The sequence below is a fragment of the Sciurus carolinensis genome, chromosome 4, assembly GCF_902686445.1.
Source record: "Sciurus carolinensis chromosome 4, mSciCar1.2, whole genome shotgun sequence".
Taxonomy (NCBI): domain Eukaryota; kingdom Metazoa; phylum Chordata; class Mammalia; order Rodentia; family Sciuridae; genus Sciurus; species Sciurus carolinensis.
The window spans coordinates 99,168,475-99,240,563 of record NC_062216.1 but is presented as its reverse complement, the minus strand read 5'-3'; the positions used below and the strand labels follow the sequence as shown (position 1 = coordinate 99,240,563).

The window sequence follows — 72,089 nt, the reverse complement described above, 5'->3', positions numbered from 1 at the left end:
TCTTTAGTAGCATATTTTACAATTCAGTTTTAGATACAGGATTTGTATTGATGAAATTAATGACCTTCTAACTAACATAATGAAAGATGGAAATGGGATCTTATTGGTGAAGTCAACAATAATAAAAATAAATAAGTTAGCTAAAACATTTTAGACACACCACCACTAATTGAACAGTCTCTGTGAACCTCCCAAACCCTGCAGCCTGCACCTTTGGGAGAAATGCTTGAGGCTTGATTTTTCAAACAGTCTTTTGTCCTTCTGTTGACATGGAGGGTTTTTGTTGGCTGATGATAACTGTATGACATCACTAAAGGTATAGAATCTCACATCTAATATATTATTGCATCTGCCTCAAGGAAACTGTTCATGCAAGATCAGATGAGCACAAAAAGATGGAGGAATGGGAATTTATCAAACTGACAACAGAGGTTTTCTTCCTTCTGCTAAAGAATATTCATTCATTCAATAACTGTCATTGTGTGTAGTACAATTTGGTCTGTGATTTGCTTATAGTTTTGACGTTTTCCGGCAGTCATATAAATGAAATCATGGAGTATGAAGCTTTTCTAATTTGATTTCTTTCATTTATCATGATGCATTTGAGATTCAGCTGTTGTTGCATTTGTCAGTAGTTTGTTCCTTTTTGTTTCTGAGTAGTACTCTGCAGTACATATTTAACACAGTATATTTTTCCCTTTGCTACCTGAAAGGCTTTTGAATTGTTTTCATTTGGAAAATGTTCTGAATATAGCTGGTTTGTGTCTTTGGGTGGACATAAAATTTTATTTCTTTAATATGTAGGAATGGGACTACTGAGTTGTTTATTAAGTGTATGTTTAACTGTGTAGGATAGTCCCAAACTGTTTTCCAAAATGACTATAATTTTACATTCTACCAACGCATAAGCACTCCAATAGCTTCACACTTTCAGTAGCTCTTGCTACTATCAGATTCAGGGTTTTCTTTTAGGTTTTCATGTTGTGGTTTATTTAGTCATTGCTATAGGTGTGCAATGGTATCTGTTTGGGGTTTTAATTTGAATTTCTCTAATGACAAATGATGTTGGGCTTCTTTTCACATACTTATTTACCATCTGTATTTATTATTTAATCTTCTTTGGTAACGTATTTTTAAAAATATTTTCTTTTTCTTAATTGAACTGCTTCTTTTTTATTATTGAGGTTTGTGAATTATTTACATATTCTGAATGCTAATCTTTATAAGATATATGTGTTCCCTCCCTCCTGTGCCTTCTCTTATTATTTGCTTATCACTGTCATGAAAAAGGTAGAGATTTTTTTTCTAATTTGGTAAAGCCCAGTTTATCAATTATTTTCTTTATGGTCATTTTATGTCTCATCTAAGAAACATTTTGTTATCCCAACATCATCATAAACTATTTAATGACATAGTTTTAGGTCATACTTTTATGTCCATGACCCATTTAAAATTCATTTTTTTATACATAATTGAAGGTAACTTTTATGGTTTGGATCAGGTATGTCTGCTAAAGTCTCCTGTTGAAAGCATAGTACCCAGTGCAGTAAGGTTCAGAGGCATGGCTTTTAGGAAATGATTGGATCACAAGAACACTGACTTTATAAGGGAACTAATCCATTGATTATTTACTACTTGAAGATGAGACCCATTTGAAGAAAGTAGGTCATTGGAGGAGTGCCTTGGAAGGATTTGTCTTATCCCCAACCACCTTCTCTCTCTTTTTCTCACTCTGCTTCCCTACTGCCGTGAGCTTAGCAACCTTCCCATACCGTACCCTTTCACCATGATTTTCTGCCTTGCTTCAGGCCCAGAGCAATGGAGTTGACCAACCATGGACTGATTCCTCTGCAAATACAAACCAAAATTGTTGTTCTTGTCAGGTATTTTGGTCATAATAATGACTTCCTCTAGGTTGTTCTTTTTCCAATATTTTGGTTGTAACAATGCAAAGCTGATTAATGCAGTAATATAAAATTTTTTCATAAGTCATTGAGGTTTGAGTTGGTTTTCTATATAACATTATTATGGCAGGAAGTATATAACCACCTATATCATTGTGTCTTGTGATTTTTCCTACTATCTCTCTATATAATTTCTATACAAGACAGGAGAAGGTTAGCTGATGAAAAATCACAGCAATGATAATTAGTTGTTATGCCTGAAAATGCACAAACATCTAAGAACCATCAACTGACTGTCCTCTTTGAGTCACCTAGAGAAAATGGATCTGTGGCATGATAGAAAAGTCCATATTTTATCCCCTTATTTATCTTTTATTCCACTTTAAAACCCTTATCAGTGGAGAGAGGCATGATACACTTAACTGCAGATGATCACAAGGTTCAGTTTTATATGCATGTTAAATGATACTTAGCAGCTGCTCTCTTGTCAGCTGTTGCTTCAAAGGGATGGCTGTCTCCATCATCATTTTTTTCTGTCGCTTAGCAACACCACTTATTTTTTCAGTTAGCTACCTATGATGGAGACTGACCTGACAGAAACACATCTTTGAACACAAACATAAAAGCAATCTTTGTCTTGGGTTCCAGATTTGGCTCCAGGGCTAGTACATGGTCCTTATGGGTAATAATATTAAAATACAAAGTAATCATCTTGCTTCACTTCTGACGACATGTTTTTATGTATTAATGCTGATTATTTTGCTTCAGTACTGTATGCCAGCATTTAAATTTCATGTGAATATTGCTGTGCTTTTCCTCAAACTGACTTTCAAACAGGAAGAGATTCTAGTATATATGTTGAAACAATTTGATTTTACTGGAGAAATCCTGTTATTAAAATAAACATTTATAAAATGGTGAGTGTTAAAAAAATCCGAAAAATTGAACATACTAACTACTTAAATTATATGATATATTCAATAATGTTTAGGGGAAATGTATTGCTATGTGCTATTGGCTGTATACACCACAGCCATTCTTCCCACCCCAGGATTTCTTTCTTGCTGGCTTTACTTCATTAAAGAAGCCAAAAATATTGAATAATCACCGCACTAGCTTTCATTGCACCAGAACACGAGAATGTGACTCAGTTCTGGCCACAGGAATCTTAGAGGGAAGTCTGACTCAGTCTTTGGGAAAGACTCTCTTCCTTAATAACGAACACAGGAGGAAAACTTCCTCTGCCCCTGGATTCAAAATTCTGCCAGGCAATGCGAAACTATCTTGTACTCTTAAAGTGATGATTCTCAATGAAAAAAAAAAATCATGTAAGCGACTCAAATAGAATCCAGAAACTATTAATCTGATGCACATCAGGCAGGTGTTGAAGAGTGGGTGGTGACTTCCTGACTCAAAGTGGGATTATAGTTCTACAGACTGAGAGGAGAAGGTGAGGGTCTTGGTGGTTTGGATCTGGTAGCAGTTGGATTGGTTGGACATTATCCTGGTAGGTTTTGGTTTTTGGCTGTTTTCCATGCCCCTTGCTCAGGATCATTGTGAAATTACAGAAGTGTACCTTTATGAGAGAGAGAGAGAGAGAGAGATTGAGAGAGAGAGAGAGAGGAGACAGGAGAAACAGTAGCTCTATCATCTGTTTGATTGCTTTCACAGGATTAAACAAACAGATCAAAGATGATGGAACAGAAAGGTGGGTTCTGAGATATAACTAAAAAGCCAAACAGCACTGGAAACAGGAAGTCTTAAAAGAACCACCTGTGTAGGCCTACTGAGGAAAATATTGCATCTGAAAATTAGCTGTTTTGGAAATAATTATGCCTGCAAAATCTCTTCACGGTAGCAACTAGATTAATGTTTGAGTGGATAATTGGGAGAAGAAAAATGTATGCCCGGGAACAAGTTTGGTATGATCTTAGAATACTTTCTACTACATAAAATAGCTAAGGTTTAGAAGAAATCTTAATATGCGATAGGGCAACCTTAGTATTCAAGGGATATTTTTTATTATGAAATTTATCTGGAAATTTTCAATTCTGCAGCAAGGTTGAAAAATTTTACAATGTATATACAAATATCCATTACTTAGATCTACTATTAACACTTTACCATATTTGTTTTATCAATATCTGACCATCTATCTATCCCTTTATCCATCTACCAATTCATTTTATTTTTAATACATTTCAAAGTAAATTGAAGACAGCAATATATCCCATACATATGTCAGTACGCACATCATTAACTAGAACTACTCATTGCTAGACTTTTCTTTTGACACATAGAATTTGTATACAAAGAAATTTACAAATCTTAATGTACAATTTGCTAAAAATTGTTTTGCTTGTCTTTCCACTTAGGTTTGTGGTGATAAAAATTATATATAACAAAATTTTACCCATTTTATACATATAGGTTCATGAGTTTTGACTCATGTAACCCTTGACACAATTAAGATACAGAAAATTTTTGTCATCTCAAAAGTTTCACTCTTGTTCCTGTGCTATTAATCCTCTTTCACTCTGGACCCATCAGTTCCTCAAAAGATATTTTAACCCAAATGTTAAACCAACAGATAGTTGTATGGCAAAGATCTAATGATAACATTTCATGAATAACTAGTAGATTAGAAAAAAACATTAATAACAAAATTACAAAGACCAACAGAATGAAGACCAAATAAATACATTTGAAATTAACTAACTGTATCTAATCAAATGGCAAAAATATGCTATGCCTTCTTAATAGTTGAAAAAACATGAATTCAAACAAAATAAAATATCACACTGTAAAGTTACAAAAGCAGTTAATTTTTAAAACTATACTGGGGACTTAATCCAGGGATTCTCTTCCATTGGGCAACATCCCCAGCAATTTTCTTTTCTTTTTTATTTTGCGATATAGTGTATAGCTAAGTTGCCCAGGCTGGACTCAGACTTGTGATCTTCCTGCTCAGCCTCCTAAGCAGATGGAATTATAGGTGTGTGCTAGTCAACCTGAACTAGTATTTTTTTTTTTTAAAGTTGAGGAGGTAAGTAAATGGTAAAACACAAATTGTTAAAGATCTTTGATGAAAATAATCTGGTGATGTCATTACAATTCTAGCTACTGACTTAGATGGTCTTAACAATTCCCTCAGCATGGCCGAGTTTCAGAAAGGCTTTTCTCTGCCTCCAAACTCCTGACCTTTCACCCTTATCCTTAACAGCATTCAGATGGCCTAAGCAAGAAGTTAAATTTTCTCTGTTTGCATATGGCATGATCTTATATGTAGTAAACCCTAAAGACTCCACCAAGAAAACTATTACAACAAACAAATTTAGTGAACTTATAGGTACAAGATCAACACACAAAAATAAGTAACATTTCTATACACTAACAACAAACTATCTGAAAAAGAAATCAGGACTATGATTCCAATTAATATAGCTACAAATATAATGTCCTTAGGGAATAAATGCACATAGAAATATATGCACATAGAAAACTTTGAAATATGGATGAAAGAAACATCAAATGGAAATATTTCATGTTCACGATTCAGAACAATTTGTTTAAAATGTTCCTACCATTCAAAGTAATTTAAAAATTTAATGCAATTGCTATCAAAATTCTAATCACATTTTCCCTCAGAAATAGAAAAAGAAAACTCTAAAATTCATTGGAAAGTACAAAAAAAAAATGCCAAAGAGCCAAAGCAATTATGAACAAAAAGAAAAAAAATGCTGGAGGTATAAAACTACCTAACTTCAAAATATACTACAAAGCTAAACAAAAATAGTTCTGTGTGATGGCGCATACCTGTAATCCCAGCAGCTTGGGAGACTGAGGTAGGAGGATCAAGAGTTCAAAGCCAGCCTCAGCAAAAGTGAGGTGCTACGCAACTCAGTGAGACCCTGTCTCTAAATAAAATACAGAATAGGGCTAGGGATGTGGCTCAGTAGATAAGCACCCCTGGTTTCAATCTCCATACCAAAATAAATAAATATAAATAAAAATGAACAAAAACAGCATTTCACTTGTTTAAAAATAAACATAGACCGATGAAATAGAATAGAGAGGACAAAAATAAATCTATGCTTATGTGGTCAAATGATTTTCAACAAAGCTGTCAAGAATGCAAAAGGAAAGCACAGTCTCTTCAAACTGGTGCTGAGAACACTGTATATCCAAATGCAGAAGAATGAAATTAGGCCTCTTCTTAAACCATATATAAAAATCAGCAATTCAAAAAGTGGTTTAAATATTTTTAAGACATGAAACTGTAAAACCACTGGAAAAAAATAGTGAAAATGTTCATGAAATTGGGTTGGGCAATAATTTTTTGTACATGATCCTCAAATTACAGGCATCAAAAGCAAAAACATACAAATAGAATTAAATCGAACTAAAAAAGCTTCTATACAGACAAAGAAATAATTAACAGAGACAATCTACAGTGTATGAGAAGCTATTTACAAATGATGTATCTCCTAAGGGGTTAATATCCAAAATATATAAATAAGTCAAATAATTCAATAATTAGAAAACAATCCAGTGAAAAATGGGCTATGGAACTGAATGGATATTTCTCAAAAGAACACATGCACATGGTCAATAGGCACATACATTTTTTTTCAACATCAGTATAATCATCAGGGAAGTGCAAATTAAAACAAAAATAAGGAACCACTTTATACCTGTTAGAATTACTATTGCCAGAAGATGAGAGGTAAATGTTGGTTAGGATATGGGGGAAAGGAACTTTATATACTGTTGGTGGGAATATAAATTATAATTATGGAAAACAGTATGGAGGTTCCTCAAAAGACAAATGCTGGAGCTACTTTATGATCCCACTACTGGTTGTATAGTCAAAGCTATAGCATCTATATGTTGAAGAGATACCTGTATTCCCATGTTCAGTGGCATTATTAACAATAGCCAGGACATAAAACTAACTTAAGTGTCCACCAGTTGATTTAAAAATATGGTGTATATACATAATGAATATAAATCAGCCTTTTTAAAGAAGAAGGAAATTCTGTCATTTTTGGCAACATGAATGAACCTAGAAGAGAGTATGCTAAATGAAATAAACCAGGTACAGAAAGAAAAATACTTGATCTCATTTATACATGAAATCTGAAAAATAAAATTCTTAGTAATGGAGAGTTAAAATTGTGGGTTATCAGAGGCTGGGATGGGGGTGAAGAGTTGGGGAGAGGTTGGTTGAAGGACATATAATTTTAATCAGGATGAATAATTGCAAGAGATTTGTTGTACATCATTTTGATTATACTGGATAACAATATATTGTGTACTAGAAAAATAGAGTAGGTCGTGTGGGTTCTTACTCCAGAAAAAGAGGGATGTGAAATAATACATATGTTTCACAACTTGATTTAACCCACAATGTATATGTGTATTGAAATGCCCGTTCTACATAATGAATATGTACCATTTCTATGAGGCAATGAAAATTTCAAAGTAAAATGAAATAAAGCGTGCACAAGCATAAAAACATAATTAATGCTATATATCTAAAATTTGTGAGAAATTTGTAAACACAGTATCTTTTTCCTTTGCAATTGCCACAGTGCCAAACACCGGACTGATGGCCAAAAACTTGCAATGATTTGAGAAACACTAGTCTAGGTTCTTGAAGTTGGGTTTGGGGTTTGTAAATTCCAACATATAATCAAATTTTAAAATCCACACTTAGATAATATGTGATTGGCAACTGTTCAGAACAATTATGAAAATTTAAAACACAAACATATTTGATAAGGCAAAGGCCATGCTGAGCAATTTATTAATAATTTTCCCTATTTACTGGGGCTGTAACTGCCATCTGACATCCATCTGACAACCAAATATGTGAAGCAGACATTTTATCTTCACTCAACTGCAATTAAAAGTTTTGAATTTGAAGGTCTTTACATAGGGTCATATTCACTTGTTCAGCTATGAGTTTATCTACCACCCAAACCCAAATTGACTTCCTCATGATGTATATTACACTCCTAGCTCTCAAAATCAGAGTTTGGGGTCTGTGGTTTCTACTTTGTGTATACATATGTGTAAATGTCACAGTATGGGATGTATTAGTGAGTGTGAGTGTGTTCGTGGGGGAATGTGCATGTGTGTGTGTGTGTTTGTGTGCATGTGTGTATGTGTGTGTGTGTGTGTGCAAAGAAAGTGGGAGAGACTAGAAAACCACATCAGCTTCCTCATCTAAAATGATAAGTTGGCAGCCTTCATGCAAGTTGGCAGGCACCAAAAAAATATTTATTTTCTAAGTTATTTCCATATTTAACACAAAAGTTGTAAAAGCTCCAAGGTGCCTCAAAACAAAGTTTTTATTGTTTCTTATTTTCAATCAGAGTGAAAGTAAGCTGCTATAGTACCAATGTAAGTGAAAGCCCATGGTAGTGTGGCTCTGTGGACACGTGCACTATCTTGTTCCCTTTCATTTCTTCATTTCCGTGTCCACTGAGGCTAGGGAATGGCTGATATTTTAGGGATGCCTGCTAAGTAAGGGAGAACATCAGGCATTTCTGTGAAACCTGGCAATGTCTGGCATTTGCAGCGTGCTGATAAAAACGAAGCAGGTGGTTGTTCAGGATTCCAAGTTAGTTAGGTTTCTACTGCTATGAGCTAAAACACAAAGAATGTGCAAGGAATCATGAATATGATTCATTACCAAGATTATGTTAAAGAAGTTGGCCTCATCAGTGTTCTTAGGGAATAAATATTCTATCTGGCTTTTTGGTCTAGGATGCAATGGCATGGCCAAAGAGTTTACCCAGAAGCATGCATAAGGGGGTTCAAATTCTTAATAGTGACCTGAAGCTATTATTCCTATGTTCTTGTACTAATCGGTCACTTGAGTCCTTTAGTTATATTTCTCTGTATCTTTCACTTAGGGACCCACTCCCCAAACCACATACATGTTGTGTATACTGATGCTGTCTGAAAGCCAAGGTATGAGTGAGCAGAAGCAGATTCTCAGGTTGAGACTTATCCAGGAGCAAAGGCCCTCAGTGTATCAGCTCCAAACTGGTTGGAGCCTCTGATTTTGGCACTTTGGTTAACAGTGTCAATTTCTATCTTCCAATTCTACCAAGAGTTTGGCATAATTATTAGTTTATATTCTGTTCATAATTATGACTTCAGAAGCATTCACTTCCATTCTATCATAGTAACTTACACTCATAGCTATACCCTCATTACCACTGGAAACTGTTTCATCTTTCAGAAAGTAACAAGCTAGCCTTATGCACATAGTTGCAAAGTCATATCACTTCCTTATGGCAATTTTGACTCCAACATGGTCTATGATCTTAATTCCTTTATTGCCCCACACTGCCTCTGATTCCTACCCTTTATTCTCTCTAAACTGGAACAAAGAGTCCATCACTCCAACCAGGCTAGTGATTCTTGAGGGCCCTCACTCCTACCTAGATATCAACCTAAGTATTTATCTCTGTCCTACACTTAAGCTTTCAAATTTACTTGAAAAAAATTCCACATCAATCAAGACTAGAAATACAGAAAATAAATTATTTCCTATTTTAGCTCAGTTTTTCTGTAGTATTGCTTAACAATAAGCTAATGTCTCTAAGAAACTGCTTCTGCTATGACTTAGAACAAAGGTTTCAAACACTCATATTTCTCATAATTCCCTAATCCCACCATATTGTCTCTCCTCAAATCAATACATTGCTTTAGTCAGCTTTTTTGCTGCTGTGACTAAAAGGACCTGACCAGAAAAATTGTAGAGGAGGAAAGGATTATTTAGGGGCTCACAGTTTCAGAGGTCTCAATCCATAGACAGCAGGCTCCATTCCTCAATGCTGGAGGTAAGGCAGAACATCATGGTGAAAGAGTGTAGTGGAGGGAAACAGCTCACATGATGATCAGAAAGCAGAGATGTCTCCATTTGCAGGATACAAATATATACCCCAAAACCACACCTCCAATTCCACATCCTCCAGCCACACCTACCACTTCAGTTACCACTCAGTTAATCCCTATCAGAGATTAAATATCACTGATTGGGTTAAGACTCTCACAACACAATCATTTCTCCTCTGAACCTTCTTGCATTGTCTCACATGCCTCACATCCAAAACATAACAACATATTTATTAGTCTATGGTTCAAATTTATCTTTAAAATCATCTTTGAATTTTGGTTAAATTAGTCTTCCTTTGCCACAAAGTTTCTTAAAAGAAAATTCTTCTCTGTCACCAGTTTTATGTCTTCCATTCACTTTCGAGGACATGCAATCTGAATCCAAATCTGACTGAGCTGTGTTTTTGTACTAATAATAGTGTAGGAGATTCAGTTTCTTTTGGAGGCAGTGGTGGCAATGACTGTAACTTTTAATGAAGGCAGGTCATCCCCTGAAGAGACTTACTACTGCTGGAAGTTCAGTGTGGCAGAGCTGACTTCCTGTAGGACCCAACAGTGTAACCACAGCTGGGGCAGCTTCTCCTTTGGACAGTTGTCAACAATGATACTGTTCCTAGAAATTTGCTTTAAAGCCTGGTTCTGCAACCTCTTACTATTCTGTGGACTGCCCAATATCATTTAAACAAATTTCTTTTTGTTTAAGCAGTCAGTCACTTTTTATCTTTTAAAATTATCAGCTTTAAAATAATATTTTGTAAGAAGCAAATTTTCTGGGCACTTAAATATTGTATTGTTTAATCAATTCTCTTAGTGCTAGAAGATAATCTTTCTAAAACCCAGATTTGACTATGTCACTTTTTTTAAATTTATTTTTTATTTTTTAAAATTTTTTACAAACTGCATTTTGATTCATTGTACTCAAATGGGGTACATCATTTCATTTCTATGGTTGTAAATGGTGTAAATTCATGTCATTCATGTAATCATACAAGTACACAGGGTAATGATGTCTGTCTCATTCTACCATTTATCATACCTCCTCCCTCTTATTTCTCTCTACATAATCCAAAGTTCCTCCACTCTTCTCTCACCCCCAGCCCTCAAACCCCATTATATATCATTATCCACTTATCAGGGAAAACATTCAGGCTTTGGTTATTTGGGATTGGCTTATTTCACTTAGCATGATATTCTCCAATTCCATTCATTTATCTGCAAATACTAAAATATTATTCTTCTTTATGACTGATTAATATTGTCACTCTTTTTTGAGATCTCCTCTTTGCCTTCAGGATAAGGTCCAAACAACCTCTTTTGACATTAAATCTTCAAGAGCTGTCTGCTTCCTAGTCTCTAGTTTCCTGTTCCAACATTCTCATTTGCTTAACCATCTTCAACCTTACTGAAGTTTTTGAATTGTGTCAAGGTCACTCTGAGTTTTTACACATTTAACTGCATATGTCCATAAGGATCTTTTCCCTTTATTCCTCAGCCAACTCCTTTCTCTCCAAATTTGGTCAATTTTTCAGTTCTTCAGAGTGGGTCAAGATATTTTGAGCTCTGTTTCTGCCCTGAAATTCTACATTTTTCCTTTTCTTCTTAAATTCCAAGCTAAATTTTATCCTTCAGCTGTTTTCTCACAGCACTTTCTTCTTATAAGACTTCTCTTTCTGTGTACTCCCACTAGTTCCTCTGAAAGTACAGGAAATGTATGTCATTGAATTTGTACCACTAGCATCTCTTTTGCATCTTTTCAGCAAGAGACAAAGGGAATGCAGAAACAATTTTTTGAAGAAACAATTTGATTCCATTGTCAGGTTTTCATATTTGGACATTGGGATCACTTTACACCCTAACTCCAGTGGAATACAACCTGAATTCTATCTGCTAAAATTTGTGAGTGATTCCATAAACTAATTTTTTAAAATTCATAAAGACATCATATTTTTTCAATTATTTGATTTGACAGATGCTTAGATTGTCTTTTCCACAGCAAGAATATGTAGAAAGAAATTGTATTGATGTGTATTTAAACTCTAATTAATTAACCCTAGAAGGCTCTACCATTAAACAATAATAAATAAACAAAAGCATCCAAGTCACAGGCATTCTCTAAATTGGAATTTCTTGTAGAATAACTCTCTTAAATCTGCATTTTATTGTTAACATATAGACTGTTTCATAAAGAGTGGTTTTCAGGAATGAAAGAAAGCATAGGGAGAATTGAGCTGTGATAAAGACACAGCTAAAAACTTGACTAATCTATGAAGAGTCCTGGAGCTAGAAAGGCTCTTCGGAACTGTCCCAAGTTGAGCTGAGATGAACAGACCTCCATAGTCTCCTTGACATCAGTCATTGTATAATATCCAGGATGGGAAGAGACTTGACCTTGACCTTGGGCAAGGAAACACTCTGAACAAGGTGATCCCTACAGTGCTGTCAACTGAAGGCTGTGTGTAGGCAGCTGAGCAGAAAGTTGTACTATGAAGGTGGGACTTGGGTGTTGTATACAACATCCCTCAGTCTATAACTTCTGACTTTGATCTCTGAGATTGTCTTTTCATGACTTTATATCAATTTCATCCTAACCCAGGCTGCAATGTTGAATGGAATTCAATTCTATATGACCTCAGCAGAATGAGAAGAGGGTGTGTTTTCACAGACAGTCGGAGGCAGGATATGGGGCATGTGGCATTTTCCAGATTTCCTTCATACCAGCAAATATGCAGTTTCTATAAGGAAATATTTCTTGAATTTTGATGGGAGTTAGCTACTATTTTCCTCATCTGAGATGTCTTCATCCTCAGAAAAGACTAACCTCTTCAGTTCATTGGTCTATTAAAGATTTATTTGCCTCTTTACTCAGAGGAAGATCCGTTTATCAGAAGAGCCCAGTGATCTACCAGACCAGATAGCTTGCAGTTAACAATGTGTTACTTTGTTAGTTTGTCTTTTTTTTATTATTATTTCTTATATACTCACTATGCAAAGGGTGAGCCAATTTTCATCTATCATTTTAATAACCATAGTGCATATGTAATCAGAGTAAAAGACAACAAAATTAATCATACTCCATTTCTTTGTTTAGGTTCTGGTTTTGTGGCAAGAGAGAGAACATTATTTAAGAAGACAAAATATTTTTCTTTTTTTATACACAGGCATATTTCAAAGGACTCAACTGTTTAATGACACAACAGGGGAACTAGATTCATCAACTGTTTCCTACACTGAGTTTTTCTTCCTTGGGAGCTACTTCTTATCTCAATTCTGTTGAATGTCAGTCTGTCTGTTTCTGATTCTAAGAAACAGAATGAGATGCAAAGCAGTATCATTTATATGAATCAAAGATACATGAACATAAAATGACAATAGTCATTGTACAGGAACATGAAAGATAAATGATTTTAAATTAGAATGGTTGTGAATAGCAGTGAGAAAAATAGGAATAAAGAATGGAGATAGAAGATGATCAATGTGACAAGAGAGGGAACATCCCCCCTCTAAAGATAAATATGTCCCATGAATGAAGTTAACATACCTAATGTTTAAATAAATGAACAAAAATGAAAAAAATAAGTGGAGATGATTTAAGCACTTAATTATTTCCAGAATATTTACAGAAAAAATAGACTTTAGAGACAAACTTTAAAGTTCTCTATGGTCCATTTATCTGATGGTTTTCCCTATTAATTTTTCTTTCACAGCTGGAAAGATCTAATCTACACTGTCCATCTAACTCCTCTTATACTTAACAAATTAATTTTCCTTTTTTCTTTCTTTCTCTCATTTATCAGTTCTACAAAACCCTCTCACAAATACAGCTGTTTCAATTAACGACCAAGTTGGGAATTCAAGTGGCCCATAACACAGCACCATGGCAAAGGAAGCCTATTCTGTGGTGGAAATACTCTTATTTCTCTTTGAAATTAAGTGGTCTTGTAAAGTGAGCATGCTGGTACTTCTGGATCCAGGGGCCAACAAACATTGTAATAATGCTAGAACTAATCAGAAAGGAAAATAGGAAAACTAGGCTACTTGCTGAGATTGGGCTAAAAAAAATAATAATAAAATAAAACATGTTGGACACCCACGGCAAGAATTCAATAGGCATTGCAAGTACAAATGTGATTTCAAAAGGTTTCAATAGTAATGGGGCTTACACCATGGAAGAAGGAATACCCTGTTGAATTTATGATATTTGTAGATAGGCAGTTGGTAATTGTTACAGTCTGGATGTAGGTGTCCCGCAAAAGTTCATGTGTGAGACAATGCAAGATGGTGTGGAGGAGAAATGATCAAAATGTAGCCTAAACCTAATCAGTAAATTAATCCCCGATAGGATTAACTGAGTGGTAACTGGAGACAGGTGGGGTGTGGCTGGAGGAAGTGGTCCATTGGGGGCAAGGCTAGGGAGTATATATTTTGTATCTGGAGAGTGGAGTTGAAATAGGACAGAAGAAGCTGAACATCTGAGGAATTTTTGGAAAACAGATTTATTGGCTGTAACTGGCCAGTCCAGAGTGTGGCTCATGCCTGAAATTCTCCTCTGGACCATGAGTCTAGATATACTTTGAACTGTATACCTATTGAGGGTGGGAGTGGTTTGGTGTTTTATATTTCTGCATAAGTCTACAGAAGAGTAATTTTTTCTTTGGAGTTCTCAAAAAGTGCTTTCTGTCCCATTTCTAAGAATAGTCAGGGATTTTACAGGATATACCAGAAAATCAGCATAATACCCATCAGGTCCCTGGTTATATTCAATTTTTGTAAGATAGAGCAGAGCAACAGGAAATAGGACATCTAACCACATTGAGCTCTTTTGCTTATTTTGTTTACAAGAACAATTGTGTTGAGGGTGTCTGGAGAAGCTTAATTAAGATGCATTGGTGGAGGAGAGGGTGCCACTACAGAGTCTTTCTCTCTGATCATCATGTGAATTGCTTCCCTCCGCCACACTCTTCTACCATGATATCCTGCCTCACCTGAATCCCAGAGGAATAGAGCCAGCCTTCTATGGAATAATACCTCTGAAACGGTGAACTCCTGAATAAATCTTTTCTCCGCTACAATCATGCGGGTCGGGTCCTTTAGTCACAGCAGAGAAAAAGCTGACCAAAACAGAAATGATTTAGTTTCTGGAGATTTTTTTACCTTCCACTTAATTCAACAAATCAAATTGCTAAAGGTACATGGAACAAAATCCAGTTCCATCCATGTCTGCAAAGATCTTGGTAGAATATCAGAACTGTAAATGGATTTTGATTTGGGTAAGTTCAGGTATTATAAATAAAACGGTCATGAACATTTGCATTCAATCTTTCTGTAGACAGATGTTTCCTTCTAAATATATTGAGATTTATTTGATGTCATAGGATATGTTCTATCTTAATACTTCTGATCATTTTATTTAGAAATACAGAAAGGGATTATCTATCTATCTATCTATCTATCTATCTATCTATCTATATCTAGCTATCTATCTCAATCATCTTGGGTATTAACTTCCAGCTTATTCTGATTATGTTCAGAGATCATATTATGAATTTTAACTATTTGAAATTTCTGAGACTTGCTTTATGGATTATTACAAGATTATATTGCATTAGATAAGAACATATACCCTTACTTGCTAGAAACATAGTTTTATACAAACCGATAGTACATCAAGCATTGAATTATATTGTTCAAAGATTTTATATATTAACTGAATTTTTGTTTATTCAGCTTATTGATAATTGGGATCAATATATTGAAATTTTCCAATAAGACAGTGAATTCAGTGAATTTCCCAATAAGACAGTGACAAGTTTTTCTCTATATATTTTGAATCCATTTCATTAGGAATATATATATATAAATATATATATATATATATATATACAAATTTTTGAACTGTTGTACATAACCCATATCTATCATTCTAAAATAACAAGTTTTGAATTTTTTTTAATTCAATACTTTGACTTTAGAATTCACTTGAAAATAAAGACTGACCTAAGTGGGTTTGATCATGGTTACTGCAGAATCTTCATGGCATTACAACTGATACATCTCACAAAAGAATATGGTATAAAATACACGCATAACAGGGATTCCTATAAAACTGGAAAATCTTAAAAAGACCCAGCCATTGTCTTGACTAACTCCATTTTGCCCTCTAACGTAAACTTTCAAATTATTTCTTCATCCGAACTTCTGACAGGCAGTCACTTCATGCTAAGAACAGATGCTGAAAGGAAACTGCCCTCCCCATCTGTGGCACCAGGAGGATGTCAGAGGAACCACAGAACAGAACTCACCTGTAACCCACCTCTGGGCTCCCAGCCCCATAGCCAGAGGTACACATATGCATGATTCTTGACTCTCTCCTACTGTTTTCCCTCTATATAATCCTAAAGTTACTGTGGCACAAAGAGGACACCTTTCTAAGACCAAAAGGATTACAAGGTTTTAAAAATAAGCATTACATTGGCCAAAGTGAAAATCTTAACCTATGTTAAATAAGTAGATTTAAAACAGAGTTAGTGAGCATATACCCAATGGTTATTTGTTAGTCATGATGCAACCTAGAAAATATCTTAAATAAAAAAATATTTAAGAGAAAAATAGATATGCAAGAGGAGGGTTGTAAATATAAAGAAGGTATTATAATGAAAAATATTTGAAAATTCATGATAGTAAATCTTTTGCTGGTTATGAACTATCTCAAAGATTTTTGTGTATGAATTTGTTAATAAAATATCTGATGAGCAAATTTACCAAAACTCATGAAACAGCTCTACATTGGTGATATGATCCTAGAGAATAGTTCTATGTTTGTGCTATATTTTGGTGTGTAAGTGAATGTTTAAGTCAGTTTTTTCACTGTTGTGACCAAAAAGGTCTGACAAGAAAAACAACCTTTGAGCTCACATTTACAAAGGTCTCAGTCTAGAGATAGCCATCTCCACAGCTCTGGGTCCAATGTGAGGCAGAACATTGTGGCAGAAGAGTGTGAAGGAAGAAAGCAGCTCAGGACATGGCCACCAGGAAGCAGAGAGAGAGAGAGTTCCACTCACCAGGGACAAAATAAAAACCAGAAAAGCCACACTCGAAATGACCCACCTCCTCCAGTCACACTGTCCCTGCCTACAGTTACCACCCAGTAAATCCCTATCAATGGATTAATGCACTGATTATGGTAAGACTCATAATCCAATAATTTTACTTCTAAACTTTCTTGATTGTCTCACACAATGAGTTTTTGGGGGATGCCCATATCTTAACCATAGCAGTGGAGCTAAGGATTGGTGTGAGAGAGCTGATTAAGGTTCTGGAAACCAAATAGAAGTTTATTGGATGGATTGCAGTGTTTTGTTATTGTTGCAGTTCTGGGAATCAAATGAGGGGCCTCACACACACTGGACAACTGATCTACCATTGAGCTTTATCCTCTGTTAAGGGTTATAGTGTTTTAGAAAGGAGAAATGAAATTGGCAGTTATCAACATAATAAGGGTGGGGAAGGGAAGAATAGAAATTCCTTGGGTTAGACAAAGGGGAATGAAGGCAAGGGAGGATGGATGGGAATAGGAAAGATTGAATGCACTGGACATAACTTTCCTATGCTCATACATGAATACACGACCAGTGAAACTCCACATCATGTACAACTACAGGAATGGGATCCTAATTAGAATAAGTTATACTTCATGCATGTATAATATGCCAAAAAACACTCTACTGTCATGTATATCTAAAAAGAACAAATAAAAGAAAGAAAAAAAAGAAATTAGTTGTCAGAAAAAGCCAATGTTTTGAAGGCATGCAACCTGTCTGATATCTTGCAAATAACAGCAAGATAACAAGGTAAATATTCAATGAGTAATTCAATAATTACCTAAATTCTAGTTGCCAGAGCAAGCAAGTTGAATTAGAAGAATAGTAGAAAATTTTATTTTTCTTGGGCAACTCCTCTAATATCCATTCTGAACTTCCTTTGGAAACTAATACATTCAGATTGTGCTTTCCTCCTAATGTGAAGTCAGCTACACAGCATTATAAACAAGAAGTCTTATATTTGTGAAGAATAAGTATAAATTCTTGTTTTAAAGAAGGTTTCATATGATTTCAACAGCTGAGAGAAACATTAGGATCTAATATTTTCTAAACTATTATATTTTAAAGTGCCATTTACTCAGTTGCTACTGGAGTGATACTGATAAACCAACAATAATAAAGGTTAGGTAGGATTATAAATGTTTGAAAATAAACTTTCTGATGAAGTCAATGAAAAATTTCATGTCATTGACATATCAAATATCATCCATTATGCCAAAATTGTATCAGCTTAAAGGTATATAGCTAAAGAAAGTTGACAGTGAAAAGTTCTTGAACATTGATAATAATTCTCTTGACATTCATTGCTTGGGCAATGATGATGACATTTCTCACATTGTGTTAAATATAGATAAGCATACAGATACTATCAAAAATGTAAAGCTATTGCAAAAGCAGAAAATTCCCACATGATATTTGTGAAAATGTGGTCATTTAATTGAACAACATGTATTTACTAACAAGATATTGTGGCTGTTTTCTCAAAAAGCAGTAAAACTTAGGCATGAACTTACAGAAAACAGATGACACTGGAAGAATTTTTTTAAATGGCCATGTTCTTGTACTATCTTATCATTTGACAGCCCTGTTGCTATCTTATAAGTCCCAAACTGACAAGGATGGTGGTGTCAGCATTAAACCCCAAGATTCTCAGTCAGATATGATAAACATCATTCACTTAATTTATACAGTCAGAAAACAATTTAAATTTTTAAATAATCTTAATAAATTGTTATTATTTTATAATCATTATCTCATTGAGTGTATTAACTTAATTATAGATATCTTCCTTTTTATCACTGGGAGTGTTATATAATATATGGTTTATATATATATTCTCTTTTAAATCTGAAAAATTGCAAATTTTAAATATATCTTGACCCAAGGGCTTTGGATAAATACATTGTAAACTTGTGACTTCTTAACTGAATCTTTTATCATTATATAGAAACCTTTTTTGATTCATCTCATCTTACAATTAATATAAACACTGCAGGTTTCTTTGGGATAATATTTGCCATGCATCTGTTTCTATTCTTTCAAATTTCCCCCAAGATTTTTTTAAATGGTGTCTTTTATTAATAGGATAGGGTAGAGTTTTTTTAATAGAATCTGAGATGTTTATTAATTTTCTGAATATTATTTAAATATATGTAATTACTAATACATTTTAAACTTTTTCTACTTAATTATGTGTTAATTTTGACTTATTTTACCGTATCTACACTTTTTCTCCTCTGTTACATGTTTTCCTCTGTATTTAATTTTTTTAACCTTTTTCCCTTTTTTATTTGAAATTGAAACATAATTTTTTTGATATATGGAAAATTTGTTGGAGGAATTTACTTGAAATATTTAATTTAACACAGCCTAAGGTTAAATGGAATCATCAATACCCCTGGAAAATAGTAAGGACCTTTGCTATTGCATTTGGTGAAGATAATTTTATTTGTTTTTTTATTTGCTTTTTGGGGGGTGGTACCAGGGATTGAACCCAGGGACTCTTTACCACTGAGCTATATCCCCAGGACTTCAATTTTTTTTTCTTTTCTTTTTTTTTTTTTTTTTTTTTTTTTTGAGACAGGGTCTTACTAAGTTACTTTTAGGGCCTCCCTAAATTGCTGAGGCTGGTCTTGAACTTGCAATTCTCCTGCCTCAGCTTCCCAAGTCACTGGGATTACAGACATACCCCATCTCACCTGGCTTTTTCTTTGTTCTTTAAAATATACTACTCTAGCCATTAGAGTCCCTAAAATAAAGAGGGACAGAAATACTTAACAAGAAACCTTTAAAGAGACTTTAACAAAAAAAGTTATGTCAGAAGGTGTGAATAAAGTCAAGGGAACCAAGAGGAGCATCAGGGCACTCAGGCTTATAGACCATCAGAAAGCACTGGCAAGCAAAAGCTGCCGCAGAGATCAATTGATACCCAGAAAAAAAGAAATCCTTAGAAAAGCAGAGGTTAAATAGGGAAGTAGCCCCAGATTTAAATGCAAGAGGTAGAAAAAGCCCAACTCCCCAACATTTCTCTTCTCCTGCCTGACCCTTACTAGACTAGTTCTTAACAATGAGATTCATTGTACAGCATCAAGGCAGAGAAAAAGAGACAGAGACAGAGGCTCCTTAAAATCACAACCGATTTCATATTAAACTTCCTTCCCTAGTTGAAGAGTCTCTTGGTTAGCTCAATTCCTTGGGAGTCTGCCTTATAAGAGAAAGTGCAGATTTCAGAGCATGATTTGAAAGGACAGGGTAAATCAAAGAAATATTCTGTTCTTAAAGCATGAAGAGAAATTTGGGGATGGGAACAGAAAAGCTATTGAGTCAGAGAACTAAGAGAAAAAATATTGAGAATGTTCTCTTGTCAACCAAATGTTGTCAACCACATTAGATACTTATAGAAAGAAAAGTCTCACTGAACAAAAGCGCACTCCCCTCAACCTGGCAACAGACAAACAAACATTCAACTAAAGAAACGAGGCAGCTAGCCATGCCTGTAACTGGAGGATAGGAAGCATTTCAGGCAGTAAACTGCAAATACACAGCCTTGAGGTAAGGATATGCTTGGAGTGCTCAAGGAATATGCACAGGAGTGAAGCTGCAGATGAGCAAGAGTGGGGTCAGCATCAAAGGTTGTCAGAGGGAGTGCAGTCAGGTTGCCTGGGCTTCCTGCTTCTATGTTTAGTGAACTGAAAGTCACTGGAGGATTTCGAACAGAAAAATGACAGGTTATGTTTACATAGGATCACTCTGACTGATGGTTGAGAGTATTTTGAAGAAGGGCAAAGGCAGATGTAGAAGGACCAGTTAAACTTGAGCCAGAGGGGCAGAATGGGTGTTCAGAGACAGACAAAGTTTGGATATATTTGGAAGGTACCACTGAGAGTGTTTGCTAATCGGCCAATATGGGTGCTACAGAAAAAAGGGAGTTAAAATGACATCCAGCTTTGCAGTCTTAGCAACCAGTTAACCGGAGTTGGAATTTTCATATACTACAGTGCGTGTGTTCTTTGAGCTCTGGAATGTATTACACATCTGAGTCAATGTGGAGAAGCCACAACAGCAGCACCATGGGAGATTCAAGTGAGATTGAGAATTTGGTGGAATATAAAATACAAGTGGTGGCCAAGAGATGGTAAGGTCTTGGGAATCACTGAAATTCCAAAGAGTCATGGGACTTTCTTGGGGATATGATTTAGGAATTTTAATATTATTTATGATATTAAAGAACAATGTGACTTTAGTTGACATTTAGAGCAAACTTGTAATATATATAGGGATATTTTTCAGTCACACAGTTAGTAAATATGTGATTAACCTACATCTGAATGACTTTTGCCAAAATATGGGTAAATATTTACATTTTGATATTTAGGGAAAAAATAAGTTTAAAATACTGTGAATGAGTCACTCAGTGTAGAACTCAAAAATCAACTTCAGATTTTCACCCTTAATGCTCTGCAATCCTCTACATCTTCTCTAAATTCAAGAATTAAACGTTTTATAGTATGATTTTGCTACATCCCCAGGCTTACTAAACAAAACACAAAATTATCTAAAGCAATAATAGTTTCAAACACAAATATAATATTTGCATCTACCAACAAATGATGGCTGGGATTTTATTGTATTCTTTCACTCAACAGAAAATTATGATAAAAATTAGTTTTGATCATTTTTAAAGGAATAAAAAGTCAAAACAATTTAATAGGCATTTCAAGTAATTAAAAATTAGGATATGTATTAAAAGTCAGAACAATTGAAATCAGTGCACCACCACCCCAACTTTGTTTTTATTAAGCTCTTGGCACAACTTTATTCTTTGACTCCTCTTGGCAAACATTTTATGTCACCCAGAGTTTCTTTTCTGAACAGTCTTTTCACAGTGATGATCACTCAAGGCCCCCATGCTGGAAATTGGCTAGAAAAGCCATTTATTCTTATACAGAAGCCTGAATTGTCTCTGGAAACAACAGGGTGTCTCAGATCGGAAAATGGCAGACCTAACTCCAAAAATTCATTTGCCATTTCTCACCTCTTCAAAGCTCAACATCCTGCTGTCCTGAACCACTTGGATGAATTCACTTGATAATGATATCACCCGCCAAGTTGATTTTTTAGAATTTTAATCTAAAGTACTAACCTATTATTACACTGGAAACACAGATTCCTTGCAATCTTTAATAAGTTGCTTTATTACTTATATCAAGGGTATATTTCTTTGTTATCATTTCTTCCCTCTGTGTCCTTTTTATATACAATTACCTGAACTTATTCATTCAACCTACCTCTTCTCCAACCCCAAATCCTGTATTAGCCCTAAAGAAGTCTTAATTTCTGAAAGGGGAAAAGGCATGAGCTAAGAAGTAACTCAAGTATAGTCAGTCCTTCCTAGCACTCTCATAATCGTGACTTTAATTCTTTTGTGTCATTATTTGTGTTCTGCCTCCTTCCCATGTGTCTGTGTTCAATAAAGACAGAGACAATGGTTCTTCTCACCATTGAATCTCCAGCACCTAGTACAGATGCCTGGCTCATAGTAAGTATGTAATAAGTCTAATATATATATATGTGTGTGTGTAACAAAATGAACACAAATACAACACTGTGGAAAAGAACTTTGGGCGATGGAAAAGAAGAGCAAAGACCAAATACTATTTATTCTATGCTGTGCCAACTCCTCCTTTCCTTCTAGAATGTTGAGATAAGTCAGAATGTGCCTTCCTCTTGGAAGGTAAAATTAGGCCTGAAATATTTAAGTTTAGTTCTTATTTGGGCCTCAAGGTAAAACGTAAAGGGCAGTTTAGAGTCCTCCATGGTCAGCTTTATTCTGAGAAAAGTGGACAGGTACCATTTTAACAAGGAATTTACAATAGGTATTATGCTAATCAACTATTTCTGGTTATGCTGGGAAATCTGAGCTTGCTATAAGGAATCAACAAAAATTCGTGAGAGATAATGAAGAACTAATATCTCAGGATCAGCATAATCTCATGTAAATCAGGCATAAAGCATTTCTAATGTCTTTCTCAGCTAACAGCTTAACCTTGGTGGTTTGCCAATTTCATTTGTTTCCTTTTGGGATTCTGAGATTAAAGCATTAACCCTAAATGAGGAGATATGTTTCAGTTAGCAGTTGGCTTCTGGTAATAACCATAGAGCTTAATTTATAATTGGTGAAAGAAAAGTAAATTATTATAGACAAAATAAAATCTGAAGTTTATCTGGCATTCTATGTAAATGACGTTTCAGAAGAATAACACTTAACCCTTTAAACAATGACATTTTGAAATTTAGAATTATTAAATATTTATTTATGACTTCTTGTTTGGTTTGAAGTCAAATGATATTTTAGATACTTGATACAATGCTAAGAAAGAATTTGGAGGACCAACTTTAGAAATATAATTTTAGTCTAATCAAAATGATATGTATCCATGAATTAGAAACTATTTCATTTATCTCCTCTAATTATGGCCATCATTTTCTTTTATGCACTGCAGACATTTATATCCATATTTCTAAGTAATCTATGTATAATACAGTTTCTTGCTTTCTTTTATTTTTATTTATTAACTTTTTATTCCAGAGTTGAGTATTTGCATTTCTTTTGCATTCCCCAAATAACTCCCATTTCCCCTCTTTCTTCTTCCAATATTTTCAAAATCCCAATTTGTCAAAATTTCACAATGCAAAGCCCTGTTTGTTGGGAGAAATCCTGGTTCTTGGCTCCTAGCAGTTAATGTCTCAAGTTGTAAACTTCCAGAGAGGAGCATTCTGCTCTGACAACCTACAAATATAAACAACTGCCCCAAGGGAACCTGTATAGGAGCCTGGTGGCCTGATCCCCTGTGGCATATTATGATTGGGCAAGAAACTTACAAAATGTATACCTGTTCCTGCAATAAACGAGTTTGCAGGCTGCTTGTCACAAGCCTGCTTTCACCCAACTCCCAGAGTCTGGAGGTCTTGACTCCACGGCCCTTTCCTGCTCTTGAGCTAGCCTGGCACCCCTACATCTGTAGTCAGTCTTTGTTTAATAATAGGTGCTCACTTAGTGGAAATCTTCATTATGGAAGTTCTTTGATTTGGGGAAGTTTTCTTGAATTATAATTGTTTTCTGGAAATTTTGTCACCCTCTTCCACCATAAATACCCACTATTTTATTTTCTGGAATACCTACATGATTATTGGAGTATGTAGAAACTGTTCCTCTAATTTTATAATTTTTTTTCCAAATTTCTTTTAGTTTAATTTTTTTCTTTCTTTCTTTTTAAAATTTCTTTAACTCCATGTTTCAGGGCCTTCTCTGTTTCATTTCTGCTTCTCTTTCTTTGCAAAGTTCTTATATCATCAGAATTTTATTTATTTAATATTTTACTTTTTTTCATGAAAACAGTGTTTCATCCTATAAATAATAATTATAACTTTCTTTTGAAAACTTTGCCTTACTTATATCTCTTGACTCCAAATATGTTTTTCTTTTGATGTTTGTTCTGTCTTTTGCTGTCAAACAAGAGTGTCTCCTGAAAAGTTTATTGACCTTAAGTTATCTATTCAAAGTATACATAAGCAATTATAGTGCACTTGGAAGCTAAGCAGTTATAATACAATTAGAAATTGGGCATGTATCTATGTGTGATTGGGATCTTCTCCTAGTAGTATTCTGTTTAGGCTGCTTCTTTGGAGATCTTCTAGCTATTTCTACCTAGAAATCTTTGCTCTTTAGCTCATAAGTTCTCCAGAAAAGACTCCTTCAGTCTCCCAACTGGGGATATGGGATGAGTAAGCTACCAATTTGCAGAAATTGAGAATGTGCTATGGTTCTTGGGTTAGTACAATTTAGATCATGGGTATTAGTATGATTTGTATATTCTGTGTTGCCTTTATCTTAGGCTATGCCTGGTTCCCACCAAATCTAGAGTTTCTCTGGTCAATTTTCACCAAAGAATAAAACTGCCTTTATTTGGTGGGTAGAGAATAAGAAGTCATTTGGTGAGGTTTGAATTAGGGAAATAAATATAAATATTGGATAATTTGTGTTTATGCTATTACATTTTAGATTTATGTGAACTTTAACTTGATCCTCTTTCCTTCACCCCCCTCCTCACTTTTACTTTTAGAATATCTTGAACAATTAATACTGAATATTTCTGGGGTTTTACAGCATGGATTATGTTATGAATGGGTTTTTACAACTGGTGAACTGGGATCCAGTTTTCACTGATTTGCTAAATTCACCTAATTTCTGTATTTTGAAACTTTTAATTTTAAGATCTCATCTCCTCTGTCCTCTTTATCTTTGTGGATTCTTGTCTTTTAAAAGAACAATGCCTTTATTAATTAGAGGAGAACTGCTATCAAGGTACATATTTATTATGTCAAAATACTACTTTACTATGTTTAACAAGATCCTCTATATTCCTAAAAAACAACACAATATAAATTGCATATTGCTGTCTTGTTTTTGCCATAACTAAGGTTTATTAGTCCTGATAAAAATTATTATAATACATTGTGTTTCATTCACACATTTAGAATATAACACTCAAATTAATAGCTTTTGCATTTTTTCTTAATTCTAAGGAAATAATCTGTCTTCAGATGGCACTTGTCATAAATAGTATCTGAACCTTTATTAGTTTCCTCTTTCAACCTGCTTTTCACAGCAAAATCAGAAACACACCACTTGATGAGTCAACAGTTATAAGATATTTTTAACAGAAAAAGTACTTCCAAAATTCATGAATTTAATAACTCAAGAGTGTCAACAAAGTCACAAATCTTGTGTCCCATTCTCAACGTGCTGTCTAGGGCCCAAAGTTTCCCAAGATGTCTTCTCACAATGCTTGTAGAGTCACAATTGAAAAAATCTCTTCCTATGCCTGTGTTTAGGGATTAAGATTCCTTCCCAGAAGCATTTGCAGATTTGATCTAAACTTGTTGACTGGTATGTGCCAGATTGTTTCTTCATAAGCCAATGTTAACTAAATAATACAGATTAGGGTATCATGGAATAAAAAATAAATAACTTAACCAATCCCCAAAACTAGGTGGCTCAACCAAAATAAATTTCTTAGCAACAAAAATGCTTCATGGAAGCCAGTAAATTAACTTCTTCATCCTGTCCCTCACCTATCCAGCCTCTCTCCACCTTGTATCCTATATCTAAAAGCATGGCTTCCTAATTTGTTTACCGCAGGGAAGAGAGTGGGGAGGAGGCACACTGGTTTCAATTTTCACAGATCATAAGTAGTACACATCATATCCATTTATATTTTTTCTTTCCAGAGTTGGTCACAATAACCTGACCTACTTGGAAGGGAGTCTGGGAATTGAGGATATTCAGGGGATGCATTTCAGCCAAAAAAATCAAATATGAGCCTTTGTTTGAATGAAATAAAAGTTAAAACACGTAGTAAAACCAATTTACACTATCTACTAATCTCCTCTCTAACTATCTTTAACTAACTAACTATGGTTTACAGAAAAAGATAACCAAGTTAATAGACCTGAGGTAAAGTTAAAAAAAAAAATTCTGAAAAATAGATTTTGTCTGAAGGGCAAAAAAGACTCATGTTTGAAGCACTGTCTTCCAGTGAGTCTTTTCCTCATTTAAATGTTCATTTGAGTATTAAGTAATTTATGTTAACTAAATAATGCTTCATATAAATAGAATATTTTAAGTTGTATATGTCACCTAACTGGTGATCATAGCAAATGAACCAAGGTCAGATAAAGGATGCAGATGAAGGGCATGATGAGGAATGAACTTTAATTTTTTGAGATTATACAAGTGTTTTTAACTAGGTAATAACTGATAGTATGTATTAAGAGTAGCAAGGTGAAGATTAGGGATATTGAACAAAACTTTTAGCCAATTAATAGAGTACATCAAAATACCATGATAGCTGAGATTAGTGGTAGAGCAAATAAGAGGAAAAAATGAAATAAGGAATCAGAAACTTAATTCTTATTCCAGAATTTTGTGCAGAAAGTACTCACTTTTTCTCTGTCACCTGGCATTGAAGCTGTGTACTTTTACAATCATCAGTTCCTAAAGAAGCAAGAATCTTCACTGACATGTCTCTTAAGGGAATGAAAATCCACCGGTCAGGAGAAAGTGATGACTATCTTTTTATTTGGAAAAAGTATATTCAAGGATGAACACCAGAATTTTACTGCTGAATCTACTCTTAACAGTATATTTTTCCACTTAGGCTCAAAAGTGATAATTATATGATATCTTCTCCCAAAAATCAAATCAATGTTTCTGATCATGCAATAGCCAGTTAGTCGAGTACTTTGGAAATATCAGCTTGTAACTGTTTGTATCATATTAGTGCCCTGCAGTAATTGCTCTTAACCACTTAGAAGAGAGAAGAATCTGAGAGTGAAAGTAGCATTTACAAACACTGACTGCAGTCTATTATTAACTCACAAGGGAATAATCTGTAGGTACCACAGGCTAGATCTTATTCCCATCAGGAATAATGGTGATACTTCAAGTCATGGAAGTTTGAGGGTTTCTAAAAGCTTCGCTAATTTTAGTTATAAATTTTATTCATTTCATTTTTTAATCTCCTGAAGTGTATGGAGGGTAAGAACAGTGGCACTTCTAAAAATAGGTAAAGACTTAGATTTCCTTTATTAACACTATCAGTGAAATAGGTACCCCTGTTATTAGAGAGAAGGACTGAGATTCTCCAAAAGTTGTAATACAAAATCAAATAATTTTTCTCCACTGTTATGGACATTTCTCTACCCATCATGACAAGGTCTGAGGGAGAAGCACTAACCAGGATGTTTCATAGCACATTTTGCCTGTGTTTAAAAGAATCACATGCTTTGGTCCTTGGTTATTCCCTACCTTTAGTCTTACCAGGATTATGTTGCTGACAGGTAAGACATGCAATAAAATAATCTCAATGTTACATTTAAAGTGCACCATCAATGTTGATTCAATATAATGACCAATACATCTCTGTCACAGTGATCAAAATGTGCTCATCCTCTTCTTCAGCCACTCTGTTAGTCCTCGAATATTTTTTTCTGTCCTGATGGGGAGGGAGAGAGAGTTCTATTCCCCATCAACAATAGGTTTTCACCAGTATCCTAGGGTTGTTGCCCTTGTTGTCTACAAAAGTTCTGTGAGAGATTGTTACAGACAGAACTCCAAGTCTCAGGCCTTTCTCAGGACTTCCACCACTCTCTGAGTTCCCAGAGAAGTTTAGGCAGAAAAAACTAAGTGGGCAGAGCCTTTTCCTATACCTGTTACCCCAAGGGCTCCACATGCTCTCACCAACCCACACTTGACCTCCCCATGTTTGCTGATTATTCTAGCAGAATTCTTACTGTTGAGTAAGTGCTTGTATTGCTTCTCCCTGGAGGCAGGAACCTCCCCTCAGATTTTGAACTAGTTGCTTGTACTCTAACCTCAGACTTCAGGTTGTAGAAAAATTTTTTACTTGAAGCTAGTTTGGTTTTATCCTTGTAAGTGTAAGAGCAATGCTCTTTCTCGTATTCTAAATCCCTGAGTAGAAATATAAAGCTTTCACCTTCATTTTCAGTTATATTTTTATGGAATGTATAGTTCTATGTCGACAGGTATCTTCCAGCACATTAAAGATGAAACTCCATTGTCTTTTTTTTGTTGTTGTTCTTTTACCTTCCTTTATTTCTTCTCTGATGTTTTTCTTATTTTTAATATAGACCTTTCATGTTTTGAATATAAAGACTTCAGTTTCCTTGTAACTGTTTCAATGTTTGCAAAGTCTTTTCCCTTGTCAGTTTTTTTTTTTCCTCTTCTTAAAAAAAATTATGCTTTTCATAGTGTTTACTATTATTATCTTTGGTGTGTGTGTGTCCTGCTTTGGCACTTCCTGGATCTATGAACTTACAATTTTCATCACATTTGGAAATATTTCAGAAATTTTCCCCCAAATATGAATCACACCTTTCTCCTGGGACTTAGCTGCATGGATGCTATGTCATTGATATTTCCTCATGGGTCATTATCACTTCATTTACGCCCCCTTTGTTTCCCTCTGTATACTCCTTTGGATTGTTTCACTGTGTTTTCAAGTTCACTGATATGTTCTATGCTTCTGATTAACCGTTGATCTCTTTCATTTCAGATATTTTACTAGTAATTTCATGTGGCTGCTTCTATATCTTCTGCTATTCCCCTCATTATGCTTATATTTTCTTTTACCTACTTAAACTTATATACCGTATTTACTATAGTTGTTTTGACATGAGAATTTAAGCAAGATGGGGACAGAAAACTGCATTCTTTTTCACAGAGAGTCATTATCCTTGTGCAAAGCAATATGGTAGGTTGATAGAGTCAGAAGATTGGACTATTTTTAGGACAGAAGAGGAACTGAGGGAAAATAAAGACAAATATTTCCTTTGAAAAGTTCTCTTGTGTAAGTAAGCAGATAAATGTGAATAAAACTGGAAAATAAGAAATTTAAGAAGATTTAAAATAATTTCTGCATCTTTAGGGCTTATTGAAACAACCTAAAGAACAGGAAGGGACTGGGTGTGCAGATGGAAAAGCTAATAATAGAATAATGGAGTCTCTGTCTGTAACTAGATAGTTCAACTTTATTAGAAGGAGCACATCATCAGCTGTTACAAGAAGAAAGGATAAAATAAAGAAAATTAAAATTTCTTGAACATTTAATGAGAAACTGAGACAATTTTGGTTCATGGCTTCTATTTCCTTTCTTTTTGCTTTGTTAAATTTAAACTATCATTATAAGACTGTTCTATAATACTCATAAGAATTGGTTGTTTTTAAAAAATTTTTAATGACAGAAGCTCAAATTTTAAACTGGAAATTATGTTTTCCTCAATTGCCATCTGTTATACAATTTTTCTACTGATAATTCTAATTTCATTCAGATTTGTAAAGCTAAATAAAATATTATTCTTTCCTCTGTAGGGAAGCTTTTAGAATGTTGTGTATATATCCCTTGATTTGAAACATAATGAAGATATGCTTTTATTATAAATATCTTTAATCTATTAGGTAAAGCCTCTGTAGGTTCTGTGAACCTAGGATATTATGTCCTTCAGTTCTATGAAGTATCATTGAATTATTTTATTAATTTTCTTCTTCCCATTTTGTTTTCTTCTCATTTTATGGAACTGCAATTACAGTAATATATCTGACTTTTTCTTTGAATCTTCAATTTTACTTTCTTTCTCCCTAAATTTTTTACCTTTTATTTTACTTACAAAGATATTTCCTCATCTTTACCTTCCAGTGCTTCTACAATATTTTATTTTTATAACATCTCTAATTTACCTCAGCACTTTCACTAAAGCATTTTTGTCTTATGTTTCAGATGCAATATTTCTTTTTATTTCTATCCTGTTGTTAGTTATATATTCTTAATATTTTATCATTCATGATCATGCATTTTTAAATTTTTTTCTGCATTTATTCTTTTCAGTCTTGCTGGTGGTGTTTTCATCTCTGATATTTGTATTGAAGATCTTGCTTAAAATCTGGTGATGCCTGGCTCTTCGTGAAAGTTTGGAAAGGTAGCAACAAAAAGTTGAATGGGAGCTGTGGGTTTATGGGTAAGTATGTTGACTCAGTTTTTCTGTATGGTGAAAACCATCTCTACTGGTGGATTTACAAAGAATACAGCTCAAATTCTTTTCCTTATAACTATTCTTTTTGCTTTTTCCAGAAATCTCCCAAGTTTTCCACCTCAGTGGTTAAAGAGTAGTGGTGTACATTCTGGAGGCAGAGGCTAGGAATGAAGCTAGCAGTCTCACCATTCAATTTTTGGACTTTGACCTCATCCCTCTCTTTCAGCACAGTACATTCATTTGTGCCTAGAACTTCAACTTTATAGTCATGCTCATTTGAAACTCCTGTTTCCTGCTGGAGTCAGGGATGGATGGTCATCTCTCTATGTAGAGTATTTTGTGGCATCTGTGCCTCTAAATGCTTCTTTACTGAATTGTCTGTTATTCACCCAGTTCTACTTTACATTCACACTTGTTTTCCAACTTGGCAGATACTTGCTGCTTTTTATTTATTAGTCTTGTTTGGGTTAAAAAAATATTTGTTTCTTTTTGTCACCTGCCTCCAAAGAGTTTCTGTCACAAAGAATTTTCTCTCCTATGTCACCACTCATTAACTCACTATCTCCAAAATTACAGTTATTTCTCCTTATTTTCAAAATTTTATTTGCAATTATTATCTTTGATGGTTTCAAAAAGAAGCAAAGATAAATGAATGCATTTAATTTCTTTTGAAAAGAAAATATATCATTAAAGTACAAAGCAAAAAATCTCATAAAAGCAGATTCTGGAAGAAAGGAATATGAAGGAAATAGCTTTTGAATTTGGAATATAAATCTTATTTCTGCACTGTAGTAGACATTGACACAATAAATGAATTTATAGTGTAATTAATTTGCTTGGTTGTATAGTTTGTTTTCCAAAAATATTTAGCAATTCAGATACAAGCAAGAAAAGGCAGATGTGTGAGTTGCTTTAGGGTTAGAGTGTGTTCTGGTATATATGGCAGAGGTAGATCCAAGCAAGTGGGTGGGAATTGCTTCTAGTGGTAAAGAATACCTCATCAGCAGATGGTTCTAATGAGTGACAATGCAGTCTAGTCTGAACAAAATACAGTCAAAGGGTGCTTAGTCTGATCTGTAAATTGAGTATCAAAAGGAGGTAAAATATCACTAGGTCATGAGTATGTTAATTTGGAGAGGTTGAGGAGTGTAGTCAGAATAACATATTTTAACTCAGGATTTTTGGTTTTGTTTTTATTTTATGGTGCTGAGATTGAACCCAAAGCCTTAATCATGCCAGACAAGTGCTCTACCAGTTCTAGCCCCTTTTCTTTTTAAACTTTTATTTTGAGACAGAGTCTCAGTTCACCAGGCTGGCTTCAGATGTGTGATCCTCTTGCATCAACCACCCAAGTAGCTGGGATTACAAGTATGAAACACCACACCCAACTCCAAGTTCTAACTGTAGCACAGATTCTCATGTGGACAAACTAGGATGTGGTCATAGAGCAAATGCTGAGGTAGTCTAGGAGGAAAAGTTGAAGACATTACAGTAATGACATTACTGAGTAATTACATTACTGAGATTGAAGGCTCAGATGACTTAGCGTATATAACCATTTGGGTCTTATTTTTATTCATTGATTGATTTTAAAAGTAAATTATTGACTATTTGCAATTTTGAAAAACATATTGCCTTTTTATCATATTTTCAAATACCAATTTGGGTGGAAAACAGATATAAATCTAATGAGATATGTATAATGACATTATATATTAATACAATAATTCCAATTATAGGAATTAAAAAGAAATTTTAACAAATTTTCTGAAGGAGGATAATTTGAGTAGGTGTTAGTTACCTTCTAGATAAGCTGAATCTTATACATGTAAGCCTTCAAAAAAAAAGCTTCACATCATCATGAGTAACAGCAAAAGATTTTTTTTTTTTGTCCCTCTTCAGTCTGTATGACATTATTGAACTGAAAAGCACCTGGATTTTTGACACATTGTAGTTGGAATCAGTATTTCTGAATTTGGGAGAACTGGACAATAAAGAAAAATTTCAAAGTCAATCACCTTGGGTCTGTAAAGACAGGAATTACCTGAACATTTTGTTCCTTGTTTCTCCTTTTCTATTCTTACTGAGGTATTAAAAGTGACAGTTAAAAACTGTATATGTTTAAACTGTAAAACTTAATTATTTCATATATGTAAACATTATTAAATAGTCATCACTCAAGCTAAATAACACATTCATCACCTTACATAGCTATCATTGTACATGTGTGTATGGAAAGGACACTTAAGCTCTTCACTCTTGGAAAATTTTAAGAATACAATATTTTAAACTATAGTCACATTATTGTACTTTAAACCTCCAAAACTTATTCATCTTGAATAAATGAAACTTTGTACTCAAGCAACATTTCCCCATATCCTTCTCCCAACCCCTGGTAACTACTATTCTGCTCTCTATTTCTATGATTTCAACAGTTTTAGAGTCCATATATAAATGAGTTTATGCCGTACTTGTGCTTCTACATCTGGTTCATTTTTCTAAGTGTAAGGTGCTCATAGTACAATCATATTATTACAAATTACAGGAATTTCTTCTTTTTATAAGGATGAATATTATTCTGTTGTTTGTGTGTATTTTATAGTTTCAGATCTTACATTTAAATCTTTAATCCATTCTGGTTGATTATTTATATATAAGTATCCAATTTTTTCATTCTTCTGCATGTGGATTCTCAGTTTTCCTAGTGCCACTCATTGAAAACTCTCCTTTCCCAATTGTGTATTCTTGGCATCTTTGTTGAAGATCAACTGAACACAAAATGTGTGGATTTATTTCTGGGTTCTCTTCTCTGTTCCATTTTGTGTACCACTGAAGTGTTACATTAACCTGTGTATGTCTATATATTTACTATTAGCAGTGGAATTTATATTTTCATATGCTTTCATATTTCTCTTTTCCTAGTTTTTATTTTTATTTGAAGAACTACCTGAAATGCATCTTGTAAAAGAAACCTAGTAATGTTGAACTCCCTCTGTTTTTTTTCTGGGAAAGGCTTTCTCCTTTGTTTTAGAAGGGTAATTCTGCCAGATGTAGTACTTGTCATCACTTTCAGGATTTTGAATGCATCATCCCATTGATTCCTGGTCTGCAAGGTTTCTGTTCAGTAATCCACTGATTCTCTTATGGGGTTTCCTAATATGTGACTATTCACTTTTATGTTGCTACTTAAAAAATTCTCTTTGTCCTTGACTTTAGGTCATTTAATTACAAAGTGTTTCAGTGAAAATTTCTTGATATTCAGCCTTTTTAGGGTTCTCTTGGTATCATGGATCTGGATATTCATTTCCTTCCTCAGATTTGGATTTTTTCTGTAATTATTTCTCATATGATGTTTCTGTCCCTTTTTCTATTTGAGCCCTTTCTTATACTACTGAATGCATATATTGTTTGCTTGATGTTACCCCATAAATCATGTGGATTTCTTCATACTTTTTCATCTTTTTCCTTTTTGTTCTTCTAACTGGTTAATTTCAAATGACCTATTTTCAAGGTCACTGATTTTTTCTTTTGTTCGATTGGGTCTACTGTTGAAGCTCCCTATTGATTTTTTTTGTAAGTGTAGCCCTTATATTCTTCTGCTCCAGGATTTCTTTTTGGGTATTTTTCACGTTTTCTATCTCTTTGTTGAACTTCTAATTTTGTTCATGTATTGCTTTCCTGGTTTCATTTGTTGTCTATTTTATCTTATAGTTTACTGAACTTCTTTTTTTTTCTTTTTTTAAATTTATTTTTATTGTACACAAATGGGATACATCTTGTTTCTCTGTTTGTACATGAAGTAAAGGCATACCATTTGTGTAAGAGGAACTGAACTTCTTTAAGTTGATTATTTTGAATTCTGTGTGGGGCAAATTGTAGATCTTTTTTCCTTTGAAACTGGTTACATGCTATTGAAAATTATTGTGTCTTTGGTGCTTGTGTTTCCTTGATATTTCATGTTTCTTATAGCTATCCATTGATGTTTGTACACTTGTGGAAGCAGTCCCTTCTTTCAAACCCTACATACTGATTTTAGTGGGGAAATTTCCTCATCTATGACTGAGTTTTGAGGTACTAGGTGGGTAGGATACAGTGGTTCTGGTTTTTTTGGGGGGGAACAGATTCGTAGTCTTTGTGCATCAATCTCACCTGAGATCATCATTGGCAAAAACTGTGCAAATACTGGTCAAGACTGTGGTGTCTTCACACACCACACTAGTGGAAGCTGCTGTTCTCTTTTCTCTGAAGAGGGAAGTTGTGACTTAGAAATCCCTCCTGACATTGTACCCAGCATATGGGTGCACTTATGGTTGCAGCAGCCCTGGCATCTAACATGTATGTGTATACAGGAAGCAGCTGCAGGTCCAGTGTATGGTGTGTGGATACATGCATGGCGACTGCTGTTCAGAGTCCAGGGCATGAGTGGGACTGCTGTAGCACAGGCAATGGTATCTGGAGTGCATGCATGCATGGAAGAGTCATGGAGTTAAGATCCAGTGCAAAGCCACACACATAGCAACTGAGTCTCCTGGTTTCAGGGTGTGCCCACTGGGAGAGTGATGCCAGTGTTGTGGTACCAGTGTTTACTGTGATGTGAAGTGGAATCACTCATGGATCGGTCGTAGACCTGGGATCTGGATTATAAGCATGCATAGACTGATTGAAGTTCCAGGGCTTGAGGGGTAGGCATGACCACTGCCGTGTCTGAGCCACTGACATTGCAATGTATGCCCACTAAGGTTTCTGAGGTATAGACACTTGTGAAAGTGCCTCAGAGCTAGGGTCTGAAACAGGTGTGCATGGAACATTGAGGGTCTATGGATATGTGTGTTTGCAGAGGATAGGAGGGAGGTTGTGGTTGTTCAGCCTAGGAGTGAGAATAACATTTTCTTCTTCTGGTTGAGGTCTTCTGCAGAGATGGTTACAGGAGTCCCTGCAGAGTAAGTCGTTAAGGATTACAGTTGCACCTGGCCCATCACTGATACAGTATTTTTCCTATCTCCAGACACCTCAGCTATGCTGATATCCCCAATCTAGGTGGTGCAGGGGAAGTAAAGTGAGTATTTCAGGCAGGAACCCAGAAGAAAGGGGAAACTGGGCATTTAACTGGTTTCCTTTTCTCCTCAAGGGAAGTCATACTCCAGGGAGTGTCACCTTAGCATTTGTGTTCTGCTGGACTGGGGGATGAGATGATGCAGGTAAAATTAAAGTGTTCTTCCTACTCCATCTGGGGATGAATTTTTTACACTTGACTGCAGCCATCTTAACTGTACTCCCGACTTCTCACAAAGCTATTGTCATTTGTGGATAGTCATCAAATTTGTTTTAATTTATTTATTTTGTTGGGACACATGCTGACATTTTCTACTCTGCCATCTTGATGACATTGCTCCCCAATCTTGTCCTTTTGTATTTAAAGATATCTGCTCAAATATGTGCCTGAGGAGTCTTTGAAAATAAAAAAAAAAAAAAAAATTATGAAAGAGACTAGACCCTGTGAATATCTTCTATCTGTTAGTCTAATTAGCATCTCAATCAGAACTTTGGTTTCATAGACTTGTACTGACTAATAAGGGTCATACTAACATCTTCAATGTGAAACCAATTATTAATTTTGTAGGGATGTGCATGCATGTGCCCTATGCTCTTTCTCTGTCTTTCTCGTATATACCTTTCCAACTTTGAACCCAGAGTACTTAGGACAATCCTTGAATGATACCCTTAAGGGTTGGCTTTTTTCAAGGCAAAGACCAGAAGCTTTCATTTTAGGTCAATCCCCATGAGATTACTTTTAAAGTTCATCTGAATTAACATTCAGTGATATTTTTGTCAGCTGTGACTGCAAGCAACATCATTACAGTGGAATAGTAATGCAAATAACTCTTCATAGCTCCATTAAATGCCACATCGTACTATAATGGAAGTGACATTTCATTATTTCTCAAACATCAAATGCATCGTGGCACTTATTTCCAGTTATACTTTAGGCACATTAATATTTGTGGCAGATGTGATAACTCCAGAAAGAGTCAAAAGAATAAGGATGACTGATAGGGGCATAACAGTTACCAGATATGCATATCAGGCCCAATAAAAATGAGCCATGAATAAAATGTATAATTATCAGTGACCTTATCCATCCTACTGATAAAGCTAGTGAACCCAGCATTCTGGCATCCAAAAATACACACATTCTGTTTCCCTTAATTGCCTACGAGATTTTGCAAGTGACTTGTCTTGTATGTGATGCTTTGGGGTTCCTTGTGTACTCTTAAGAAAAATCTCTTCCTTGACAGCAAGCAAATACACTCATTGACAAAGTCTACTGGGTTTTAAAATGGAATTTTCAAACAAGAATGTTTGAAGCCACAAGAAAAAAAGTCAAATGCCACTGTAAACTACTGGAAATGAGGTACAAAAAAATGAGATAAGTAAAAGAAAAAATTAAGAACATTGTCATCCAATAGGGTGAGGAAGAGAAAGTTTTTTTTTACTATTGCACTTACTAAAGGAAACTCAATTTGATTATTCCCAATTCTAATAATCAGTGAAATATCTATCTTATAAATATTGGCAAAGCTGGAGAAGTAACTTTTCCTATAGGAGCAGGAAGTAGACATCACAAATATGGATGTTTTAGTGAGGAAAGGGCATGGGATCATAAAATTATTTTGGATACAGAAATTATATGCACCAATGAAACTAATCCTTCAGCTCAAACCAATTTTAATAGATGCTAGAATTCTACCACAGGTAATCACATTTTTTGAATTGGCTAATAGACAATTTGTAGTTGAATTTCAGGAAAAGGTGAAAAAATGTTTTAGATATGATTTTCTATTTTACTATAGAAAATAGTGGGTGGTCTAGCATGGAAGAAATAGTTCAGCTGAAAGGCTAACTGAAAAATTCTCAAGACTTGAAGAATTCCCAAACCTACCATATACTTTGAAATTTGAAAATTGTGATGCAAAGGGGAACTTGTAAGAGAATGTCTCATTACTGGAGCTGTACTGCTGAGGGCGTTGTGACTACAAGGATGAAATGGAACTCTCAGAAAGAAAGGACCTGGTCATGCTTCAGTTAATTATAGTAAGACTTCATGGGATTTTGCAGGTTCAAGACCTTCTTATAAGAAGTCTTGAAACAAAAACATTAATTTGCTAATTATTTAGTCGAATTGAAAATATATTTACTTTTCATTTAATATTTAATTTTAGAACTACAATCCCACCTCTGAGTATATATTGAACAAAATTTTAAATAATATTTTGAAGAGATAATAGTACACCCATAATCACTGCAATATTATTCACACTAGTCAAGAGTTAGAAGCAACCTGTGTATCCACCAACAAAATGGATCAATAAAATATGATTTATGTATATAATGGATTAGTATTCAGACTTTTATGAAAGGAAATCTTGTCACGTGCTACAATATGGGTGACCTTTTCAATGCTAAGTAAAATAAGTTAGTCACAGAAGGAGAAATATTGCATGATTCCACTTTTATGAGGTGCCTAAGTCATAGAACTCATAGAAGCAGAAAGCAGGATGATGAGTGCTAGAATCTGTGGAGAGGGAGAAATCATAGTCGTTGTTTACTGGGTAGAGTTTCATCCAAATAAAACAAAAAGTTAGAGAGATCTGTACTACCAATACATCTAATTAATAGTTCTGTACTGTACACTTAAAAATTTAAGAGGGCATGTTTCATATTATATGGGTTTTTTTTTAACCACAATACAGATTGTTAATGATCAAAGCTTTATTCATGTACTAAAAATTTATTTTTAGCATTCACTTAGGTAACTCAGTTAAATTTTTAAAAAAAACAACTACTTTCTCTATTCTAGTCTAGAATTCAAATTTCATATATGTTTGAGGATATCCTTGCATAAAATGCACTGCTATGGCCATTATGTTATAAATTATACAGACTCATTTTAATTTAAATTGCTAATCAGCAGCAAGAAAGTGATTCATCTGTTTGTCATCAAAGATGGAAGGGTGGAAGATAAGTAACTAAATGATCAAGAGGGACTCCCTCTAGAATGGACCTAGGTCAAATCACAAATTCCTTGGAGCATAGTGGGACTAATCCAAAAGAGCATAAACTCAGACCACTAATGATATGATGCACAAGGAGCGGAAGAAAAGACCTCTAGGAAGCAAGATGTGTTTACCACCAGGAAAACTAAATAGAATAGTGTCAAATACTTTGTGATGTTTCTGTATTTGCAAACTGACATTTTTACCTGCCAAAGTTTCATAGATTTTGGTTGATAGTTTCATAGATCAGAGAAAAAGGGCTATATTATAGCACAGCATACAGCTTGAGCTTCATGTTTACATCTATTTACCTTGTTTCCAAGTCCCAAGGGGGTGTTGTGAGGTAGTCTAGGTGGGGTAGTACACATTGTGAGTTCATCTTGTAGCTGAGAAATTCTAAGTGTAAAGAAACCATATTTTTGCAATGGATTGCAAATATACCTGCCCTGCCTTTGCCTCATGAGGAGACATTATTTTTATTATGTTTATAGGACCAGGGGTGATTAAACTGCCCCTGGTTCTATACACTAGTGTCCTTGAAAAGAATAATCGAGAACAAAGGCTACCATTGACTCTGCTACCAGGCCTCCCACCCTGCACAAATGTGAAGGACCAGAGAAGAATCTTCTTCCAACAGATAGAAGCCAATTTAGTTTAGGACAGGTCACTGCAGGTATGATTGCAACCCAGGAGAGTGAAACTGGGCTGGGAGGAGCAATTAGTCTGGAATTCAAGGTCCTAATTACAGCAGGTTAGTAAAGTTCAAGAATCAAAGAAAATTGCAGTAAGAGGGTCACATAAGGTTAGGTTGGGCATCTATAGCAAAATACTTACAGGGAGAGTCAGGCTCAGGTGCCTCACTTTTCAGAGGTCAGAGGTTTCTAAAATACTCCTAGAGCTACTTGCCCTTAGTGGCTCAGGAGTTAATACTGCTCAGTAGCTAAGGTTGTGGGTGTTAGGTTGGTGTGACCTGACATGCCCATGTTACTCTGAGGTCTTTTTCAATTTAAAGACTACAGGGGATGAGGATGTAGGTCAGTGGTAGAACAGTTGTCTAGCCTGTGCAAGTCCCTGAGTTCAATGCCCAACATTGCAAAACAAAACAAAACAAGAATAACAAAAAAAAAATTAAAAATTTTGGACTGGTTATTTCTAGAATTTTTCATTTATTATTTCTAGACTTCAGTTGATCACAAGTAACTGAAATCACAGAAAGTAAAACCACAGATAAGGGAGACTACTATGGACTCTTTTGATAGTGTTCTGAGCAAGAAGATTATCTATGAAATTTTATACAAGAGCATTAGTATTAACATTAAATAAAAAAAAATAACCAGCTGTCTGTTTGATATAAATAATGGTATTTTTCATCATTCTGCTTTTTAAGAGATATGAAGAGATAAAGACAGTAATAGGAACCCAGTGTCTGTGTCTGAGGATGTGGCCACCAACATGACTCTGAAACTATACTATATTATTGCCCCAAAGATTTTGTTTTTCTAAGGTGAAGCATGCTACTAGGCAGACATGACTTAATAAGAACTTATCAGAAATTTTGATAATAATCCTTCTTCATATTCTTCTTAATATGTCATGTGGGATCCTTTTACATCATTGTTATATTAATAATAATGTATCATTAATAAAATACAGTAACAATACCCATGTGAAAGGATGAGATGTGACATATTGAGAAGAGATTAAGAATATATATATAGTATTATATTATATATAATATATTCAACTTGACCTTTAAAACACGCTAGACTTCATCTGTGTGTGCTTTGAAGAACTTTTTGATGTATTTACTATACATGTTAATGGTTTTTGGTGCTGTATTTAAATATACGCATAAAGCATGCACTGATCATATCCAGCTTCTCTTTCTTCATCCAACCTGCTTCTTCCCAACCTCTGGCAAAAACTATATTCAATATTTCCTTTTTTTTTTAACTTCTATACATGAGATAGAGCATGCACTACTTGTCTTTCTATGTCTGTTTTATTTCACCTCACATAATATCCATGTACATAACATGATATTCCATTGTTTTGGGCTGCAAATAACAGAATTTTATTTTTCGTTATGGGTGAAAAATATTCCATTGTCTAAATAAACCACACTTTCTTTATCTATTCATCAGTATCTCTTTGGCTTGAAGACTTAATTTCCTTTGAATATATACCCAGAAGTTGAATAGTTAGATCATATGGTACATGTGCTTTTAGATTTTTGAGAAAACTCCATACTATTCTCCACAATGATTCTACTAATTCATATATTTACCAACTGTGTAGAAGAGTTCTTATTTCTCCATATCCTCACCAGCATTTGTTATTTTTTAGTTTTTTTTCTGATAATAGCCATTCTAAGTGGGGCGAGATAATATCTCATTGTAGTTTCGATTTGCATTTCCCTGATGGTTAATGATGTTAAGTATTTTTTCATATATTTCCTGTCATTTGTGTTTGTATATGTGTTACTTTTACTCTTTACCACTCTCTGAAGAAGAATAGAATTGTTCTGCTAGTCTAAAAATGATAGTAAATCACAATTGCTGAAGTACAGATTTTTATTTTTTTTTTATTTTTTTATTTATTTATTTTTTATTTCTTTATTTTTCCCTTCCCCCCCACCCCTCCCACCCTTTTCCCTTTATACAGTCCTTCTTTCCTTCATTCTTACCGCTCTCCTTAGCCTAACTCTAAACCTAACCCTAAACCTAATGCTAACCCCTCCCACCCCCATTATATGTCCTCATCCACTTATCAGCGAGATCATTCGTCCTTTAGTTTTTTGAGATTGCTTATCTCACTTAGCAGGATATTCTCCAATTTCGACCATTTGCCTACAAATGCCATAATTTTATCATTCTTCATTGAGGAGTAATATTCCATTGTATAAATATGCCACAGTTTCTTTATCCATTCATCAACTGAAGGGCATCTAGGTTGGTTCCACAATCTGGCTATGGTGAATTGAGCAGCAATGAACATTGATGTGGCTGTATCTCTGTAGTATGCTGATTTTAAGTCCTTTGGGTATAGGCCAAGGAGTGGGATAGCTGGGTCAAATGGTGTTTCCATTCCAAGCTTTCTGAGGAATCTCCACACTGCTTTCCAGAGTGGCTGCACTAATTTGCAACCCCACCAGCAATGTATGAGTGTTCCTTTTTCACCACATCCTCGCCAACACCTATTGTTGCTTGTATTCTTGATAATCGCCATTCTAATTGGGGTGAGATGAAATCTTAGGGTAGTTTTGATTTGCATTCTCTTATTACTAGGGATGTTGAACATTTTTTCATATATCTGTTGATTACTTGTACATCTTCTTCTGTGAAGTGTCTGTTCATTTCCTTAGCCCATTTGTTGATTGGATTATTTGTATTCTTCGTGAAGAGTTTTTTGAGTTCTTTATAGATTCTGGAAATTAGCGCTCTATCTGAGGTATGGTTGGCAAAGATATTCTCCCACTCTGTAGGCTCTCTCTTCACATTTCTGATAGTTTCCTTTGCTGAGAGAAAGCTTTTAAGTTGGAATCTATCCAGTTGTTGATTCTTGCTTTTATTTCTTGTGCTATGGGAGTCCTGTTAAGGAAGTCTGATCCTAAGCCAACAAGTTGAAGATTTGTACCTACTTTTTCTTCTATAAGATGCAGGGTCTCTGGTCTGATTCCAAGGTCCTTGATCCATTTTGAGTTGAGTTTTGTGTAGGGTGAGAGATAGGGGTTTAATTTCATTCTATTGCATATGGTTTTCCAGTTTTCCCAGCACCATTTGTTGAAGAGGCTATCTTTTCTCCATTGCATATTTTTGGAACCTTTGTCTAGTATGAGAAAATTGTATTTATTTGGGTTTGTGTCCATGTCCTCTATTCTGTACCATTGATCTACCTGTCTATTTTGGTACCAATACCATGCCGTTTTTGTTACTATTGCTTTGTAGTAGAGTTGAAGATCTGGTATTGCAATACCCCCTGCTTCGCTCTTGCTACTGAGGATTGCTTTAGCTATTCTAGGTTTTTTATTCTTCCAGATGAATTTCATAATTGCTTGCTCTATTTCTGCAAGGTACATCATTGGAATTTTAATTGGAATTGCATTGAATCTGTATAGCACTTTAGGTAGTATAGCCATTTTGACGATATTAATTCTGCCTATCCAGGAACATGGGAGATCTTTCCATCTTCTAAGGTTTTCTTGAATTTCTTTCTTTAGTGTTCTGTAGTTCTCATTGTAGAGGTCTTTCTCCTCTTTTGTGAGATTGATTCCCAAGTATTTTATTTTTTTCGATGCTATTGTGAATGGGGTAGTTTTCCTAATTTCTCTTTCTGAAGATTCATCACTTATGTATAAAAATGCTTTGGATTTATGAGCATTGATCTTGTAACCTGCTACTTTACTGAATTCACTTATGAGTTCTAAAAGTTTTCTGGTGGAATTTCCAGGTTCCTCTAAATATATAATCATGTCATCAGCGAACAGGGATAGTTTGAGTTCTTCTTTTCCTATTCGTATCCCTTTAATTTCTTTGGTTTGTCTGATTGCTCTGGCTAGAGTCTCAAGGACGATGTTGAATAGAAGTGGTGAAAGAGGGCATCCCTGCCTTGTTCCAGTTTTTAGGGGGAACGCTTTCAGTTTTTCGCCATTTAGAAAGATATTAGCCATGGGCTTAGCGTAGATTGCCTTTATAATGTTTAGGAATGTTCCCACTACCCCAATTTTTTCTAGTGTTTTGAGCATGAAGGGATGCTGTATTTTATCGAATGCTTTTTCTGCATCTATTGAAATAATCATGTGATTCTTAACTTTAAGTCTGTTGATACGGTGAATGACATTTATTGATTTCCGAATGTTGAACCAACCTTGCATCCCTGGGATAAAACCCACTTGATCGTGGTGCACTATCTTTTTAATATATATTTGTATGCGATTTGCTAAAATTTTGTTGAGAATTTTTGCATCGATGTTCATTAAGGATATTGGTCTGAAATTTTCCTTCCTCGATGTGTCTCTGTCTGGTTTAGGTATCAGGGTGATATTGGCTTCATAGAACAAGTTTGGGAGGGTTCCCTCCTCTTCTATTTCATGGAATACTTTGAGGAGTATTGGAATGAGCTCTTCTTTAAAGGTTTTGTAGAACTCGGCTGAGAACCCATCTGGTCCTGGACTTTTCTTTGTTGGTAGGCTTTTGATGACCTCTTCTATTTCATTGCTTGAAATTGGTTTATTTAGGTTGTGTATGTCCTCCTCGTTCAGTTTAGGTAATTCATATGTCTCTAGAAATTTGTTGATGTCTTCGAGGTTTTCTGTTTTGTTGCAGTATAGATTTTTGAAATAGCTTCTAATTATGTTTTGTATTTCACTCGTGTCTGTTGTGATGTTTCCTTGTTCATTCCGAATTTTAGTAATTTGAGTTTTCTCCCTCGTCTTCTCTTTGTTAGTGTGGCTAAGGGTTTATCAATTTTATTTATTTTTTCAAAGAACCAACGATTTATTTTGTTAATTTTTCCAATTGTTTCTTTTGTTTCGATTTCGTTGATTTCGGCTCTGATTTTAACTATTTCCTGTCTTCTACTACTTTTGGTATTGGTCTGCTCTTCTTTTTCTAGCGCTTTGAGCTGTAGTGTTAAGTCGTTTATTTGTTGATTTCTACTTCTTTTTTGAATGCACCCCATGAAATAAATCTTCCTCTAAGTACTGCTTTCATAGTGTCCCAGAGATTTTGATATGATGTGTCTTTGTTCTCGTTTACTTCTAAGAATTTTTTTATTTCCCTCCTGATGTCTTCTGTTATCCATTCATCGTATAATAGTGTATTATTTAGTCTCCAAGTATTGGAGAAGTTTCTGTTTTTTATTCTGTCATTTATTTCTAATTTCAATCCATTATGATCTGATAGAGTACAAGGTAGTATCTCTATCTTCTTGTATTTGCTAACAGTAGCTTTGTGGCATAAAATATGGTCTATTTTAGAGAAGGATCCATGTGCTGTTGAGAAGAAAGTGTATTCATTCTTTGTTGGATGGTATATTCTATATATGTCTGTTAAGTCTAAATTGCTGATTGTGTTGTTGAGATCTATAGTTTCTTTATTCAATTTTTGTTTGGACGATCTATCCAGTGGTGAGAGAGGTGTGTTAAAATCGCCTAGTACGATTGTGTTGTGGTCTATTTGAATTCTGTAATTGAGAAGGATTTGTTTGACGTACGTGGATGAGCCAATGTTCGGGGCATAGATATTTATGATTGTTATGTCTTGCTGATTTATGCTTCCCTTAAGCAGCATGTAATGTCCTTCTTTATCCCTTCTGACTAGTTTTGGTTTGAAGTCCACATTATCTGAGATGAGGATGGATACTCCAGCTTTTTTGCTGTGTCCGTGTGCTTGGTATGTTTTTCCCCATCCTTTCACCTTTAGTCTATGGGTGTCTCTTTCTATGAGGTGAGTCTCTTGCAGGCAGCATATTGTTGGATTTTTCTTTTTAATCCAATCTGCCAGTCTGTGTCTTTTGATTGATGAATTCAGGCCATTAACATTCAGGGTTATTATTGTGATATGATTTGTATTCCCAGTCAATTGACTCATATTTGTTTTTGGCATGATTTGGTTTCTCCTTTATTTGGCTATTCCTTTAGGCTAGCGCCTCCTGTTGCTGATTTGCATCGTTGTTTTTCATCTCTTCCTCATGGAATATTTTGCTGAGAATGTTCTGTAATGCTGGCTTTCTTTTTGTAAATTCCTTTAGCTTTTGTTTATCATGGAAGGATCTTATTTCATCGTCAAATTTGAAGGTAAGTTTTGCTGAGTATAAGATTCTTGGTTGGCATCCGTTTTCTTTCAGGGCTTGGTAAATGTTGTTCCAGGCCCTTCTGGCTTTTAGGGTCTGGATTGAAAAATCTGCTGATATTCTTATTGGTTTCCCTCTGAATGTAATTTGATTCTTTTCTCTCGTGGCCTTTAAAATTCTGTCTTTATTTTGTATGTTAGGTATTTTCATAATAATGTGCCTTGGTGTGGGTCTGTTGTAATTTTGTATGTTTGGAGTTCTATAAGCCTCTTGTATTTGGTTTTCCATTTCATTCTTCAGATTTGGGAAATTTTCTGATATTATTTCATTGAATAGATTGTTCATTCCTTTGGTTTGTTTCTCTAAGCCTTCCTCAATCCCAATAATTCTTAAATTTGGCCTTTTCATGATATCCCATAATTCTTGTAGATTCTGTTCATGATTTCTTACCATCTTTTCTGTTTGGCCAACTTTGCTTTCAAGATTAAATAATTTGTCTTCAATGTCTGAGGTTCTGTCTTCCAGGTGCTCCATTCTATTGGTTATGCTTTCTATGGAGTTTTTAACTTGGTTTATTGTTTCCTTCATTTCAAGTATTTCAGTTTGGTTTTTTTTCAGTATCTCTAACTCTTTATTGAAATGATCTCTTGCTTCCCGTATTTGGTCTTTTAACTGTTGATTGATGCGATCATTTAATGCCTGCATTTGCTCTTTCATCTCCTCCTTCAATGCCTGCATTTGCTCTTTCATCTCCTCATTAGCTTCCCTGATCGTTTTAATTACGTACATTCTGAACTCCCTTTCTGACATTTCTTCTGCTGTGCTGTCATTGGGTTTTATTGATGTAGTATCTAAGTTTGTTTGGGACATTTTCTTCCCTTGTTTTCTCATATTGGTCAGTTGTCAGTGGGACCCTGAGATATTGCAGTTTTCCGCTATTGGCTTATAGTGTCCCGGTAGATTTCCAGTGTATCACCTCCCAGCCTTCAGTAGCCTGATGTCTTGGAGGAATCTGATAAAGCAGCGTATCCAAAGAAAACTGCCCCTAGCCCCCTACTGGTTCCACGATTTGGAACTGGCTCTGTGCTGAAATGCTCTCACTGTGGGCCTGCACCGTGCAGCTGGCCGTGTGGGAGGAGCTCACTGCCGGAGTGTGGAAGGCTACCTTGGGAAGACTCTAGCTGCCCTGCCCAGCTCCAATAAGCCACCTCTATCTGGGCCTGCCCCCTGGGCCGAGCTTTACCCAGTGGGCAGACTCACCCGTGGCTCTATTTCAGTCCGAGTCTCTCAATGCCTCCCCTTCTTAACTCCTGGGTTCTGGAGCGACAGGGGGTGCAGTCTCCCTCTAGGCTGCCATCTTGGATTGCCCCGAGAAGAGAGCCTGCAGCCGGAGTGGGCAGAACCGCCTGAAGAGGTGTCTGGCTGCCCTGCCCTGATCCCAGAGGCTGTTTGCGGATCGAGGCTCTCCGTTGGTTCGGGGCCTTGTGGCTGGTTCTATGTAGAAAGTCTCTGACTGGGTGGTCAGCTCCGAGAGGCTAGCCTTGAACGGCACCTCCCACCGCAGGGGTCCAGACTACTTGGGGAAGTCTCTGGCTGCCCTGTCTGGACCCTGAATCTGCTTGCGTGCCAGAGTACGCTGAGCTGCACTGGCTCCGGGACTCGGAGCTTGTTCTGGTCAGAAAGGCTCTCACCAGCGGGCCAGTTCCGTTCCGAGAACCTGGAGAAGCTGGCTGTGTGGGCGGGGCCCACCGCCGGAGTGCGCAGGGCTGCCTGTGGATGACTCTAGCTGCCCTGCCTGGCTCCGATAAGCCACCTCTATCTGGGCCTGCCCCCCGGCCGAGCTTTACCCAGTGGGCAGACTCACCCGTGGCTCTATTTCAGTCCGAGTCTCTCAATGCCTCCCCTTCTTAACTCCTGGGTTCTGGAGCGACAGGGGGTGCAGTCTCCCTCTAGGCCGCCATCTTGGATCGCCCCGAGAAGAGAGCCTCCAGATTTTTAAAGACAGTAGTAAACAGAGAAGTTGGTGTTAGACAGGACTCTTCATGCTCAGCCCAGATTTACAAAAAGCTCTTGTTATATTGAATTTGTTGTTGTTGTTTAATCCCAAAATGAGATTAAATACTAAAAATTATTTTAGTTTCAGTTTTGGTGACTTTTAAAAATAACTTATAAGTGTGAAAAATAACCTTTGAGCCTTGTCGTCTTATGGTTCATTCCTGCAGTTGCTTATTTCAATAGGTTACCACTAGCATTGTCTATTTTGCTTATTATACTATTGCTTTACCTTTTCAGGAAGTCAGTAACACAAGTTTTCTTTTAACTTCAGAGAATTTTATGCAAGTAATATCTTCTTTAATTGTTTGCCATTTGTCTCAGTTTTGTGAGTGAAGAAATGATTTTTCAATCCTTGTTTCACAGCTGTTATATCTATATTCATATTCTTCTGGTAGCCATCAATCACTTGTAATTTTAGGAAGCTGGATCAAGTTCCATTAAGTACGTTAGCATTTGACTGATATTGTAGATTAAGTGCAAAATGCTTAATAAGTCACTAGGCAACATCCTCTGCCTAGAATTATTCTAATTTTCTTACTGTCATATGAGCTGCTCTCCCTAGATATTTCAAAGACCTTTCTTTGTTCATTGCAAGGGCATTTTAAAGCTTCCACACACTTGTATAAGATTAATTTCTGTCCCTTCAGCAAAAATTTTCACGTTTCTCCTTTATTAATTAAAAAGTCCTCCTTCCTGCAAGTCAGGAGTTGTTTAACCATTATTTAAGCTCATGATGTTTCACCTAATGTTTTGGTATTCATGACTTCTTTATATAGTAAGTATTCACTGAACACATATATTTTTATAGCAAATATGAAAATAAGCCAAACATGTAAATGTGTAAAATTATAATGTGTTTTATTTTCTTCCACCTGAGCAGAATGCCCACCTGAAGTGTGAGTTTACTTGACAGCCAGAAGTCTTAACATAGTCAACTGCCAAAAACAATAAATACTTTAAAAAAGCCAGGTATTTAAGATGAAGCAAATATTTCCTATTGGTACTTACTCAAATATTTACTACGTACATTTTATAAACACCAATGAATATGTATAACACATATGTAAGAAATAAAGCTAATAGTAAAAAGAATCCTTGAATAATTTAGTAACTAGAATATTGCCTTTTCCTGGATACCTTGTCCTGTCTCTTAGGACTACCTCCAAGGTAAACACAACGTTTTTTTAAAAGATGTTCTCCTTTTAAGGTGTAGGTATGGTTTTACCACATTATCTATCACTAAAATATGCATTGCTCCTCTGTGCTTTCTATCATGCTTTACACAAATGATAAGTTTTAGCTTACTATTTCTTAGTGAATGCTCTGTTTCCAAGATTCATATAAAAAGTATCCCAGTAAAAATAACATCACCATCTAACTCTTCCTAATATTTAAACAGATATGACACCAACCTTCCAGAGAATGAATTAAAAAGTGACACTTTCACATCATCTAAAACTTAACTGTTGGGGCCGGGGATATAACTCAGTTGGTGGAGTGCTTGCCTACCATGCACAAGGACCTGGGTTCAATCCCTAGCACCACCAAAAACAAAAAACAAAAAACAAAACAAAACAAAACAAAGAAAAAGTTAACTATTAAGACCAACTTAAAGTTAACACCAAAATCTGAATAAAATTAGAGAAATGACAATTGCAGGTAAATTTACCAAAAACAAGATGAAAAAAATTCTAAAGAAAGTATTATCAAATCAATCTCATACATATACACAAAAGATGATACTATGTACAAACCTGGCTTTGTTTCAGGACTTTTGACAATTATAACATGTCAGTGTGGGTTCATCAATTGTAAGAAATTCATCACTGTGGTGGTGGAAGTTGCTAATGGGAAGTTGCTTACAGGCTACCCATGAAAGGGGGCAGACAGTATACGGGAAACTTCTATAACTGCCTTTCAATTTTGCTAGGAATCTGAAAATCCTCTAGAAACATGAAGTCTTTTAAAAATATAGGAATCAAAAAAGTTTGTTTTTTTTTTAAGTATAGAATTCTTAGGATATCATGTAAGGAGTAAGTATCATCTGACAGTAGGAAAACTAGAGCTAAAGAATAAATACATCTAATAGGCTTAATTGTGAGAACAAAAGTGTGATAAGAATGGGAGAATAATACCTAAGTGTTATATATGCTCTGAAAAACAGAATAACTAAAATAATTTTATTACATATATAGATTTTATCATCTGTACACATTTGCATGTCTATTGCCACAGTTCCATCACAAGGATCCCAGTGCTGAGTAGAGATCAGCCACTTTCCCTGCTCCTCCATCCTAACAACCACTAAATGGGCATTTTTAAAGCAACAACTGGAAAAATATATCTATTGCCTTAAAATATATCTATGTCAGTAAATATTTTTAATCTAGTTAGACAATTTGATATGGAATTACATACAGGAAAATAAGCATGCAGGAATAGTTAGGAAACCCTGAAAATAAAAAGGAATAAGAGGGAGCAGTTCATCCAGGCATTGAGAAAAACTCTATGTCTCTAAAATTAAAAATATTGGTATTGATACATGAAAAGACAAATAGAGTTCATGAGTTGGAAAAATCAATATATATTAAAATAGCAATTCAAATCACTATGGTAAAAATGAGCTTTTAAAAACACATTGTGCTCAATTACCTGGATGACCATTTGTAAATGAAAGATTAGAACCATAGCTACTGCCATATACCAGGATAAAATCAAGATGACCATTCACATTAATGGAAAAAAATTAAGCCTTATAAGAAGTTAGGAGAAAAAAAACTTGAGTGTAAAGTAAGTTGTCTAACCACATTTTAAAATATATGTTAATAAGTCTGTTAAATTTAACTACATTTTTAAAAAGACTTTTTCATGACAAAAAGACTAACATGGTAATCAAAATCAAGTGACAAAATAGGAGTAAATAATTGCAACATAAAAAGGATAGAGGGCCATCATAACTAAGTCAAAAAATAATAATGTAAAAATTGCAGAAAGGACAGAACACTGCTAAATGGGTAAACCTCACAAAACAAAATCCAAACAATTCACAGAAAAAATATAAAATGATATAAAAATGACCTCAAATAAATGAGATGATGTTCAAATTCACTTGTCACACTTTTGTGAAAATTAAGCTACTTTAAATCCATTTCTATACCATTGAAATCTAAAAAATTCAAAGACAAAGTTACAATACCCTGTGTTTCATAAGGTTTGAGATTACAGGCACTCTCATACATTGTTGATAAGAATGTAATTTGATGCAACACTTAAGAAGGTTAATAAGGCACGATGTGGCAAAACTACGTGTGAATTTACCTCTGAGCTAGCAATAGTGCTTTTAGAAATTTACACCTAGAGACTCTAGGTTAATATGTGGAAGCTCTTTGTACTATTCCACTACATCAAAATGAAACTTAGCAAAGCTCTTCAGTGGTGTTAACAGAATAGTATTTAGGGGCATGTGTGTCCAGAAGGGTAGATAAAGGAGGTTCTGTTGGTACTATGGGAATTCTGCTCACATGGGTGGCTAGGTAGGAGTTTACTTTGTCATCACTTACTGGAGTGGGTACTCATGTTTTTTACACTTTTCTGTAACTATTTTATAATTCAATAAAAATGTCACCAAGAAGTTTTGTTCTAGTCGTGGTCCTTTGTTTTCACTGAATAGACAGTAATAATAGGGGAGAAATACTAAGTTATATGTCCTTGATGATCAACATTTTGTCCTTTACCAGTGAGTGGTTATAAAGAATGGTAATTCTTTATAATAAAGAAAGATTCTTTATGTGAAAGAAAAAGACACATGTCTTTTCTTTAAGTGCTTCTCTGAGGCGCATACTTGAGAGTAAACTAAATGGTAGGATGCAAACAAGTTCAAGTTTATTTGATAATGCAATTATTTTCCAAAGTGTTTCTAAAAATTTATGCTGCTAGTCACAATCCCTTCACAACAATATCTTCACTGCAATCTCTTCACTACAAAAGTTATCAAAGTTCTTAATGTACATGATTGAGTGAGGAAGGATACTTGGAAATTCCCTCAATTCCTTCATGCTCATCAAGGGGGGGTGGGAGGAGTTAGTGTTAGGGTTAGAGTTAGGGTTAGGGAGGGGGGCAAGAATGGAGGAAGCAAGGACTGTATAGAGGGAAAAGAGGGGTGGGAGGGGTGGGGGGGAAGGGGGAAAAAAATAACAGAATGAATCAAACAACATTACCCTATGTAAATTTATGATTACACAAATGGTATGCCTTTACGCCATGTACAAACAGAGAAACAACATGTATCCCATTTGTTTACAATAAAAAAAAAAGTTAGGGATGGGTTTGTCACTAGAGGTAGAGGGCTTGCCTAGTGTGTGAGAGGCAGTGGGTTTGATCCTCAACAGCACATAAAAGAATAAGTAAACAAATAAAATAAAGTTAAAAAGTATTTGTTAAAAAAAAATGAACTTATATAGGATACAGATACTGAGTGTAGATATGTTCAAGGAATATGGTCTATTATAATGTAAGAAGCTAAAGACTAGAAACATTTCAATTTTAAAGTCAGTCAATTCATGGCCCCTCCCCACTTTTCCCTCATCCCCAAGGTGTTATCTAGTTCCTAAAGGCTCTTGTCTGGGCAGTTGTGGGTGTGGTATTCTTTGAGGGCAGTTTCTTGTCTTTATGTTGGTATATCTTGAGGTTGACAGTCCTACCTGGTCCTTGGCAAGTTTCCTTCTTGACATCCCCTGAGGTGTTTGTGTTCCCATCTGCACCCTGGCCTTGTGTTCCATATTGCATAGACCTTCTCGTATCATCCTGAATCCTTTACAGGGTCCACAAATTCTTACAACTAACGTTCACATAATCCTCAAGGACATAGAAAAGTTGTAGCGTTCTCTCATAGTACTCCAAGGATGTGAAAGACTCACCGAGGCTGCCTGTTATGGTTTCAATATGAGGTGTCCCAAAAGAGCTCATGTGTGAAAAAATGCAAGAAAGTTTAGAGGTAAAATGATCTGGTTATGAGAGGTTTAACCTAATCAGTGCATCAGTCCCCTGATAGGCATTAACTGGATGGTATCTGTAGGCAGGTAAGGCGTGGCTGGACAAGGTGGGTCCCTAAGGGGGTGCCTTTCGGGTTTTTATTTTGTCCTGTTGAGCAGAGCCCTTTCTCTCTCTCTCTCTCTCTCTCTCTCTCTCTCTCTCTCTCTCTCTCTCTCTCTCTCTCTCTCTCTCTCTCTCTCTGTCTCCTTCCTGGTTCCATATCCTGAGCTGTTTTCCTCTGTCACACTCTTCTGCCATGATGTTCTACCTCACCTAGGGTCCACAGCTCAGGCCATCTATGGACTGAGACCCCTGAAAGCATTTCCAAAATAAAATTTTCCTGCTCTAAAATTGTTCTTATAATATCTTTTGTTCACAGCAGCAAAATGCAGCCATCTTCATAGAGGTGGGAATCTCTTCAAGTCTCCTACTTCCAGGGTCTCAGACAAAAATCCAAACAAAATACTCTGTGTCTGCAGATGTGCATACATCTCTGCTGATGCTACCACCACTCCTGTATTGGGATCAGGCACAGACATTCTTTATACCTCAGTCTCCTGCTTCCCTTCCAACTGTTTCATTTGCAGCTCAGATAGTGTCTCACAGTTGGGGATGGGACAGTGTACATCCCTCCAAATTTCTTTCCATGTTGCTCTTAGGTTTAAAAGTCAACCATAATCTGTTGCCTTTAGAGAAAATTCTTTAAAGTAATGGATAATTTGAGTCTAGCAGTTCAATTGGTTGAGAGTTTAGTAATGGGCAAGGTAAGCATCAGTTTTTGGAAGCAAAAAGAGTGTTTTATAAAATAAATAAAATACATGATACTTTTTCCTCATAATGTTCTACCATTCAAGCAAAGTGAAGATGTGTGTGAAGTATGTAGCTGGATAAGGGTAGCCTATTAGATTCAATACCTGATCTGTGTGTCTTAAAAATCTATGACAAAAATACTACTGCTTTCCTTAGGGCAAAACTGCTTTCTGGCTACACTCTCTGTCCCATGAGGAACAGGTTCTGAGGGCCACCAGTTAAAATAGCAGACACAGCACTGACCACCATTTACATAACATACTTCATTTTCTGTCTCACCTAGGAAGAATCAATTCACAGAGAAGAAAGAAAAGAGTAAAGAAGAGGGAAGGCAGGGGGGCAAAGTATGGATTGCCCGTTCTCTTCTTTTGATACTCAAGAGTATTTACCTAATACATCCCCAGGCTTCGAGGCAGGCATCTTCCCCTGCAGACATTGAATATTCTGGTTCTCAGGTGCTACAGTTTGGATCTTAAATGTCCCCCAAAGGCCATGTGTTAGGTGGCATGGTCCCTAACATGGTACTACTGAGAGGTGGTGGAACTTCTAAGAGGTGAGGTCTTCAGGTTAATGGATATGTGCTTTTGAAGAAGACATCAGAATCCTGGTCCTTTTCCTCTTTTTCACCTCTCAGTCATGAGGTAAGCAGTTTTGCTCCGTCACACATTCTCACCAGGTTGTGCTGTTATAGGCCCCAAACTATAGGCCAACCAATCACCCACTGAAACCTCTAAGACTGAGCTAAAATAACCCTTTTTTCTTCTAAGTTATAGTGACAGAAAATTCACTAACACATGATGCATTTGCTCTCTGACTTTTTCCCAGACAAAAATGCCTGAGGGAGTAGTGCCCAACTTAAATCCCTTCTGTGAAGTCATTAAGCCCGCTCATAAAAAGTTTATCAGTCCTTAACAGACTCTGTTCTCTCCACAGTGGCTGTGGGAATGCTGGGAAGTGAGACTGTCATTTTCAAATCTGATTGGAATCAACTAAATTATTCTATTTCCTCTTGTAGAAGGAAATTTAGTAAGCTTATAAAGATCATTTGCAGCCTAATTTGAGCTGGTGCTTCACATGCCAGTACACATAGACTCTGCCTTTGAAAAGTTAACCATTAGATATCGTTCAGGTAAAAACTTTTTAATTAGATTTCTATTAAAATGGAAAAGTGCAAATATGTTGCCCAAATATTTATTAAAACATAGGTTTTTTTTCGGCAACAAATAGGATCCTAAGAGAATAAAGCAATCAATCCTGTGCAGACTGATTACCCTTCATTTGACTTTTAGTATTCTCAGGAAGAATCAGAATAATAATAATAATAATAATAATAATAATAATAATCAACTTTGGAAAATAAATTTTGATGAGAAATGAGTGAAAAGAATTCTGGAATACTGTATTTTTATGGCTTATGTCAAGCCTATGTGAATCATACAAGAAGCAGCCTAGAGTTTGGCTGTAATATTAGGAAACTTAAGGAAGATAGGGAAGGCATACAGAAATCTTTTAAAAAAAAAAAAAACCATGTCCTTTGAGCTATTCTTTCTTATGTCATTAGAAATTCAAAAAGAGCTAAATTTGGGCATCCAAATTTTTCAAAATTACAGAAATTCTATTGTTATTTTAATAGACCCCTAGCTAGATCTAGATATTTGCTAGAATTAGAAGTTTCACTGAACACCAAAGACACATAAAGAACCTGGTTGTTATTTGCTGGTTTGGTTTGGTTGGAATGGAGCATTGTGAACTGATTTGAAGATCCTAGGATTCTAAAATCATTCTTTTAGTAAAATTAATCCATACTATAATAAAATGCAGATAAAATAATAATGGAAGCAAGTCTTTAAACCTCTCCTACTCCATTTATAGGAGTAATTTGTAAAGAAAACTCTTTTCCAGTTGACCATGATCTGCACTTTTAAAAATACATTAAGGCAAACCTCAGCTATTGACCTTTTATAGAGTTGAGGAGAGATTCAATTAGGTCCATAGACTGAAACCACTGCAAAGTCAAGGGAAGTCAGGAAATAGTTCATAATTGCACATAGTGGAAGAGAGTGGAGAGAATTAATTGGGGTTAAAGCACAAGATATTATGTTCTTTTATGGAGTTTTTCCAGTTGCCTCATTGTAAATCTTTTATTTCCATCACTAACTCTGAAACAATTATCTTAAAAATTCTGATAAAGATATAGTTCAGAGTAATTGAGCATTCAGCTTATCAAGGAAATGCACTTTACAAAATAATGAGGCATAATACCCCCCAAAATGAATAAAATATATATTATAATTTATATGATAACACTATTAAGAATAACTAAATTAAAATTTGTGAACCTGCTCCAATTTAAAGATTAGAATATAAATATTTTTTCAAGCTTATTGTCATCACCAATCAGAATCTTTTTTGCAACCCTGAATAAAAGCATATTTTGTTGGCTCATGTAGCTTCCCTTTTTCCTATTCCCATGCTTCAACTCTTTTTCTTCCATATTACCTATATTCACATGGCAAGTGGTCTCACTCTCTTTTTCATGTTGCAACATACATTTTTATTAGAGCCTGATAAGATATAATTATTGTTAATCAGCAATAATGTATTCTGTTTGGAGTAAGGAAATAAATCCATTATTTCTTTCAGTCAAATTTAAATTTGATTCAATTCTAACTAGGTAATTCTTATAACACAAAGACACCTGGGAAGAAATCATTACCCAGAATTGGTTGAATTCATACTTCCCTATCAACTGAGGAAACTTAATTGAATAGTTATGGTTTGCACCATGACCTAAAGGACAAAGCTGTGGTGAATTCCAAAATACATCACAATCTCCATGTGTTCTCATTCAAATTTTTCTTCTTTTAGTTAGATAAACCCCAAGCTATTTTACTTATGTTCGCCAAGTGATTTAAGAATACCTAAACCAATAATCAGCTTCAGTGCTTTGCAGACAGAATCATTGGAATAGTGATGAATCATAAGCTTCACTTTGAATGAAAAGTTCATGGTGAGAGATGGAAGGAAAGGCATGTTTTCCCCTTACCTGTGAATTATGAAAATAGAAGAACATACAAAATTGTTCTCTTATGGACCTCTTTGGAGATCTGCACCTATATTGTAGCATGGAAGTGCATATGTGTGTACACATTAATTCAACCACTGTTTATTTTGAGTGGCAATGCTTATTTCTGAGAATAAAGAGATTTTTATTAGCAGAATTATAATATGACTGACAGTGAAGGGGCTTATCAGATCTAGAAGAGCATTTTTTCAGCCCAGATTTCGTATTAGGAGTAGCAGTAATTGGTTAACTTTAAAATAGCAAAAGAATAGCTGTTTGCATTGGCACATACCTGTAATCCCAGAACCTTGGGAGGCTGAGGCAGGAGGATTGTTAAGGTCAAGGCCAGCCTCAGCAACTTAGTGAGGATCTAAGCAATTTAATGAGACTCTGCCTCAAAATTTAAAAATAAATAAATAAATAAAAAGGTGCCCTTGTGCTAAATCTCCAGTACCAAAAAAGAAAAAGAAAAAGATAGCACAGTAAAATATAAACAAAAGATGCCCACCTTACCCTTTTTGTTTGGCTATTCAAATATTTTATTTCATATAAATAATTGTTTTATTCTTGAAATGATGATTTTGGTATGATTTAAAATCAGTAAATACACTCCTTAAAAAGTATAGAGTTGTATGAAAATTTTAACACTTTTATTGAGTTGAAATTGACATAGAATAAAAAGTACACATTAGAGGGCTGGGGTTGTGGGTCAGTGGTAGAGCATTTGCCTGGCATGTGTGAGTCACTGGGTTTGATTCTCAGCACTGCATATAAATAAGTGAAATAAAGGCCCATCAACAACTAAAAAAAAAATTTTGTTTTTAAACAGTACATGTTTGATAACTGGGTCAAATGGTGGTTCCATTCCAAGTTTTCTGAGGAATTGCCATAGTGTTTTCCATAGTGGTTGCACTGATTTGCTGTCCCACCAGCAATGTATAAGTGTACATTTTCCCCACATCCTAACCAAAATTTATTGTTGCTTGTATTTTTGATAATTACCATTCTGACTGGAGTGAGATGAAATCTTAAGAGTAGTTTTGATTTGCACTTATCTAATTGCCAGAGATGTTGAACATTTTTAAAATCACCATATTACAGTGATACAGCCATATCGATGTTTATAGCAGCTCAATAGCTAAATTATGGAACCAACCTAGGTGAACTTCAACAGATGAATGGATAAAGAAAATGTGATATATATATATATATATATATATATATACACACACACACACACACACACACACAGTGGACTATTAGTCATAAAGAAGAATGAAATTATGGCATTTGCTGGTAAATGGATAGAGCTGGAGAATACCATGCAAAGCGAAATAAGCCAATCCCAAAAAACCAAAGGCCAAATGTTTTCTCTGATATATGGATGATAATTCACAATAGGAAGGGAGGCTAGGGAAGAATACAGGTACTTTAGATTAGGCAGAGGGAACAAAAGGGAGGGTAAGGGGGTATGGGGGTAAGAATGAATCTAACATTATTGCCCTGTGTACATATATGACTACTCGACCAGTGAGATTCTACATCCTTTACAACCAGAAGAATGAGAAGTTACACTCCGTTTATGTATCATGTGTCAAATTCATTCTATTGTCATGTATAACTAGTTAGAACAAATTCTAATTTTTTTTTTAAAGTACGTATTTGAAGTACACTTCAAACAATTTGATTAGTTTTGACCACAGACACCCATGAAACTGAAAGAATGACCCTGGAAGGAGACATCGGATCTGGAGAGCATCCTGTTGCTTGCTGCCCCGGACAGCTTCAACCTCATTGGCTCCTTCTTAGCTACACCTAGCTCTACCTCTAGCAAAGTTGGCCACCAAATCTACCCTTACCTGAAGTGCTTCCTCTTCCCAACATACATGCTGGACCAAAAGACTGGATATATTCTCTTAATTATGTAAATAAGGAATTAAATTTATGTACTTTGGATTGGCTTATTAATACCCAAACTTGAAGAGCTTGATCGGTCCATGTTAGCATCCTTCACCCCACCATTCACCTGGATTGGACCATCATCACACATGCCTTCAAAAACCCCTGGACAACAGACACCCACTGGCACTCCTCTCTTGGGGCATCCCCTCACCCCCACCTTCTGGGAGCTCTGCTTTTAAAATTTCTATTACTCTAATAAATCCTGCTACTTTGCTTCACCCTTGTGTTCATGGATTTCATTCTTCAAATTCACAACATGAACAACCCACCCATTCTCACTCCATGTTACAAAGCCGTCATCACAAACAAGATAATGAACCTATACATCATTTCCTCTGCCTTTTTGTAATCTTTCTCTGTCCTTCCTTGTTCACATTCTTCCTACCCACAAGCACCCATGGCTCTATTTTATGTCATTATAATTTGCACTTTCAAAATTTATATAAAGTCTCACAGTATATCATATTTTTGTTTGGCATCTTCACTCAGCATAATTGTTTTGAGATTATTATACTGCTATTATCAATAGTTCTTCCATTTAATTGCTGAGTAATATTCCACTATATCGATATGACAGTTCATTAACTATTTGCCTGTTGATGGGTGTTTATAGAGCTGCTACGGACATTTACATATGTGTTTTTATGGTCACATGCTTTTATTTCTTGTGATTAAATGTACCTAGTAATGACATTTGAATTTTCCTAATAACTAAGATCTTGGGAACTATTTCATGTGCTTGCTTGTTATTGATAAATATATCCTTTGGTAAAATACCATTCAAATGTTAAGCTATTTTTAATTATGTTTTTATAATTGAATTTTTCTTTTTTATTGACTATTATACAGAATGGTAGGTTTCATGATATATTGGTAAATGTGTACAACATTATTTGAGCAATTTCACTCTCAAATAACTCTGCTTACCCTCTCCTCCTCCTTCAGCTGATCCTCTCCTTCTCCCCTAATGATCTGCCTTCTACTTTCTATAATTGAGTCCTTTATATATCATAAATATATATATTTATAAATTAAAGAAAGAATTTATTATATATAAATTTATAAATTTATAAATTAATAAAGAATTTATTATATATAAATTTAAGAAAGTTCTTTATATATCATAAATATAAATCATTTATCGGATGCATGAATTGTAAATAACTTCTTCTGGACTGTGGCTGGTCTTTTCATGACCCTACCAGTAACCATTGAAAAGGAGATGTTAGTTTTCATTGAATTCCAATTTATCAATATTGTTGTGGATGCATTTTACTTATTAGTTAGAATAGCCTAGGTTATTCCATTAAACGAAGTTCCTAAGTATCAGGTACTTTTAGAGAAAAGTTCATTTTTTAATGACACTGTAAGTTGAATATGAATCACCAGAAAGCTGTGCTCATAACAATAATTCAGGAACACATAATAATGACAACTTCATCTCAAAAATCTGTGGAAAGGAATTATAAAGAATTGAGTCCTTGTCATTCATATGTGACATGTTACTTCTACTCATTTTGTACTGGCTGCAACAAATCAGAGAGAAATCCCATTCATACGGTTTGAAAATTTTCACCCTTCATTTCTTTTGTGTTTGACATATAATAATTATACATATTTTTGGAGTACAATATGATGTTTAAATTTATGTATACATTATGTAATCACTAAATTAGCATAGTCAGTATATCCATATCCTTAAATCTTTATTATTTCTTTTTGGTGATTACATTTAAAAAAATCCTCTCCTCTTGCTATTTTGAAATATACAATGTATTACTGATAACTATATTCACCCTATGAGTAGTATAATAGAACATCAAAATCTATTCCTCCTTCTTAACAGTGACTTTGTCTTTGGTGACCAGCCTCTCCTCATCCCTTTGCCACCCACTTTGTCCAGTCCTTGGTAGCCACTATTCTACTCTACATTTCTATGAGAATGTTTTTACATTCCACATACCTGTGTGTCTTTTCACAACATTCACTTTTCCATTCTTAAGTCCCTCTCCAGGCTCTAGAGTCCTCCTTAACAACCAGGGGAATGCTCAGACCAGGCACACCTAGTTCAATAGAGGAAACTTCTCCAATGTTCTTCTCAGGCATAGACCCAGAGCACAATGAGAGAGCCTACGAGAGGACAAAACCTACAGCTTCCAGGAAGATAGACCACAGGAATTGTTCCTATGTAGTTCTTTCCCTATTTGCCTGTCCAGTTGTACAGAAAGAAATGTACTGTGGATATTCTTTATTTTTCCTCCTAACCATTGAAGATATCAGGAATAGAAAAACTCACTGCTTTGCAGTTGTTTGATGCATATTGACTATCTAGATCTCAAAGAAAGAAAATTCTTTGTTTCCAGTTGCAGTAGTAGGGAGGAGAGTGGAATGTTTTCATTTTTTTCTGTATTTTTAAAGTTTTTTTTTTAGTATATTATAGTTATACACAATGATGAGGTTCATTTTGACATAATCATTCATGCATAGAATATAATTTGTTCCATTCCAGTCCCCAGTATTTCCTCTAAATTGCATTGAATCTAAGAAAAGAAGATTTGTAGAATTTTGTGAATGAAAAGAAAGAAAAGTAGGCAACCAATGGGAGGAACATAGCTATAGATCTTTGCTTTTATCATCTTCTTTTCTTTTCATAACTTTTGGTGACTTTTAGTGAATAGATTGACTGAAGAATAAATGATGTAGGACCTAAATGCTTTGGATTTTCTTTGTACTTTAGGGAAATGTTTACTATACCAACATTTGGATAAACTGTCCTTCCTTGCTACAGGTTTTGACCTCTTAGTGAAAAGCAGATCTTTTGTGCCTTTAAAGAGTCTCTATTTTTTTGTCCACAGTCACTGATCCCAGATGGATCCTGTAAAGCACAGGTTAGGAGCTGGGAGGGGAGATGTATTCTTTCTTTTGAAAGAGCTAAATTTGACTTTTATTTGTCATCTGATCTCATTGGTTCTATTTATGTTCATCCAACTACATAAAGAAAGCCCACATATTGTGATAAAAATTAAAGAAAACTTCTAGAAGGAAAGGAATCTGAGAAATTCAGGAAGGGAAGGAGGAATGGAAGTCAGACAGGAACTCAGAAAGACCTGGTGATATTATTTGAGTTCACAAAGGCCCTGAAGTCACTTTATATCTTGAATTTCCCACTTATGGTTATAAGAAATGCTGTTTTCTTTCCTTCCCAACATATGCTCCGTTGATAGTGATTCTGGTTACCATAAGTTGTCACTGAAAGGCATCTGCCTAATACAATAAGGTAATCACACACAACACACTCCCCACACACAATTTTTTCTTACGTGAAAGTAACAAATACAGAAACGAGGAAAGAGAGTTCCTTGGTAACTTGTGTACCTATTTTCATTTTTAGATGGGTAACTGCAGGATGACCCATGTTTAGTTGGCTTTATATCTTGGTTGCATGAATTCCTGAGACATCTGAGAAACCTCCCCTGTTCTACTTCCACTGCACTTGCATTCATGTAACAATGCAGAACCAGACTATGTTGTCCTGAGGAGTCAGAATGTGATATCTATACTAGAATATAATGCATTCTGTAAAAATATTTTTGATCTAATTATCAACCTTTAGACCTGATTGCACATGTTAGATCACAGCCTGCAAACCTTCATATCAGCAAAGTTGTTTGGTGATGAAAAATTAGTCTATACCAAATATTCCCCTTAAAGTATAAAGACAATCCAAAGAGTACACATCCTTGATCATTTATTCTTCAGTCGATCTATTCATTTATTATTCAGCACCTACTTTATTCCTTGCTATATATAGGAGATAAAGATTCTCTTTTCTCAACAAGTTCACCAACTTACACAGAGATGACAGTACCTTTCTCTGATGAAATATAATCTAATCTCAGCATTAGAGTTTTCCTAACCTGCTTTGAAAGAAGAGGAAGTCCTGTAAAATGTAACTTTAATAAAAACCTGTTACTGTATTTCTCTGCTGTGAATGAATTAATATAAAAATATAATCATAATCTTTTGTGGTATTATCTGGGACAAAATCATTTTCAGTTGTCATAATTATCAAGACAGAGGAGAATCTATGCATTTATCTGTGATTAGGCATGCACTACGCAGCCGGGTTCTCATTCAAACAAGAAATAATTTTGACGAACTTAAAAGTATTTGAAGCTACAAATTAGGTGCACGACTAAAACTGCTAGGGTGTATTTCATTCTCTTAGGTTTGCTTTGAATGACAAGAATGGGATGTCAAGAGTAAGCCAAATGTGAAATTTCAAGACAATGCAAATATTAGACCAGATAACAGCACCCAAACTTGCAAAACTACAAATAAGCAGATAATCATTATTTACAAAACTTTTTTTTAGTAATTGTCATTTCCCTTCATAAAGTTACAATTGTTCAGACAATAATTTATATATTTTTATATTTATGGACTCAGCATTATATGTCATTGCACTACATTTTGATGTTGCAAACAAAATTATTCACTCTTTAGAAGCAAATTATTTTGAGAGAAACAATAATTTTAGGAGTAAAATTTCCTTACTTTGGTAACTAATGTGCATTTAGAAGCAATTTTACAATCTGCAATATACATGGTTTATCTAATCATTCTTTGACTTTTCTGTGTTGTTTAAACAGTTTATATGTCATGTTTCCCTTTATTAGGGTATATCTTAATATAATCCTAATCAGATTATTTCTGTAGCATGCAAGATACATTTACTTATCAATCAAAATGGCATAGAAAAAAACTAATCTTACTTCTATAAGTAAGAATCTCTGACTCTCTTCAATTCTTTCCATTTGCCATTCACTCTAAGTCCCTAAGAGGAAGTAAATCTTTCTGTTATATCAAACTATAGGAGAGAAGTTAGAGAGTTATTTAGTCAAATTCCAGGTCCAGGGCAGTGAGCAAGGTCATACTGTTCCTAAAGGCTATTTATATAAATCTGTCCTTATTTCTATTTCTTATTTTCAGGTTGCCAGAGAAGAACAATGACCAGAGTCTTTTATTGCATGGCAAAACCAGGATACAACTTTCTTGGCCTTTTTGCCCACCTTTATGTAGGAGTGCCAAGCTACCGAGGGTCTAGACATTCAGAAAAGACAGGATACTCTCTTTCCTTTTTTCACGAAGAATGGCAAGATGCTAAGAACTTAGAGGGGAAGAAAGAGGCTGCTTGAGTCTATGACTGACAGCATAATCTAGCCTAACAAGAGTGGTTCATTCTTCTGGGACCAGAGTAAGAACTGCAAGAGATTCAAAGGGGATTGTACCAATAACATAAAGAGGAAAAGAAATGGAATTGATATGAAAAATACTTGGATCTGGATCCTGAAAAGAGAAGGGAAAGACACCAGAGCAGCTGGAAAAATCTAAGGAAATTAGATATTTCGGAAAGATATGGACAGTTCGTTGAGATCTGGCACAATGATTGTCCATAAGAGTCATGCAAATGTTCAACAACCCATGCCCCATGGCTCTGCTCTGTCATTTGTGGAAGGCTTCCAGGGAAAAGAGTGGCCTCGACTCAGTGACACAGCAAATCTGAGGTACTGTAGCTGGAAGCTATGGGTCAACTGCATCTCTTGCAGCTTGTTGGCCAAGTTCTTCTTGAAGGGATGCAGCTGTGTGACTACCACATCTGCTTGACTGTGTATTATCATACCAGAATTCTCTGCTTTGGATGGGCACAGTCCTGCTTAATAACAATGTTGCTTTTTTATTTAAAATCATTTTTCTTTTTTTTTTTTCCTGCTTCTTCTTCATAGGGACAGGATTCAGGTATTACTCTATCTCCTCACAATTTACAAAAGTCCTAAAACCCATCAAGAGTTCTAATGATTATGTGTCTTTATGTCTCTAAGAATCTCCTTAAAATGTAATTAATGATACCTATCTGCTTACTTAACATGAAACAAATTATGTAACACCATAAGATTATGTTATGAAATATTGCGTGCTTTATTTTCCATATTCTACCCTTTAGAACTATAATCTATTGAAATAAAAATAATGTGACCTAGGTTATAAATGCAAAGATAGTTAGGTAGGTAGGTAGGTAAATAGATCTATATGTATTTTTTATGAAAGCATAGTCAACCATTTAATATTTTCTATTTATTTAGTTTTTCTCCATTGAATAAAAAATTATCCCAGTTGTACTCCTTTATTATTTTAACCCATGGTAACTATACTCTAAAATTTGCTTGAGTGGAAGGATCTATGTTAACACTTTAAAATGTATTGGAGATCTCTTTTTTTCCCCTTTTCGACACCTTCCCTCTGGGGTGGTGGGGTCTAAGCAAGCTGAGGAAAGTATCTGTGCGTGGGGCTGTCAGAATCCCCATGTGGTGTACAATGGGTCTGGGCAGGAGTTCTGCAAAGATGTTGAAACCTAAATAAAGTCAGGAGGACATCTTCATGGAGGACAGGGTGATAATGAAGATCAGAGACTGGTTACAGGAAAGAGTTGATAAAATTCTAAGTATTATAAAGAATATAAAAGCTAGAGAGTCTCATTATCAGAAAAGGGAGTGCAAATATGAAAAGAGAGAAAAGTAGTATGAACTCCCACAGTGGAAAATCATAAAAAGAATCAGTAAAAACTCATGCTTTCACAACTATGAATGATTATAGAAAGTGATATAGATTTAAATGTGTGTACATACGTTCATGTGCATGCACATACATATACTTCCTAGCTTTGTCCAAATCAAGTGTCTGGTGCAAGGATACCAAAAAGCAATGACCTCACTCACCTAGCACCAAATCTTGGATTCTGAATAACATTCTTTGCTAAAAGGAAGCAGGATTCCTTAAACAAATGTTAGACAGCAAGGAAATACTAAAGAAAAATGGCAATATAGTCAAAAGACAGAGAAACTGGCTTGAATGGGCTCCCTTTAGTAAGCCAAAATTAATTTTAGCAATAAAATATATAATGATAATAATAGGATAAAATAGGAAACCATGAGATCACATACTTATGAATAAATAAATACAAAAATAAAAGGAAAAATGGTATAAACAGGATATTCAGTTTCAAAATAGTTCCTCAAAAATTTAATAATTTTTACCATATTGCAACAATAGGACCATCAGTATCAGGGAATTAACATGATATATTATTGTCATGTAATCATCAAACTCATTCATTCATGTTTGTCCAATTATCCACAATTGTTTTATAACCACAGTTCATTTCAAAATCAAGAATTGGATTTACTCTCCTCCATATGACCCCTTTGTCTCCTTCAGTCTGGAGAAGCACTTCTTTCCTTTGCTCTATTGACTTGAATCCTTTTGTGAATGTTTCTTTTTATTGGCGGGGGGTACTGGGGATTGAATAAAGGGCACTTAACACTAAGTCAAATTCCCAGCCTTTTTTATAATTTATTTAGAGACAGAGTCTTGATAAGTTGCTTAGGGCCCACTACATTGCTGAGGCTGGCTTTGTACACGTGATCCTCCTGCCTCAGCCTCCTGAGCTGCTGGGATTACAGGTGTGCACCACTGCATGTAGCCATCAGAGTGTTTCTTAACTTGAATGTCTGATGCTTCCTCATGATTAGATACAGAATATTCATCTTGTGCAGGAACATAAGGAAAGATGCTGCGATATTGCATTTTGGCAGATCCATAGATTTTAATTTTGTCCCATTAATGGTGATTTTCACTTTGTCACATGAAGAAAGTGGTATCTAGAGTCCTTTCCACTTAGAATTTGTCTTCTTTCCCTCTGAAATTCATCACTTGTACATTTTGTCCTGTTTGCAGTTACATTTTCTATGTGTGTGTGTGCACGCACGTGCTCATGTGCTTGGAGGTGGGGGGGGGTGAGAAGAAAATGTGTATTTATTTATTTACTTTGGGACATTGTGTCCCATTAGCCCTAAATAATTCCAAGTATATTTCCTGAAGTAAGGGGACCACAAAGCAATTTCCCAATTTAGATTGATACAATATTTTAATCCATAATCAAATGTCATAATTTCATAAATGTTTATAATTTCATAATCAAATGTCATCATTTATGACTATTTTTCTTTTGCATTGCACTTAATTGCAATAGTTCTTTAGTTTCCTTTAACTTGAAACAGTTTCTCAGTCTTCATCTGTCTTTCTTGACCTTGTTTTTGTTTTTGTTTGTTTGGCTTTTTCTGCAGTGCTGGGAATTGAGCCCAGGACCTTCCCCAGTGAAGTGCACCACTGCTGAAGCTACATCCTCTGCCCTTGACCTTGGTATTTTGGAAGAGTACAGCCTGTTGTTTTGCAGAATGTTTCTCAATTTGAATTTATCTGAGGTTTACACAGAATTAGATTCAGATTATGTACTTTGGAGCAAAATTGTGGAAGTGTTGATACAATATCTTTCTCAGTATATCCTATTAAATAGCACGTACTTCTTTCAGTTAGATTCGACATTCTTCACGTTAATAACTCGGTTGAGGTAGTGCACAGTAGGTTTATTTACACTAAATCAACTCTTTTTCTGATTTTCATTAAAAAATATCCCTTGGGGAAATGATTTGAGACTATATAAATATCATGTACCTCATCAAACTTTCAACCTACTAGTTTTAGAATCCATTGACAATTTTCTATCATTTCTTCTATTTTAATAAATTTCCTTCTCATTTGTTTGTCTACGGTCAACATGACCCATGAAATATTATTTCATTCAATATATTAGAATCTCTTATTAGCACTTATTATTTCTTATTTCTGATGTTCCAGTGAATATTTCTTTAAACTGATTACTCTGTTCTTTCAAAATGTCCACATTATCATCCAGGCATAATGGCACATGCCTGTCATACCAGTAACTTGGGAGACTGAGGCAGGAGGATGGCAAGTTCAAGGCCTGCCTGGGCAACTTAGCAAGACCTTGTCTCAAAAAAATAAAAAGGGTGAGGAATGTAGCTCAGTGGTAGAGCACCCCTGGGCTCAATTCCCAGTAGCACACCCACAAAGAAGACCCCATTATCACTTAAATGTTTCCCTACTTTTTGCAAAAAGATATCATAAGCTCATCTTATACTTTTCCTACCACAACTCTGGGGTCAGCTACTTCTTGACAGAGACTTGGCTCCTTTTATTACAAAGTGATATTAAGAAACCACAATCTGGATTCAGATGATTTTATGGCTATTTAGATATTAAATATTTTTTTAAAAGGTCAATCCCTTTGAAAGGAAAGGGAAGGAATCAAATGTGGGTAGAAGTTAAATTGCAATGCTTCAGAAAGCAATGCCAGTCGACAAAGAGAGGACCTCTGAGGCAAGCAAGGACTACCAGAGTTCCAACATCAGGCCATGATGACCAGGCCTTCCTTCATCCACTTCTACCAGTCACTGTTCACGGTCTATTGGAAAAAGGGAGAAACTTCAGGCAAGGTCCTCTTGGCAGCTGAGACTATTTATAGATCACAGTCCTTCTATTTGGTCAGCAAGAGTTTTTTCAAAGTGGGGGTCTAAATGGTATTACTGTTGTCTGTCATATCTCTTTCCCTATTCAAAATTCCTTCTTCCAATAGTGAGACACTCGAATTTCATTAACCTCAGTATGTTTTCATATTTGCTCAAGTTCAGGCAGCAGAGAGAATAGTTTCAAAATCACTTACTCATATCATTGCAAACCAAAAACCTACTCACTAAAGTTCAATATTCTTTACAATTCTCTTTGTAACTAAAAGTTTCCATTCATTGAACTATATTATTGTCAACTATACAACTGGAGGAGCTTGACAAGTTCATACACCCATGTAACTCATACTCACAAGGACACAGAGAACATTTTCTTCATCACCTGATTTTTCTCTTACCTCATTTCTGCAAGCTGCAATGCATTTAGTGAATTTTTTTCCACCATCAGTTAGCATTTTCCCATAGATGAAGTCATCCAGTATGATACTGTGTGTCTGACTTCTTTTGCTCAATGTTTTCTCCCTTCTTTGGCACTAATCAAACTTTAATATATCATTTTAATTCATCTCAGTATTTTAGTCATATGACTGTGTTATTTTTATCCTTAATTTATTAGAGTCTAGGTATAATTGCTGTTGTAAAACATAAGAAATTTGTGGCTATGTACTTTCATTTAACATATCCCTGTGTTTATGCTCTTATTTTCATATGTGCTACAATTTGCATATTTTATAACCTCCTGAATAGAGTGTTATATTATTTTTGCAAGTAACAGATCTCTTTCAACACTTAATAGAACAAAATCAGTATCTTATTCACTGTGGGATTCAGTACTAAACAATTGTCATTATCCCATCCCCATCTTTCTTGTAACAGAGGGAAAAATAAACAAAAACAAAAGCAAAAATAATGATATCTTGGAACAGACAAAATAAAATTATGATTTCATTTTATTGGCCAAAGTGCAACAAAGTGGGTTGAAGAAGCCACTTCAAGTGTGACAGCAATGAGTGGAGACACATAATCTTCAGGAAAGAAGACAGAATAACTTTGAAAAGTAAAATGAGAACCCTAAAATGAAAAGTCATCTGGTAGTTTAGAATTCTGACCTTGTTAAGATTTAGGTATCTATTCAATATTCAAATATACATTCCATGCATTATTGCCTGGTTTTGTATTGCATAATTTGGCACAGCTCGTTATGTGATTATGTAGTGTTTGCTTCTATAATTCAGGAAGAAGGCTTGCATTTTGCAGTCCAGTTAGCTTTCACATAACTGTCTACAGCAAATTCCAATGCAGGAGTTTGGACTTTGTTAAAAGGAAACCATTTTGATTTCCAGATTGAAAATAATACAAGTTTCAAATGACAAATACAAAGTAAATTTTAAAATTAACATAGTAAGGCCTTGTTTAGATGCTCCTGGACATCTTTCTGCATGTACCAGAAAATCTACACATCACAGTTTTTACTTAAATGCTGAGGCTGGCTCCTTCCATTCCACTAGTGAATCTATCAATTCCTTGCTGTTCTCGGGGGGATCTCAGCCTCTTCTGAAAGTATGTTGTCATCATCTCAGTGGCCCATATAGCTAATCATTTCAGTCATGCTCCACCAACACTTCTGTTCTTTCCCTTCCATGACCCTATCTATCCAACTTCCTCAACATCAAATAAATTGACATTTTTCCTCTCACCTAACCTACTATATGGTTAATTCTTTGGGAGTTAATAAGGCATAACACTTTCAATTGGTTTTATGTCTGTGTTCTTCAAATTCAGATGAAGTTATAGACCCAGATTTATTTTTTTAATTCTGGTTTTCCTTATAGGCATTCTGAGCTCAAAAACCACTCATCATTTAGGTAGGGTGTTGTTTTGATTATTTAACTTTACCCAAAATAATCAGAAATACTATCACCTGTTTTCTTGGCCTTCAACCATAGAGATAGATGGTAAATTAATAATAAATGCTGTCTATATTTTAAATCACATACATAGTTCTTTCTCTTATGAAAAAAATAGAAGTCTGCTTGTAGGATGAATAAAACATTGTTCTAGGTGTTCAAATTTCTATCCCTAGATCAAGCAGTCCCATTAGAAATCTGAATGTTTGCAAATAGATTCTTTTCCACCAACTGCATTCATTACTTCTATTAGACTTTGGCACAATATCCTCAACTCTCAAGGATAAATGCTTTTAAAACAGCTTTATGAAGCTCACAATAGTATATGTTTTAATAATGTGTTCAAGGTTATGTCTTTTATTCTACTTTTGGATCCCTAAATAAATTCTTAAATGGGAAATACTAGTCATAACAAAATGCCAAGAGTTGCTTCCCATGAGAAACTTGCATGTTTTCTACTCAGGAGTAATACAATGACCATATTTAACTTGTCATTTAGCTCATGAAGAGCTTATAGCCAAATTTTCAAATAAAACTTACCAATTACAAAAGCTGTTTCATGACCTTAATTCTCTAATTTCTATAGACAGGGTTCATTTTGTATACAAACTTAAAAAGAGGAAAAAAGTACCATACCAATTAATCCATCAGTTGAAAACTCATTGCTGCCAGGAAATCCATTAGCTTTCATTTACATTTCTCCTCTCCTCCAGCATCTCAGTCCTTCTCAACATGTACCCTCCAAGTCTTAATAGACAGCTTGCTTCCTCTTCTACTTCTCTTCAAATACAAGCTATAAACAAAATTTCCCTCAAGGTCACCAATTACCTTTGGTTTTCTCTATATTTTTGCTCAGTCTTTCAAATCATAATACTCACCTCAATACCATAGGGTTTTCTTTGTAGTAAAGAATAACTTACAGGCAGACATGATCAGAAATCACAATTGCTCAGCTCAGCACATTTTCCTAAGATAAGCATCTCTGTATAACTAGCCCAAGACACACAACTTCCCAGCATTTCAAAACACTCATGTCCTGCTCCAATTGCTACCCCTCTACAGATAATCATTATCTTATCTTCTAATAGTATAGACTTTTTCTGCTTTCTTTTAATATTTTAGATTTTTTCATTGGGATATAATATCTATGCATTTTTTACAGGTGCATAAGGTGATAATTCAACACATTCATACAGTGTGTAACGATCAAATTAGGGTGGTAAGCATTTCCAACTTACTTTTTTACTGCATACATATGAAACATACAATATGTGCTCTTATGTTCAACTTCCATGTGCCCAGAGTTATTTTGTTTCAGGATCTTTTTTATTTCATTGGAATCTTGATAAAACAATATTCTCTATCATATATATTTTAATTTTCTGCTGAACACCTTTATCTTTCTTCCCCAAACTACCACTTTCTTCCTCATTTTCCTCATTGTCAAATTTTCTTAAGGAAGAGAATTTCTCATTGCCCATTTGCTATTTGGCTATCTGAAAACTGCTTTCTCTCACCAGTCTCCAATTCTTCTGAAAATCTTTTTACTAAATTCACTTGTAACTTTTCATTTGCTCAAAAGACCAGGATTTTTTCCTCTATGGCATTTGACACTACAGAACTTCCTCTAGTTCCTTAAAACTCCAGCTGAATGAAAACCCTTTTCTGCTCATTTTCCCTTTTATTCTCTGATTATTCATTTTCTTTGTATACTTACAAGCTGAGATTGCAAAGTATTTCCTTTTCCATCCTTTTGCTGCTTGCTCTATAGCCTCTCTATTGTAACCTCATCACGCTACAGCCTTTGTGCTGCAGATACCTCATTTTTATGTGTAGCAGAGCTGCAAATTTTGATCCTGTCACAACTCTGATATGCAGAGAAATTTAATTTGATACTAATATACATCTCCTTTATTTTGATACTAATTTGGTCTTTATCATAAACCCCAACCAACTGACCAAGAAAAAAAATATAAATAACACTGAAATCATCTTCTTTCCCCTGTTTCTTACCTTAAAATTATAACTTGGTACATAATGGAGGTGTAAACTCAGAGTTTTAGCTGAGCATGGATGCTCCTGATCTATCACTGCCTAAGGATGCACTAATTAGCAACTTCTATTTTCTACATCAGGGTCCTCTTATCCACCTTCACATGGACTTCTCTGATAGCATACAGGGATACCATTTGCAGTTGGGGACCTCATGAAACATTCTATCAGCTCCATCAGTGATCCTTGGGTGCATTGCTTATGTTCCCTGGCCACCATCAGTGCAGGCTGACTCTTTAATATCTGCCATGCCTTCAAATTAACCCTCTGGTCAGCCTGTCCTGTGTGTTCACCTCATTCTATTTTATCTTATCACTTTGACTCCTTGGAAGACCATTAATCCTAATCATAGTTTTCTTTTTAGGAGGAAGGTTTAGAAGAAACAACTTGACT

The 72,089-nt window shown here is 35.1% G+C and overlaps 1 long non-coding RNA gene across 1 annotated transcript; it reads left to right on the top strand.

The window, feature by feature from the left end:
• Positions 1-20,394: 20,394 nt before the first annotated feature.
• Positions 20,395-63,828, top strand: LOC124982022 (uncharacterized). The gene is made up of 3 exons (XR_007108163.1): positions 20,395-20,467; positions 30,382-30,511; positions 63,287-63,828. It is a non-coding gene; the product is annotated as an uncharacterized LOC124982022 (long non-coding RNA).
• The last annotated feature ends 8,261 nt before the right edge of the window (positions 63,829-72,089 follow it).